The following is a 72,089-nucleotide window of genomic DNA, read 5'->3' on the forward strand; positions in this document are numbered from 1 at the left end:
ATCGCCAAGCTCTCCTCTTCCTAGATGATGCAACCTCCCACCGAACACTCAAGTTATCAAACATAAAAATATCTTGGTTCCTGTCAGGTTCAACCAGCCTCACACAAACCCTTGGCAATGCATTTATTTACATATTCAAGTCCAATTATAGGTGATTACTGATGCAGTCTCTTATTCTTAGTGTCAAAGAAGCCAGAAGTGCATTTGCCCTTGCACAATCAGTTCCTGTCCTGAATGCAATAAATTTGTTGGCAGTAAGGGAACTAAAGCCCAAAACCGCAACCAAGTGCTTCAACAAAGCAAGATTTGGAGGCTAAGAACAAGATGTTTCGGTGGCCATTGAAGCTCAAGAAAATTCAGCAGCAGTTACTGCATTAATTAAAATGCTAAGCATTTCGTGTAGTGCAGATGATTCTATTCAACGTACTGACTGTCTGTCAACTCAATTACTTTCCCTTCAGCAACAGATTTAATAGAAATCTGCAAAACAGAAGATGACCAAACAAGAAAGAAAGAAGAGAAAAATGATTTTCCTAGACTAATACACCTGAAGCAACTACAAGCTTAAGTGATGTTGTTAGCAATTTTCAGCACACGAAAATTCTCCCAAGCTGTTGGAACTATTGTATAGTGCAAAAAATTGCACAACAAAAGCATTTTTGAACAGGAATTCAGACAGGTTTCCTTCCTTGATATGTGGCAAAAAAATTGAAATGTGAAGCAAACAAACACAGTAATCGTATATATATATATATATATATATATATATATATATATATATATATATATACAACAATAAACAAATTTAAATTTAGGATAAAGATACAGAAATTCAGTATTGTTTACCAATTAGCATAATAGCCTAGTGTACTGTTGTACAGTATCCAGTAAATGAGCATCTGCTGCAAATGAGCGAAGATACATAAATACATGCATAATTACAAATTATACTTTTGCTCACAATACCAGAGAAATGTTATGTAGCATAGTGAGTTTTGTGTAATTTGGAAACTTCTCCAATTTTCGAAAATTATTTTAGTTCCATGTGATTCCATTTTGAGCAAGTTCTATTGAGTGTATGTGTGTGTGTGTGTGTGTGTGTGTGTGTGTGTGTGTGTGTGTGTGTAAGTTTCACAGAAGGCTTTCGTAATTTATGCTATCACATACTGTGGAAATTAATGAATTTAATGCACATTTTACATTATTGTCCCCGCTTTTAGAACATCATCTATTGCCAACAGTATTTTTTTGCAATCTGAGTAGATAGTTGAGACAAATCCATTACACAACCAAGTTTTCTGCACTGTATCCGCCTTAATGAAGTTTAAACACCACTGGATAGCATTTGCAGACAAACTGTGTACAGTATGGAGAATATATCCTTAATGTAGCAATTGACCACCTTCTTATACTTGAATAGAAACAGTTCTGTGTAATAAATACATTCATACCTATCATACAATTCAGAAATAACATAATGTTCAGAATTGGTAAAGTACTCTCTTTCATTCACTTCCACAAAAGCTTTTTCATCACTAGTGAATTTGTTCGCTAGAACTAAACACTCTTGCAAATAAAACAAAGAATCATAACAAACTTCTTTTAGAGACCTAATATTAATATCTCTTACTTTTCCACTGTCTGTTACTGTGTGAACAGAAACTGACATTTTTTATATTCTGTGATGGTTCAGCAGCATATGTGATTAGTTAAACCTAGCCTGCTAATTTATTCCATATATTCTTGTTGTTTACAACACACACATTTCCAAGGAAGATGATCTCTCTCTCTCTGCTAGAGATATTCCCATAAACACAGTCTCTTTGCAGACATACATGTGTTGATCTCTTGCAAGAAAATAGGTAAGCAGAGTTCACATCTTGTCACTGGAATTTGCATTAAAAATTATAGTAAAAATATTTTTTCACTATTCTAATGTGTGTAATTATTTACTGCAGCAGTCTTATGAGCAATAGTGTTGCCAGTCTTCACAGTGACCTTGCAAGAGATTATGCACATCCACTTTGAGGTTATCTGACAGCCTAACCTGGGAGACACTTTGCTTTTTCTCACTACACATTGCCAGGATCTATTATTTTCAGTTACTCAGGGGAAACAGAATTTTCCCAAAATCCATCCTTTCACTTTATTATTTTCACCAGTCATCATAAACCTTAGGGAATAATATCTTTGATAGATATTATTTTGCAAATTATTATCTATGTCTCTTGTTTGATTCATGTTACAGCAAAGTGACTTAGTAAAAAATTGTCAGACTAAAAAATAATATGGTCTATGCCCAGCCTTGGCCTTTATGATGGCCTGAACTCTGCTGGGAAGACTTTCAATGAGACATCTAAATGTCAGGCAAGTAATGGCAGACCAAGTTTTCACAGTGGCCGAAACCTGTGGTGCTGGATTCTCAGGTGTGGGGCAAATTTGGAATACTGACTCATCCAAAGGTGTTCCATCAGATCCATGTCAGAAATTGGGGCCAGTCCATTTCTGGAATTTTATTGTCCACAAAATCATTGTTTCACAGATGCTGCTTTATGATAGGGTGCATTATCACATTGACGAAAACATCCATTGTCTCTAAACTCTTCCTCTACTTTCTGCAGTACACAATGCTTGTAAATTGTCTTTATATCCATCTGTGTTTAGCTTTTTCCTGAGTATGATAAGGGACTCAATCTCTATGCATGAAAAACAGCTCCATCCTCAAACAACATCACCTCTGTTCTTCGTTGACCACAAGTAGCATTCACCACTCCAGATCATTTGTTTCCAGTCATCCACTGTTCAGTGGCATCACTTGTTACACCACTTCAAGCACGCATTAGGAAAGACTGCAGAAATGTGTTGATCATTCACTCTGTTCCCTTTACAACTATTGTGCTAACTGACCTGTTGGTAGCAGCTGCATAGTTTACACATCCCCTTTCCAGAAAAATTAACTGTGATTCATTTTTACTCTGAAATCTCATTTACAGTGTGTTATGTGATATTTTAAAAATTTCAGCTGTCTTATTAATCAATAAATCTGCAGCAACAATCTTTTTCATTTTTTTGAAATCTTCTGCTGTCTACTTTGCAACCATATGAAACATAGAAAATTGGTAATATTAGTTTACACAATGAGAAAGAGATTGTTTTGTTTGACAACTATGTGATAGACACTATGACTAACCCTCAAGTCTGATTCATCTGTATCACAGTGTGCTAGCAAGGATTTTAAATTTCTGACCAGGTTTTGTAATTGAGAAAGCTACAGCATCAGTCTGTTTTCCCTTTCTCAAATTTCCTACAGTCCATATGCTAGCTATCTGAAACATAAAGAAAATGGGCAATGCCATTACCCTGAATCCATGCTTTTTTAAGTCAATAATTATCTGATGCTGTGTAATTACAGAATTAACTGCAATTTTTGCTAACACTGTTACTCAGAGTACAAATAATAACAGAAAAGATAGCTCATATTACGCCTGTCACATACAGAAGACAGCTATACTAACCATCATGATTTACAGGATGAGCAATGTTATTTTCTTTCTTTCATGATAATCATGTTCTTGTGCAATATATATTATAGCATCTTGGTGCAGACACTTGTTGTTTGTATATAACACTGATGAATGTCAATATTTTGATCTGATTACAATAACAGTATTCACATTATTTTGGACAGATTTTGTAAACTTCAGACCCTAATAGATGCTTCATGAAACTTCTTTTCAGTAGATATTACTTAAGAATATTGACATCTATGCAATTTACTTGAGGTTGATATCTGCAGGCAGTTTGTTGCAGACCATCTTCAAACCATGAATAACATCAAAATCATTCTCTTCTTGTTCCTCTTCATTGCATACACTTTCATTTCTTCTCCATCTTCTGCCTCCATAGATACATTGTTTTAATGTCTTAGTCTGTCTTCTTTTGATACAGTCACCCCAACCTCAGAAGTGGATCTGGTGCGATGTGGAAATGTATACTTGTTGATTGCATCTTCTTCTTCTCTGACAAAACCTGAGAAGTTTTTTCTGTATACAACATAAGGCACAGCAGGATTAGGGTTTGAAATTGCGTTCTATTCCATGCTGATATGTATGTCACCATCTCTCAATAATAAACAACCAATTTTATCTAATGCCACCTTAATTATATATTTATAACTTCTGTCGAAATTTTCCTTATCTGTAGGTGATGCGGCATTGCATGTGAGCACTGGTAGATTGTAAATTTCGCTATAATTTTGAAAATTTCATGTTGAATGGCTTTCTCTTTAGGTTTAATTTTAAACAATACATTATATAATCATCTCATTCCCGTGTATCTTACATTGTGAATTATAGGAAGTAAAGCACACTGGGATAGCTGGATTTTTTTCAAATTGAATTTATTTTAATGATTGATGACATCACTGATAGGGATAATGACTTCACTGATAAGAGCAATTATGTTAGTCAAGAGTCATTGACACATGCCCCTGAATATACTCAACATGAAGATCAAAGGTCAAATTTATCCATGAGTCAAAATTGTATTTCTACTGCTGTTCAATGCAGCCTCCACCACCATCTACTCCAGTCCTGTCACAGGCTTCTCCTACCCCATCAAATGCAGGGCCACCCATGAAAGCAGTCATGTGGTACACTAACATAGCTGCAGCCACTGCATTACACAGTGGCATTAAACCTAACCAGCTGCCCATCCACACAAATGACTACCACCAAAGACATAGCTCAGCCACCCAGCTGCTGAGCATGCCTCCCAACACAGTGTGCTTGACTTTGATGACTACTTCACAGTCTCTACAATCTGTTGTCTTCCTACCAACAACTGCTTTTCTGAAGTAGGGAGGTGAGAACTCATCCTTTGTTAATGTAACTCCCTGGTATCAGCCTTTGCTAGTCACCTATGTTATTAGACATGCCTTCTATCCCACCAGAAGAACACAATCCTGACCCCATTGCATCCCTCACATCCTCACGGGCAGCACCAGGATCTTCTCCCACCTCTATCCTGATAACCCTCCCCCTCCTTGTCCCAAGTCTCTTCCATACCCCTAATACCCACTCCAGCCGAGATCACTGCTCACCTCAGAAGCCACTGTAGTCAAGCCTTCGGGGCTGCAGATGATAGTGGACATGTGTGTGTGTGTGTGTGTTATGCTTTTGTGGATAAGTATGAGTTTTGTTTTGTGTATGCTTGATGAAGGACTTAGTCTAACAGATGAATATTATCTAGCAGTCTTTTTCACTGTACCTGTCTGTATTCAAGGTCTCCTCTGTGTGGTGAGTAGAAATCTTTACATATTGTTGTCATTCCATCATGGATATTCCACTGTTAGATTTTTCTTAGTGACTTCTCTTCCATTCTACAACCCAATGCTGTTTCCCTTTTGTTAATATTCTCTGTTGCATTGTGTAATTCTGTGTCCATATTTCCTTTTCTTTAATTTCCTATGTTTCCTTGTTGCCTTCCAAATTGCACATGCCCTCCATCCATTTACCACATAACTTGTGGATGTATCACTTTTGAGCAACCCTGTACCAATGGTCTTCTATGTGCACACATGTGGCTACATGCCTGCACAGAATGTAGGTGCATTACCTCATGCCACACATTCCTCCTGCTGAATTCCAGAACCATCAGTGTGATCCCAGTATCTCCATACACTCATACATAAAGTTTCCTTCACCATAGCTAGAACCCTGCCCCACACATTGTTCTTGGATTGTTTCGTAGCTCATGGAACCCCCTGAAAGGTATTACCATCAATTACTCATCCATGGTTGCAGTCTTCCCTTTCATAATGACCTCTATCTGCAAGCCCATTGCCTTCACAAACCTAGTCATGAATAACCATATAAATCTGATCCATGTCTCCTTGCATGACCTTGACTACATCCATGAAATCCTGTTGCTTAGCAATCCCAAATTCCTGCATCACATCTCCCAGATTGAAACTCTGCCCTGCAGGAACTAGAGCAGCACTTACAACATTGCCTCAAAATACTTCTTGTTCTATACACCTTTACTCCTTCCTTTGATTTCCATTATCTACTACCACTGCATGACCCTCCACCATACCTCTCCTGCATTCATTCATAGCTGCCAAACCTTACCTTGCAGATGTACCACAACTACAGAAACTCCCACCACCCTACAGAAATACAACATAGTTTGAACCTGTTCCCTTCTCCAAAGCCTTGCCTTTTGCACCATTCCAAAATCCAAACATGCTGCATTTTTTAAAGAATTGAACTCCTTTTCCCTACAGTGGAAACACTTTTTATCCACTAACCTGACTAATAGAACTCAATCCAAAACGAATTGTAAGCCCTGCTTGCCTTAGTTTACTTTTCCCTCTATTCATGATCCAACTGAACTGCTCCTAAACCAGCTTCTGTTAACTTTCCAGAATTTTGGAACCACAAACATTGCCTCACCATCATTCCCCAAATACTTCAAGGTGGAAAACAAACCCACAACCACAGAAAATCCACAATGCATAATCAAAAACCTGATCATGGCCATATAGTTATACCTGCCAATAAAAGCTTCACTACTGTTGTTATGAACTACAGGAATTACCTGGTGGATAGACTCAGCCATCTGTCATATACATCCATCTATAAGCCTGGGAATGGTGACCCCACTCCAGAAATCCAACAGGATCACCAGTCTCTCCTCAGATCTCAAGGTCCATTCCAGAACCCTCCCCTGAGTCTTTCTCTCTCCTGACCCAAACCACTTTCTGGACTGCTGACTTCTACATGCCTCCTAAAGTACATAAACTCAACCATCCTGGACATTCCATTGTTGCTGATCACTGTGCCCTCATAAAGAGAATCTCTGCCCTTTCGGACCAATACATTCAGTCCATTTCCCATCACCAACCCTCCTACATAAAAGAAACCGAACATAACATTTCCTCTTCTACTTCTCCAACGTTTCTGTACCTTTCTGAGCTGGGAACCAGCCAGTGTCATGTCCCTCTATATTAAGATCCCCAGTGCCCAAGGCCTTGCCATTGTTGAACGCTAACTTTCATAACACTTGACTGACTCCAAAACTAGAATCTCCTCCCTGGTCACAATGGCCAACTATATCCTCACTCGCAATTACTTCTCATTTGAATGCGTCACCTACAAACAAATCCAAATTACAGCAGTGGCTACCTGCATTGTTAATCTGTTCATGAGGCATCTAGAGGAATTGTTCCTAATGACTCAGAATCCCAAACCACTCATATTCTTCAGATTAATTGATATTGCTCAGGTTAATTGATTCACATTGTGGAATGAGGGTGATGACACTTTATCCACATTCCTCAAGAACCTCAATATCTTTTCCCCAGTTTTCTTCACCTGGCCCTCCTCAGCCCAAAAAACAACCTTTCGTAATGTTTTCCTCCACCTCAAGGATGGCTACATCAGTACCTCCACCAACATCAAACCTACCAATCACCAACAATTTCTCCATTCTTATATCTGCCATCTTCCCCACACAAAGAAGTCCCATTAATACAACTTACCCAGTCATTGTCACTGAATCTGTAGTAAAAAGCAGTCCCTCTCTAAATATGCCAATGGTCTGACTCAGACAGCTGGACCACACATTTGCTGAGTGTGCCACCTAACACTATTTGTTTGAGTTCAGTGACTAATCTCAGCCTGTGCCCTGTAGAGTCTTCTTGCCAACAGCAACTTTTATGAACTGTTTACATGGGAATTCACCATGCAAAATCTCCTTCATTCCTGTAACTCCCATGACCTCAACCTTTACTTATTCCTGTCCTCCACCTGCCTATCCCTTCCAAGTTCCCACTTCAGCCCTACACACACCACTCCTCTCTCCTTTTCGTGACCTCCCACACAGGCTCCTAATGCCACAACTAGTAGCTCACTTTCCCATATCGACCATGTCTCAGTGGTCTCCCACAGGTTTCACTAGCCTTTTCCACCAAACCCCTACCCTGTTACTCCTCCTCCTCCCACCAAAGCCTCTTATGCATTCTTACTATCCACCCCAGCAAACAATGTTTTGTCACTTCACTGTAAAATGAGATGAGGACCCAAGTACCACGGGTGAAGTGATGGCTGACAGACACCAACGCATATCAGCACATGAGTGCATGATGCAAAATCTACATCTACCTCTACATTTATACTCCACAAGCCACCCAACAGTGTGTGGTGGATGGCACTTTACATGCCACTGTCATTACCTCCATTTCCTGTTCTAGTCGCGTATGGTTCGCGGGAAGAATGGCTGCTGGAAAGCCTCCGTGGGCACTCAAAACTCTCTAATTTCACATTCATGATCTCCTCAGGAGGTATAAGTAGGGGGAAGCAATATATTCGATACCTCATCCAGAAATGCACCCTCTCAAAACCTGGACAGCAAGCTACACCGCGATGCAGAGTGCCTCTCTTGCTGAGTCTGCCACTTAAGTTTGCTAAACATCTCCGTAACGCTATCTCACTTACCAAATAACCCTGTGAGTAAATGTGCCACTCCTCTTTGGATCTTCTCTATCTCCTCTGTCAACCCAACCTGGTATGGATCCCACACTGATGAGCAATACTCAAATATAGGTCGAACGAGTGTTTTGTAAGCCATCTCCTGTGTTGATGGACTACATTTTCTAAGGACTCTGCCAATGAATCTCAACCTGGCACCCACCTTACCAACAATTAATTTTATATGATCATTCCACTTCAAATCATTCCATACACATATTCCCAGATATTTTACAGAAGTAACTGCTACCAGTGTTTGTTCTGCTATCATATAATCGTACAATAAAGGACCCTTCTTTCTATGTATTCGTAATACATTACATCATGGCGTATGAAAGATTTGTGCTTGCCATGATGTCATGGAGGCATCAGCTGCCATTGGATCATGTGGTCTTGCAGCTTCTGAATGTAAGCTTGGATGCACAATGTAGTAGGGAAAGACTACAGTTCAATAAAGTCACCTGGCAGGACCAGAGGCTCTCCATACACCAGGTCTGTGGGGGATGTCTCCAAGTCAGCGTTGTGGGCAGCACACAAAACTAACAAGACCAGTGGCAAAGGGGCAGACCATTTTCCACTGCAGCAGGTAAGAGTGGATTTCAACATGCAATGGGAACATTCCACCATGCCATTTGCTGCAGGATGATAGCCAGTGCTACTATGGACAAGTGTAATGCAGGTCTCAGTCAGGGTTTTGAACAAGGGCGAAGTGAACTGGCAACTGGGGTCAGACATTATGTGATGTGGGGAACTGAAATGTGAAACCCATGTGTTGATGAATGGTGGGGTGACTGCTTCACATGTCTGGGATAGGCATGGCTTCTGGCCAGTGTGTGAGTTGGTCTGTCATCGTGAGTTGAAAGGGGCAGCTGTCTGAAGAGAGCAAGGAGCGGATGAAGTCAATGTGGTCATGGGAGAATCGGTGTTCAGCAGAGGGAAAGAGGTCATCAGGCATGAATGTGACAGCCCACAATGACATGCTGGCATGGGATCCAGGTGTGAGCCTACATGAGCCAGTCCTGTTAGACACTGGGGCAGAGAAAATGTTCCTGCACGAGAGCAGCAGATGCGAGGATGTGTAGTCCATGCAAGTGGTCAAAAACTGGTTTGGGAAGACTGGGGGAAGGCAGGTGCAGATGTGGTCTATGATGCCAGTGGTGTGGATGGGAAAAGACAGGAGATCGCACCAAATCTGCAGGTCAGTACCCAAGACTGGGTGGAGTTGGACAATGAGATCAGACTTTGGATCCTGGAATAAGCAGTCTAATGTGAGGTCAGTGGCTTGGCCTTGTGCAAGGCCCTCATATTCTAGTGAAAGAGTGATGTACAGGAGCGTCTGAGACAATTGGTGATGATGTTGTTGACGACGGCTATGTGGAGTTTATCAGTGGTAATTTGTGCTGTGTACTCCTGCTGACTTAACTGCCAAGGTGAAATTTGATCACTATCTTTCTGACAAAAACCTGTCATGAGTAGCTGATGGTCCATAAAAATGGTGAAATGGAGCCCTCAACAGAGGAGTTGATGTACTTCACTATCTCATATATTTCAAGCAGCTTCCAGTCGTATGCAGTCCATTTGCAATGCAGTTCTGACAGCTTGGCCAAAAAGAAAGCCAGTGGCTGCCAATTGTCTGCAATACACTGCTGCAGGACCACACCCATTGAAAAATGACTCAACTCAAAACTGGCTGTCATACTAGGAGTCCACGGTGCAGGTCTGTTACCATTTGTTTGGCTGCCTCACAGTGCAGCGGTGAGGAGTTACTGAATGGAGACCATGACTGTCAGGAAATGGCAAAAAAATTTGGCATCCCCAAAGATCTGCACAGTTCATTGAATGTTCTGGGAGGCAGAAACTTGGTGACTGTGTAGACTTATTGGGGTAGCAGGTGCAAGTTGGTTTCAGAAATGATGTGTTCAAAGAATTTAGTCTTGGCTACCTTGAACATGCATTTGTCCACGTTGATGATGCCTCCTGCTTGTTCCAGATGGATAAAAACCTCCCTTAGGTGTTGGTGGTGTTCAGCCAAGTTCCAAGAGTGAATAAGGATATCTTACAGATAGGCAAAACACCCAAATACACCACAGAGGACATCATCCAGAAAATGGTGCCACTTTTGTGTGTCATTATGGAGGCCACAAGTCATAAAGGGGCTTTCAAAGAGACCAAAGGGTGTAATAATAGTCATTTTCATGGCGACTTCAGGTGTGAGCAGGATCTGCATAAAAGCTTTAGCGCAATTTACCTTACTGAACATGGAAGAACCCAAAATGTTGTTACTATATCTGCACAAAGGGGGCAGAGGATAACAGTTAGGAACTATTTGTTTATTCAGATGCCAATAACCACCACAAGGGCACCAGGTGCCATCCTTCTTGGGAGCTAAATGGAGTGCAGAGGACCATGGAATTTTTGATGAGTGTAGGATTCTGGCGGCAATGAAGGCTTCAGTTTCCACCCCTGTGAACTTGCTTTTCGCCGGCAGGAGGGGCAGATGTGGCAGTGTACATGCAGGCCTGGCGTGGTCACGATATAGTGCACTGTGTCAGGGTGCAACTCATGCAGAATGCCGGGGAGACAGGTGAGGAGCAGAATTTTGGAGAGAGTATCAGCAAAAGGACCAGAGTAGAACAGCTGCTTAGTCGCAAAGTGAGCAGGTGGGGCAGACAGTGCAGGGTGCAGAGTGATGAAAAAAGCCATCAATCAGGTAACACTGTGCAAGGTCACTGAGGAGATTGAAGTGGGAAAGAAATTCTAAACTGGGGATCAGGTCACTGATGTTGGCCACAGTGTAAGTCCAGAGAAACTCATCACCAAGGCCAAGGTCGACACAACGGGTGTGGGGGTCGTAAGTATTGATGATGGAAACACTTGCAGTGGTGAGCAGGAAAGGGGAGTGAGGATTGCGGCTGAACTAGGGTGGGAGCCTGCGTGGGAAGATGCACAAGTCTGAAATTGTGTTGGCGAGTTATGATATTAGCAGTGGGGAGTAATAGTGGTCCAATACAAACAGGTGCTGGGAAATTGTAGTGCAACCGGTTATGCCTACCACCAGTCCTTGGCCATGTTTGGGAGCCACAAGCACTGCAGAAGGCAGTTTGCTGCATCACTGCCAAAGTTCTTGGTTGACTGTTGGTGCCAGCAAGGCTTGTGCAAGGTTTGCAGAGGTGCTCATGGGTTGGGCAAACTGTATGAGGAACTGATTAAAGCTGGATGCATGTGATTGTGGGTCAGAAGACCCTTTTGCATGGCTGTGATCAGAGGAAATGCTTTCCACTGTGGATGAGGTGCTGGAGATGTGCTCTGTGGGACCATTTCCCGATGTGTGCTGCGTCTTGGTAATAAGTGTGACTGGACAGATGTGAAGAGAGGAAGACCAGGATTGTATGTTTGGAGCTCATATGGATACTGTGTGGCATGGAGGTATACAATGGGCATTCTAATGGAGAGAGGCACTGTGTGGGAAAATGTAGAAATGGAGGTGACCAGTGTGGGTACTCTTGCTGTGCCATCAGTGCTTACTGCATGGTGCACATTGTTACTTAATTTAAAAGGGAAAGTAGTTGGGAGCAAAATGGAATGAACATGTATTTTATAAATATGCACGCGGTCAGAGATTTAGCCACATGATTATTTACTGATGTACAAACTACACACAGTAAAAAATGACTCATAAATTATTTAACCATCTCTTTACTACTGTTCATGTCCTAATTGGCAGAGAACTTACTGTCTCAGTATCTGAAAGGAGCCAAACAATATCAAGGTATTTCCATTAAAATAGGTAGTTGCACGTTCGAGTCATGCCAGCGCGTGTGCCATTGGTTCTGTTTGATAAATGATTCTACTGCAAGTTATTTGCAAAATACAATGCAATGCTGACTCTCTGAACTGTGTCCATACACTGCCCTCAGGAAGCCATCATGTTACAGCATTCACAAGACTTTATACAGAGCCCAGGGTCTTCAATGGAAAACATTGCACATTTGCTGGAATTCCAGTTGACACTAATACGTCATCTCCAGCTAGTGAAAAATCCTTCATATTTGTTCATTTTCATGTGTGGTGGTGGGGGAAAGACACTCCTGTGAGCAGTTGCCTATTGCACACGGGCTCTTAGGAGAAAGTGTAGATGCGGATGCACAGATAGAATCATCTGCTAGGGCATACTATTGGGGTCCCAGAATTTGGAATTCAGAGGTGCCACATTATTATTAAAATGCAAGACCAAATGGAGGCTATATCATATCAGTTTTATGTCAATCGCATAACAGTAGGCGTCAACATTTGATGCACTGAGATTGTCTTCTATTGCTCACTCTCTTACTGCAGAAATAATCTTCCCCTTGCAGTGTCTGAACATGTAAATTTTCTACTTTTTGCAGATAATATAAGATAGAAATGGAAAAGTACTACCAGTCCTGTCACTAATAACACCATTAGCACTAGAACCTCGAATAGGATACGTAAAGTAGACTTTATTATCATTAGCACAGAAAAGCATACCCTGGATTGCAACAAGGATAGTTAACCTGTATTCCTGTCCTCATTGTTCTACTGCTAAAAATGATATTATCCTCACAGTATATCAAGGAAGTCCAGGAAAGTATCTAATAAGTCTCAGTTTCTTGCACTCAGAAATAAAAACTGGTATTGACACAAAATCAAAGGGTGACGCTGTGATATGTTACATTGGATCTACGTATGGAGCAGATGTTGTTGATCAGATGGCCTCTGTGAAAGCTGGTGGAAGAAGGTGACCTGTTAATCCTTTAAATTCATAAATATGGCTACATGCCGAACATTTCCAAGATACCCCACACCCTATCCCCTTCTAAAAACAGTATTCAGTTGTGAGATAGCAAATCCTACCTACCATCTTTTACACATTACAGGAAATGTAATTTTTCTACAGAATAGAAGAAGTTGTCAAGGAGAAACTTTTTCAGTTTGTTTTCAGATTTTACTTTGCTGTCTGTCAGACATTTTATATCATTGGTTAATCTGACCAGAACTTTCAGCAGCTGCATTGTGCACCTCTTTTGTGCCAAAATCAATCTTAATGTATAGTAATCAATATAATTTTTCCTTCTGATATTTTAATTATGTACATCATTGTTCTATATCTACATCCATACTCTGGAAGCCATCATGCAGTGAATGACAGAGGGTATCCTGTGCCACTAGTAGGCATTTCCTTTGATGTTCCACTTGCAAATAGAGCAATGGAAAAACAAGTGTCTCTATTCCTCCATATGAGCTCTAATTTCTTGACCTTATCTTCATGGTCCTTATGCAAAATGTACAGATATGTTGGCTGCAGCAGAATTATTCTGCAGTCAGCTCAAATGCTAGGTCTCTAAATTTTCTCATTAGTGTTTCTCAAAAAGAATGTCACCTTCCCTCCATGGTTTCCAATTTGAGTTTCTGAAGCATCTCTGTAAGACTTGTGTGTTGTACAAAGCTACTGGTAATAAATCTAGCAGAATCCCTCTGAATTGCTTCAATATCTTCCTGTAATCTGACCTGGTATGGTCCCAACACTCAAGCAGTACTCAAGAATAGATTTCACAATTGTCCTATATGTGGTTCCATTTACAGATGAACCACACTATCCCAAGGTTCTTCCAGTAAACTGAAGTTGACCATTAGCCTTCCCTACCACAGTTCTCTTGCGTTCATTCCATTTCATATCACTTTGCAGTTTTATGACCAGAAATTTAAATATATATTTACTAAGATGCTATCTGTTCTTTCGGACATGTCTGAGAGAAAATGTACCATCAGTGACCAAGCAGCTCGTTAGAATGAAATTACAATGATATGAACACCCTTAGCTGCTTACAGGCATTGACATATGTCAACGGGGACAGGTGAAAATGTGTGCCCCAACCGGGACTCGAACCCGGGATCTCCTGCTTACATGGCAGACGCTCTATCCATCTGAACCACCGAGGACACAGAGGATAGCGCGACAGCAGGGATTTATCTCTGGCACACCTCCCACAAAACCCACATTTTCAACGTATTGTCCCGCACTACATTCGTAGTGCCCCTGCCCATTATACTCATTACTCGCGGCGCGTTGCCGAATCCTGTAAGAGTTCGGGCACTGTTTGTACATTCGCAGAGAAGAAGAAGAAGATGGTCAAGTGGCTGGTGAGCCTTAACTATATTTTTACTAAGATGGTATCTGTTCTTTCGGCAACACATCACGAGCAATGAGTATAATGGGCGGGGGCACTACGAATGTAGTGCGGGACAATACGTTGAGAATATGGGTTTCGTGGGAAGCGTGCCAGAGATAAATCCCTGCAGTTGCACTATCCTCTGTGTCCTCAGTGGCTCAGATGGATAGAGCGCCTGCCATGTAAGCAGGAGATCCCGGGTTCGAGTCCCGGTCGGGGCACACATTTTCGTCTGTCCCTGTTGACGTATGTCAATGCCTGTAAGCAGCTAAGGGTGTTCATTTCATAGAAATTTAAATTATGTGACTGTGTCAAGGAGGACACTACTAATGCTGTATCTGAATATTATGGGTTTGTTTTTCCTACACATCTGCATTAAGTTACGTTTCTCTAGAGTTAGAGCTAGCTGCCATTTATCACACCAACTACAAATTTTGTATGGCATTTTGTATCCTCCTACAGTCACTCAACTTTGACAACTTCCCATACACTGCAACATCATTAGGAAACACCTGCAGATTGCTTCCCACCCTGTCTGCCAAAACACTTGTGTATACAGAAATTAATTGTGGTCCTATCACACTTCCTTGGGGCACTCCTGATGAGACCCTTGTCTCTAATGGACATTTGCTGTTAAGGTCTACATACTGGTGTCTGTTACTTAAGAAGTCTTTGAGCACTCGTACGTTCATTAACAGTCTACAGTGGGGCACCATGTTAAATGCTTTTTGGAACTCTAAAAATATGAAATCTGCCTGTTGCCCTTCATCCATAGTTTGCAGTATATTAGGTGAGAGAAGGGCAAGCTGAGTTTCACATGAGTGATGCTTTCTAAAACCTTAATGATTCATGGACATAAGCTTCTCAATCTTAAGGAAATTAATTATATTCAAACTGAGGACAAGTTCAAGGATTTTGCTGCAAACCAATGTTAGTGACATTGGTCTGTAATTCTGCAGGTCCATTCTTTTACCCTTCTTACATACAGCAGTCACCTGCTCTTTTTTTCCAGTGACCTGGGCATTTGCACTGGGCAAATTGGCTAGGTAAGGACCAAAAGCCATAGAGTACACTTTCCTTTTCAACTGCAGTGGGTTATTTATAACAGACTTTATGAGGGAATAAATATATTTAAAACTGTAGTCAGAATGCCCAACTTCTTAAACATAATGTAATTGGATAGATAAAAATTCTACTCACTAAGCAGTGACAGGAGAACATACATATAAAAATTATTACAGTTTGCAAGCCTTTGGAGCCCTTGGCTCCTTCTTCTTGTGAAAGGATTGAAGAGGAAGGAAGAGGGGTGAAGGAAAAGGACTGGTCAGGTTTATGAAAAGGGATAGAGTTCAGAAAATTAGCCCAGAACCCTGGCTCAGGTAAGACTTACTGGATGGGATAAGAAGGAAAGACTGGCTGCTGCAGACTACACTGGACAAGATTTGAAAACTTGGCAGCTTAAAGGACGAAGGTGGGGTAATATACAAAACAGAGATTACTGCTAAAATATCATGTACAAGTTAATAAGAGAAAAAAGCTAAGCACATTATATGTAATAGAGATAGGAATGGGGTGGAAATAAGCAGACAAGTTAAAGAATGAAAGATATAGAAAACTAAAAGGGAGTGAAGAAAGGAATAGTTACTGTAAAGAAATGATGAGGCTGAATAAATTAATGTAAATGAAGGCCAGATGTGGGGGTGGGGGGTGAAAACCAAGGTCATGTTGTAGTACTAGTTCCCACATGTGGAGTTCTGAGAAGCTGGTGTCTTTGCGAAGACTGTAGATGGCAGATGGCATGTGTGGTGAAATAGGCACCAAAGGTCATGACTTTAATGTTGTAGAGCATCCTTAGCAACAGGGTACTGTGTGTTGCCAGTACACACCCCCTGCTTATGCCCATTTGTCCCAACTGACAACTTGATGGCAGTCATGCCAATGTAAAAGGCTGAACAGTGTTAACACAACAACTGGTATATGACATGTGGCATGTCAGTGGTGTCTCTCCCTTTGATATTATATATTTTACCAGTTACAGGGCTTTGAATTAGGTTGGTGGGATAATAATATCCAGTCGAGGCTGATGTGAGACTGGATCTGCATTTGAACAAGTACATTTGCCTCAAATGCCAAGGCTGCATGACAGTGAATTTTTAACATTTGAGGCAAATGTGTTTGCTCAGATGCAGACTCTTTACAGCAGTACTCCACCATTTCCACCACACCCATCACTGGATGTGACATCCAATCCTGTTACTCCTGATCCCTTCAAAAAACAACAGCAGTACGCCACTTGTCACTCAGTATTGCCCTGGTCTTCAATGTACTAATCAGCTAATTTGACAAGGCTATGACTTCCTACAATCATGAACTGAAATGAAGTCCATCCTGTCCAAGATCGTATCCACCACACCTAGAATCTCCACGATAACCTTGTCAGACCCTATACTTCTTCTGCCCCATCTCCCTACCATATGACTCTTACCACTGGCACTGTCCCCCCAGCAAGACTTGCCCAATGTACCCTCCTACCACCTACACCAGCCCTGTAACTGGTAAAACATATAATATCAAAGGGAGAGCCACCATTGACATGCCTCATGCCATACACCAGCTGTTGTCTAAACACTGATCAGGCTCTTATGTGGGGACTGCCATCAAGTTATCAGTTAGGATGAATGGGCATAAGCACAAGGTGTATACTGGCAACACACAATATTCTGTTGCTGAGCATGCTCTACAACATGAAAGTCATGACCTCAGTGTATATTTCACCACACGTGCCATCTAGATTCACCCCCCACATCAGCTTTTCGGAACTCCGACAGATAGGAACTAGCACTACAACATGTCCTCGGTTCTTGCCAGCAATCTTGCCCTAATTTAAATTAATTTCTTCAGCTGCATCACTTCTTTACAGTAATTGTTCCTTTCTTCATTCCATTTTAGTTTTATACGTCTTTCATTTTTTAACTTGTTTATTTATCACTGTTCCGTTCCCATCTCTATCACATACAATCCACTTAGCTTATTGCTCTTATTAATTTGAACATAATGTTTAAGCAATAGTCTCCGTTTTGCATATTACCCTATCCTCCACCTTTAAGCTCACAGGTTTTCAAGTCTTGTCCTGTGCATTCACCAACAATCAGTCTTTCCTTCTCATCTGATCCGGTAAGTCTCTCCTGACCTATGGTTCTGGGCAACTTTTATGAACTCAGCCCTTTTCCTTAAACTTGATCAGTCCCTGTCCTTCCCTCTTCCATCCCCTTAAACCCTTCTGCCAGGAGAAGGAACTAAGGGGTCCAAAAGCTGGCAAACTGTAATACCTTCTATATGTGTGTTCTCCTACTGCCACTCAGTAAATACATCTTTTATTTATAAAATTAAATTATATTTTCTATAACCGACTGTTTTCAACTCTTTTAATCAGTTGTCTACAACATTATCATGGATGAGCACCACATATTATATTTACAGAACATTTTTTTAAACTATGAAGCCTTTCTTTCTTTAAGATGAGCTACCCAGAACATTACTCCATAGGACATTATTGAATGAAAATATGCAACGTGTGTCACCTTACTACTTTGTCTCTCCCCAAAATTTGCAATGATTCTATGTGCAAATGTGGCTTAAATAGGTTGTTTTAGGAGTTCCAAAATGTGCTTTTTCCAGTTCAAATTTTCATCTATTTGACCAGCTAAGAATTCTGAAATTTCCACCATATTTATCATTTCATCATCCTGTGTTACATTTATCATTACTGTAGTACCCCTAGGTGTACAAAACATGTTGTGTCTTTTTAAAATTGAGGTTGAGACCATTCATGGAAAACCAGTGAATGATACTTTTAAGAAAATTGTTTACCATTCCTCCTATTTCTGTATCTCTGCTTGAATTGGGTACAATACTAGTATCATCTACAAAAAGATCTAATTCTGCTTGCTGTGCATTAGACACAGAATCATTTACATATACACTGAGGTGACAAATGTCATCTGATATCTCCTAATATCATGGCAGACCTGCTTTTCTCTGACATATTGCAGCTCTGAACATGGCATGGACTCAAGAAGTTGTTGGAAATCCCCTCCAAAATATTGAGCCATGTTCTCTCTATCTGGAAAAGTGTTGTTAGTGCAGGAAATTGTGCATGAACTCACGTCATGATTATGTCCCACAAATGTTCATTGGGAGCCATTTTGGGTGGCCTGGGTGACCAAGTCATTTGTTTCAACTGTCCCAAATGTTCTTAAAACCAATTGTGGACAGTTGTGACCCAATTACAGGGCACATTTTTCTCCATAAAAGTTCCAATGTGATTTGGGAACAAGAAGACCATGAATGGCTTTCAAGTCAATGATTAGCTCAGATGGACCAGGGGATCTAGTCCATTCCATGTAAACACAGCACCAATCATTATGGAGCCACCACCAGCTTGCACTGTGTGTTGTTGATAATGTGGGTCCATGGCTTTGGCTTTATTGGGTTTGCACCACAGTCAAACCCTACCATCAACTCTTACCAACTGAAACTGGGATTCCTCTCATGAGGCCTCAGTTTTCCAGTCATCTAGAGCCCAACTGATAAGGTCAGGAGCCCAGCTGGGGCACAGCAGTGCTGTTAGGAAAGGCACTCGCATCAGTCATCTGGTGCCATAACCCATTAAAGCGAAATTTTGCTGCACTGTCTCAACAGATATGTTCGTCGTATGTCCCACATTGATTTCTGTGGTTATTTCACACAGTATTGCTTGTCTATTAGCACTGACAACTCTACACAAGTAACGCTGCTTTATGTCATTAAGTGAAGGCTGTCAGCCACTGAATTGTCCATTGTAAGAGGTAATGCCTGAATTTTGGGATTCTCCACACACTCTTGACACTGTGAATCTCAGAATAATGAATTGCTTAATAATTTCCTAAATGTAATGTCTCATGCAACTAGCTACAACTAGCATTCCACATTCAGAGTCCTTTATCTGCTGTCATGTGGCCATAAGCACTTCAGAAACCTTTTGATATGAATCACTTGAGTACAAATGTTAGCTCCACCAATACTCTACCCTTTTACACCTTGTGTACATTATACTACCATCATCTGTATATTTGCAGATCACTATCCCATGACTTTTGTCACCTCAGTATATGAGGAACAATGTGGACTCGGTAAATACATTTTTTATTTATAAAATTAAATTATATTTTCTGTAACTGACTGTTTTCAACTCTTTTAATCAGTTGTCTACAACATTATCATGGATGAGCACCACATATTATATTTAGAGAACATTTTTTTAAACTATGAGCCCTTGGGGAACCCCATATCTGATTTCTCTCAAGTCAGAGTAAAGTCCCTGGACTACAATGGTTGAATTATTAAGTACAACTTTCAGCATCGTTTTGGTTAGATACAAGGTTGTCCATTGGTTGGTTATACCATTGAAGAGGGAGGTGCAATGGGGTGCTGTGAGGTGCCACACAAACAGCCAGGAATTCCAAATTACTTTATTGCGTCTTCCCACTTTGGTTCATTACAGGCGGCATGAGTGTGGCTGCAACTTTCCATGGCCTCCTTTGTGTGTGTGTGTGTGTGTGTGTGTGTGTGTGTGTGTGTGTGTGTGTGTGTGTGCACGTGGCATCCAGCAATGCTGACAGAGGTCAACAGAGGCTGAGCAGTGGTGTGTTGGCAGCTGCGTCTGCCTGTGATGATACTGGGTTCTGGCAGGGTGGCTGTTTGTGGCCATATGTGCGGCAGTGCATCTGGCATCCCTCATGCTGGTCAGCAAGTGGTGGCTGGTGACTTAATGATCATAACATACAGCCTCCTGCTTCATATTGCTTGGTGGGCTGAATGTGATTGTGGCTCTGCACGTTCTGATCTCAGGGTGGCCCACACTGGTGCAGAGTGAAACCTCAGTCATGGAACAGCATTCTGGATGGTGTCCCACTTGTCATGGTCTCTGTGGTGGTAGAGCTATAATACCAACACCAGTGACTGCAGTACAAAATGGTTAGGTATTTATATGCTTCCAGGCTGCATTTGACTGGGCTTTGATATGCCTTACAGCACATATTCTAAACATTTCTGTTGCTGCTGGTATGGAAAGGCTGCCACCTTCTTGTGATTATTCACTGTATTCACTGCTGTATCAACTGTTACCACACCTCATCAGCCCAGCTCACTTCACTATGCTGCAGTAGCTCTGTTATTTTTTGTAAGGCATAACGTCTGCATTGCCTGTGGCTGGTGCTGTTGCAATCTACTTCCTACTTGGTGTGTTTCTGGCCACATATGGTTGGTGCGCTATATAACCCTCCTTAACAAGACCCAACCCAGGCAATGGGCTGCTCTTAATTCAAGATTATTTTTATCATCATGTTGTCTTAAGTGCTGCTTATCCAAGGTTCCATCAACGCCTTTTAGCTTAAATCAGCTTGCAGTTACAGTTCATTCTTCTACTTCCTAGGCTCTGGGAATCAAGTCCATTGGGATTTGAGCAGTGGATGTTTCCAAACTTCCTCTTGTGTTTTGCTTTTTGTAGATGCAAACAAGGACTACACTTAGCAGAGTATTATTAGAGCATCTGGTGTGGCAAAGGTCAGTGCTGTTTCACTCTGCTACTGATTCTCCCTGTACTGACTCCCACACTACACCAAAATCTCCACAGAGATTCATTCCTCCTGCTCATTACTGAGTTTGTCTGTGGTCTTAATTAACTCAGATCCTAAAATCTGGTTTGACAATTGAATTTTTGACTGGTGATACTTGCACGAGTTTCTTTGGTCAACCCAGCAATAACTTCACTGCACGGGGATTCTGACCTTCTCTAACTACCCTGTTCGAACAAAACGTTATGTCTCTCCTGTAACAGTTCATCAACTCTGCTTCATTCATTTGTGCATGCCTGGTCTTGTCTCTTGCAATCAATTACAACCTCTGTACCTTTACCCCAACAAACTTTTTCAGCATCCTGCATTTAGTCAGATACATGTGGACTACATTGGACTACATAACATTGGTACCATGCCAACTTCTATGCTATTGGAAATGATACTGATATGTACACCTTTGCTCGATTGGTCCTCTCTTCTTCCTTGGTTAGCTTAAAATAAAAAGGTAAGGTTTTATGACTAGATTACAAGATCAACCCTAATTTTAGTGGTAGCTCCTTTTGCACTTTCTGTAGCCCCTGCAGATATTGATCAGGTGACACCAAGTTTATTCCTAGTGGTCCTTGCACAGTGTACTGCATAGGTTCCTGCAACTCTGATACCTCTCTGCGTGCTTCCCTTACACTGTTTTCCAAGGACTGCAACCATTTCATTACCACTACTTCTTTGTCCAGTATTTCTACTTCAGTTTGTAACCTCTGGATTTTCTGATTCACTGATTCCTCCACAGTTTTCACGTAGTTCATTACTGCCATTGTCAGCTGGTGTAATAAATAAGTATTGTTTAAAATACCCTCTCCAAACTTGCAATTTGCATGGTGTACCACTCAGTCACCACCTTGTTGCCTCTTACCTATTGTTTCATCACTTAAACCATGTCATTACCCTTCTCTAGTCCTCTTAATCAACTGTCCCCATTAATTTTCAGAAACTGGCCTCCCACTTTGTTCCATCATCTCCTCATTCTTGTATGCAGATAATCCCCAGAACCTGCTTCATCTCATCCCTCAACTGCTTGTTATTCCCATGTATCTTAATATATGGCCATGTTGGAAACTGTCAAATGCTTACTCCACCCCTCTCACCTTGTTCTGAATCTCCCATGTATTAAATATCCCATGTATCACCCTGTGGTAACCAGTGATTCTGCTACACTTCCTCTCTGATGATGATCAGTAACATGCCTGTGACTCACATCGTCTTGTCTCCTGAGGCCTGGGATATCCTTTACCCTTTCCTCTGCCCCCCCCCCCTCTCACCCCACCCCCCTGGCGCTCCACAGCAGTTCACCTCATCTCAACTTCACTATACATCAAGCTATATATATATCTAACACATTTAAAACATAAATATACTCATATCTCCTAGCTATTAAGGTATATGAACTTATCCTTGGTCCACACACATCCTCTTGCTCACTTCTCCACACCCCCTCTGTTACTTTCCCTTTCCAGCCTGTGTCCCCATCTTTTGGGATAATTTCCAGACTTCTCCACAATATTTTCAAATGACCCACATGTAAAATTGTCATCCTTGTTGGCAAATGGGAGTGTAAGATGGCCTTGAGCCGCCTTATCGGCGGGGTCAAAGGTCACGCGCTCAGAGAGCTGACGTAACATGCTGTTGCATACTCTATGTAGACAGATTCTAGATGTACCCTTGTCCATTTTTAAGCTACGCTACAGATCACTTTATTTGTGAAAATACATAGTACAGTCTCCAACAAATTTAACATATTCACAAGTACCTTTACCTTTAATCCAAATAAATACAGTTTCATTAACAGATATCTTATGTCTATTACGCGTGTACAAGGAAAAGGGTGAGGGTGACATACATGATGATTTGCCAAAGTCTTTATTTGCATTTTCACAAACATGATATGTGCGGTACGCTATGACGTCATGGTCAACAAAGCTTTCCAGTCCTGATACATTGGGTACACCTGTCCCACCTCGTACAATTGCAACAGTTAGCCAGCCATTGCCATGAGAAAATGTATCATTCAGATAAATACAGCATTCTTGCTGTACAGCTCACTGCTTCCTGTTGCTTTTCCAGTGCCCATGTATTAGCCTCACACATCCTGATCCATATTCATGGTTATTACTCTCACAAATTCTTTAACCAGTTTTTCTGTCTTAGCCATCTTGGTTTGAACATATTGAAAAGTGATGACATCTTATGGCCATGTACTACCTCATATGGTGACAGTCCTGTATTGGTATGGTGCTTTGAGTTGTACACTGAGACTGTATGTCTTAAATAAATATCCCAGTTGGTATGGCGTGTATCCATGTAGTATCCATCCATCTTTCCTATGGTTCTATGCACCCTTTCTGTTTTTCCATTTGCTGGGGGATATAGAGGACTCATTCTGAGTTTGTTCACACATAAAGGCTTACAAATTTCCTTGAACAAATCCAACATAAAGTTGGTTCCCTGATCCATCTCTACAATTTCAGGTATTCCAAACATCAGTTGTTTACTCGCACTTGCACCACTGTTGCTGCCTATTGGTTGTGCTTTGCTATTATTTCCATGTATCTTGAAAATAGTCTAAAATTGTGAGTACATATTTATTTCATTGCAAGTGTTTTGTTTGTCCTAAGCAATTGAAACAGTGCTAATGCTTCAGTGCTCAGCTTTGCTGGCATTACCACTCATGGTCCCAACTTGGTTTCCCTGCACAGCAACCCATCCTGCACACAAAACTGTGGTTATTTACTAGACTGTTTGCATTTGTCTGCCATTCCTTGATCTCATTACCACCTATTTACAACAGTGCTATTTCCCTACTCAACCCTTCTGCATTCCCATGCTCCCTGTTGGTCTATATACAACCTCAAAATTAAACTTACTCATTGTTCTGCCCATTGTATCAACCTTCAGTCCCAGCAACCATTCCAATACTGCATGATGTGTTATCACTCAAAACATTTTTCCCAAGTGATAACACTTGAAGTTGGTGATTCCATACATAAGGCTAAACATTTCTTCCTCTGTGATGAAGTAATTCCTCTCTGCCAAGTTCATTTGTCTTGATGCATAGGCTTCCAGGTTCTCCAAGTCCTCTGTTTCTTGAGAGAACATGCAACCAGGTGCATGGTTGTATGCATCACTTGACAGAATGAATTTGTCATTGGAAATTGGTAACACTAAGATCTGTCTTGAAGTGAGAGCTTCCTTCAGTTTCCCGAAAGCACATTAACAGTCCTCTGACTAAACAAATTTTCAGCCTTTCTTCAGCAGTTACATCAGTGGTCTGGTAACATTCACAAATCCCTTTATGAATATTCTATAGTAATTATTGACTCTACAAAGTGATTGTAGATCCTTCACTGATTCAGGCATTGGAAAAAGACATATAACCTTAACCAACCCCAGGATCTGTCTTAACCCCATTCTTGCTAATAATGTGACCAAGATGTGCCACAACATAAAATTGCACTACACTGTACTTAGCATTAAATTCACAGGCTTATAGCTCAGGAATACTTCCCTTAGGTGTTGTGAGTGCTGGTTAGTATTACTGCCAAAGATTATTATATCATAAAGATACACCATGCACTGACATGGTTTCACTTCTCTGAGAATCCCATACAACAATCTCCGAAATGTCATAGGTGCATTATTTAATCCAAAACTCATCCTGCTGTATTGATAATGGCCCCACTGTGGAGGAAATTCTGATTTTGTTCAGCCTTTAGGAGCAGCTGGTAGCCACTCCTTAAATTCATTGTTGAAAAGTACTTGCACTGCCCAAAATAGACCATGTTGTCTATAATGTTTGGCAGAGGGCAGGCATCTGTTACAGTCTTAGCAGTCAGATGTTGATAATCACAACAAAACTTGTATTTCCATGACCCATCCATCTATTTCTTGGACGCAATGACAATTCTTAGCCCTCCATGGGCTATTACCTTCCTTCAACTGCTGAAAATAAATTCCTCCAGAATGGGCTGTAAGTACTTTGGAACTATTTATGGTTTGTGGTAAACATGTAATTCATACCCTGTTGGTAGTCAGTGCTGCATAATATGTGTTTCTGGCAATGACTCATTCAGAAAAAATAAATCCCTAGATTCCAACAGTAACATTTCCATTTATTCCTTAGCACTTCTCTTTAGATGTTTCACCTTCTCTCATAATGCAGTTTCACTGATGTTTGCTGATTGTCTCTTGTGTCCTTCCATTACTCCACCATGGAATCCATTTTAGCAATCAACAGCCACTTTGTTAACCTTAAATCCTAGGCACTAACATCATAAAAAACATAGGTACCATTTTCTCACCATTTATGTCTTGTACACAGCTGGCTCTTCTTTTTATTAAGAAACCTGCCTGTTCCAATACTTCACTTACTTCCAATGTTTCCACCACACACAACATCTCTACTGATGAGTTAGACTTAACACTAACCCAAAGCAATTTCCTAGTACCCTTAGGTATACAGTTGTGTGAATCGAGTCATAGTGTAATTGTTTCCAGTCTAAATGGTTCATCATGCACGACAGACTCACCTCACAACATTGTTATTCTGGCAGCAGTTTTACGCAACTGAAACATTTTTGCATCAAGCTCAGGCATGCGGTGCTGAAGATCAAATTTTGGCACAGTGCTGATGCCAGAAACCCAACCCCAGAATCTTCTCATAGCCCTCACTCACATGTTGCACAATCTCTACACATTATCTGGCAAGAGTCAATGTCCACCAGTCCCAAAGGTGTGACATCCCTATCACCCTCTTCCTGTCATGTATATCATGGTGGATTCCATTGCTTAGATCATCACTGGCAACCTACACATGTGTATCTGACAATATATTGTAATTCATTACCCCTACTATTACCATGACTGGACAGTCCACCTCTGCGTATGACTTCATAGCATCTGATCTTACAGGGAGTAACAGTAGGTGGACCTCAGGTTCCCTTTGGCGTTTAAAGTCTATTTGTTTCCCAGTCCCATACCCCTGAAACTAACATTATGATTATACTGCCCTCTGCCCCTTCTTCCACTGACCCATGGCTGGTGTTTGCCTATACCCCATCTGTCTATCCCTATAACACATTGTCTTGGCCAGAAATACTGCCCATCTAACTTGAAATCCAATGGACATGTCAGTTTTCTCACACTATACCACTAATCTGACAGTTGCACACGAAACAATCAGAACATCTTTTCACATCCTTCTTGACATTTCTGAAGGCAATCCTCTTAAAAATGCATCAGATGCCCTCTGCTTATCCTCCCAAAAAATTACATTATTCACCATAGCATTCTTTCCCAGCTCCTATGTACAACCATTGATCTTTCCTGTTCTATCCATAATTTCTTCTATTGATTCAGTATGATCCTTCATTACCATTTCCAGTGTGTCCTAAAATTTTTGGCACTAGTTTGCTTTGTATACCTTCGAACTAACCCCTTTATAAATTCTTCAGATATTTCAACTCTGCATTGAGAGCCTCTGTTTAATCTACATAAGCTTTAGCTTCTCCTGTTAATCTTAGTTTTGATACTCTCAAAAGTTCTGGGTCAGACCACCCATCCATCTTTACCAAATTCCTAAGATCCTCCACAAATACATGCACATCCTCAGGTGATTAACCAGAGAAAGAAGATATTAAACTTGCAGTTGAGAAACCTATACTTCTCTGTGCCAATTATGCCACCGCTAGACCACATAACTTCATCTTGTCTGATGTCAATTGTGCTACCTTTTTCAATAATATGCAGACTGCCTGTGGTTCAGATACACCTTACTTCTCTGACTCTTCTGAAACTTTGCCCTTCTTTACACTAATTTTGAAACACCATCCATTACAAGATACACAAAATAAAACACATTAACTTATTTCTTACATCTAATGATCAACCATTTGGATTCTCGGCGCTGTTGAGCCATATGCCCATAACACTTACATGTACCATGTACCAAAGCCAAATGAGTTTTTATTTGTGAGAGAACATATAATTTTCTTAATTTCAGAAGGAGAAGTTGGTGATACATTCATCCAATTTAATTTTATTAGAGTTGCTTTTTCAACACACTGCTGTGACTTTTGTCTTCATCAGTTTCTCACTATACTTTCTACTATATTTGAGAAATGGTTATTACATTTATTTGCTACCTGTGGTTCATCCTTAATAGCCCTTCCATTCAGTTAATAGTGTTACTATCCTTGTCTGTGGCTGGTTGTCCTGCCTCTCATTTTACTACATGCAATATAGCCTTCAGTTTTTTGTTGGTATTAATGATTTCTCATGCTATGAGCATATTCACTAATTTTTAATAAACTTTCTTAGTAATTTTGAGTACTTTTGTAGTGGGCAACTACTGCAGGACCTCTACATGTTCTTGCCTTTTCCTTTCGTGAGAGACATTAATCTCTCTAGTAAGCCATGTTCTTTTAGATAGGCTTATCAAGCTTGCAGAGGAACTTGCCAAAGATTATACAAAAACCAGGGTCAAAACTTTAGCTATAGAACTAAGCCGTCAGATATGTTGCCACTGCGGCCAGGTGTGAAAACCTGGCAAAGGATGCATAATTTCATATAAATCTGAATCAAATGACAAGACTGTAATGTTTACTTTTAGATAATATGTATCAAAGTGCAGACCTATTCCAGACTTTGGTAACAAATTGATTGTGTATTATCTGAATTTGCTTACGTGTAGGAAATATCATTTTGTACTGAAAACTTTTTGACCTGGCTGTACTTCTATAACAGTACAAGATTTCTTCACAGTGTTATGAACCATTTTCAAGTATTTGCATATTTAAGTTAATGTAGACAAGGATTAGCAAAGCAAGAAATTTGTATGAAGTTATATAAAATCATTTTAATATATAATAAGTATCTAGCATTACTCAACTGTATATATAGTATTAAAACAAAATAACAGATCATTAGGGTGACTATTTGTAACAGCAAAACTAGTCCTCAAAAACTAAAAGACTAAGAACTAGCTTTAAATGCCCTGAATAGAAATGGCACATTTTTGTCCCAGTGGTGATGTTAGATGACTCAAAAAGTACACTGATTCTTGTGTTAACAAAATATGTGAAAACATCCACTGATGTTTAAAGAAAATGAATTATCAGTGAATTATCACAAGACTCAACTCATACATTTCTACACTTTACATATAACTACAAAAACTATAAGAATAGTCTACTCAAACAATGAAATAAAACAAACAGGGGGTGTTAAGCTCCTGGGACTACCGATAGACCACAACCTTAATTGGAAAAGTAACTGTCTACAACTGAGGTAGTAACAGAGTGCAGCCATTTCTGTGTTATGTATGATTATGACATTAATAACTTCAAAAGGAAGAAACAAGTACATCCTGCATCTTAACATTTATTATAAATTACAAAATCAGTTTTTGGGGAAACAGAACGTAATTTATATAATTATCTGTGCAAGAAACATGATAACTATATAGATTAGATTAGATCTAGTTTTCATTCCACAGACCCAAAAATGAGATGATTCTCATGGCAGTCAAACAAGGTAGAAACTATAACATAAAAAACATAAAGCATTTGATAATAATACTCACTTCCCTGATCATTCATCAGGACAGTGTCAAAATATGTGAATACATTACAGTTAACTGGAACTGCTAATATTTACAGAATTAATACAATCTCAGAATGAAGCATAGTTATGGACTTTTAATAAATTTATCATGCAAAAAATACCTAATCTTGACTGTTGTGACTGAGTGCTGTCAAAACCAAAACATTGAAGACATTTTTACTTAAGCTGCTTTAACAGTCCCTGTTAAGATGTTCATCTATAGAGTAGAAGGAGTTGCCTATTAAACAGTCTTTCAAATTGTGTTTAAACTGTGATTTATCTCAAATCAAATTTTTAATGGTTGCTGATTTTTCTTCTGCTTTATTAATACTTACATTGTATGCTAAACTTACTGGAAAGAGGGACCTTTTAAAACTATATATTAAGTTACTCAAAATGATTGGAATTCATAGTATCAATACTGACTAGCCTTTCTCTTTTCTGGTTTATGTTTCGAGTTCAGTGGTGTTTCTTGGAAGCCTCTCTGCTTGACATATCTGGAATGTTGGGTGAAGTTAGGAATTATGTTGGTATTTTGGTTCAGATTGTGTCACTGAAATTAAATACTTTTTCTTCCCATGGTATCATATTCTGTATTGGCTGATTTGTTTGTTGAACTAACTCTCTTTTTTTGTTAAGATATTTTCTCCACAAAACCATTATCTGTTTACATAGATTCCCTTTATAAGCAGGTACACTTTTTTGATGACTAGTTTTTTTGTCTTCACTGTGTTCTACAACATTTGAATACATTCATTAACATTCAAGAATATTTGTGAAAGTATGAGAACATAATAGAACAACCTATAATTTTTCCCTTGACAAATCCATTGATACTAAAGAGACAAAAGATTCTCTGGTGACCACAATGATGTAATGATGACCAATTCAGACACTTGTATCAGGTCAATCACAATGGCTACTACTGAAAAATTCCTATAGTGCACAATGGGGGAACCAAGGAGGGCACCAGGCAGAAAAACCATTGAGTGCCAGTGGTTGGTTTTGGAGGCATCATCAACTTCACCATAATATATCATTCCTTTATACATAGGATGTCTTTTCCAAACTATCCCCATTTCATAAACCTCACCAGCCCTTTTCCTTCATCCATCTCCCTTCTTCTTCAGCCCTTCTGCGACAAGAAATAGTCACTGTCTCTGAAAGCTTCCACGTTTACTTTACCTTTATACATGTTTTCTCCTGTCATCATTTGGTGAGAAGACTTCTTATCTACCTATACGCATCAATGATAGCGTATGCCACCTGCTGAATAGTAGATGTACTGATCGTGGTTCTAGTGTCATCAGCCAACAGACAGTATAGTGACATAGCTACTGGAGTGCCATCTGTGTCTAACCTTTAATGGGAAATTCCCACAGTCAGAAAGCTCTGTGTGTTACAAATGTGTGATTTCTACAGCCAACCAAGCGAGTTTGAAAGGGGGTCAAATTGTGACCTTCTGTGTGGTGGGATGATCCTTTCAGAAAAACTGCCACACAAGTTGGATGTGCTGCATCAGTTATGCAATGATGCTGACATGAGTGGTCATCTGAACGTTATCACTCCCATACAGGAAGTTCTGGACATCCACACAGCTCAGATGACCACCTGTATTATTATACTGTAAGGGCAGCAATGGCAGATTGCAAAGCTATCACAAGACATACAAGAGGGCTTGTGAGCCCAGACATGTCAACACAAACTGTTGCAAACTGGGATTATGGGCACGCACACCTCTAGACTGTCTTTCACTAACACCATAGCATCAATATCCATGGAGTGATTCATGCCATCAGAGGATCCCTTGGCAGATGGAGTGGTACACCGTGGTCTTCAGTGATGAAAGCAGATTCTGCCTGCGTGCAAGTGTTGGTCATCTGTGTGCATGATGTAGACATGGTGAGCACTGTCTCATAGAGTGGCATTCGTCTAAGACACACTGGCCCCAACCCAGGCATTATGGTCTGGTGTGCAGTAAGCCACAGGTTTCATTCACCTTTGGTGTCTCTGGAGGTGATTTTTCTCATTCTGCAATATTACAGAAAGACTTGGCAGGAATATAGCCACTGTATATGATTGCTGGAAGCAGTGGTCAAGAGAATGTACATTCACGATCAGCTGGGCTCCAGAAGGCCAGATGGCGCTACCAAGAGGGAAGGCCAACATGTTCAGCATATGACTCCATGCATTGTACTGCATCTGCAGAAACAATTTGATCAGAATTTGGCACCACAGTGACACAACAGACTATTACAAATTGGTTACTTTGAGGACAGCTCCAAGCCAGATGCCCTGCAGCATGCATTCAACTGACCCTAGATCACTGTCATTTGTGACTTCAGTGGGGTCAGGTGGGAGTGCATTCGAGGGCAGGTTGGAGGTTTTTTTGTGTTTTCTGATGAAAGCTGGTTCTGTCTCGGCTAGAGGGAGGCCAATTGATGGCCTATAAACTACCTGTCTCTGTGCTAGACACATGGGGCCTACACATCAAGTTATTATCTGGAGTGCAATTTTGTATGATAGAAGGATCACTCTCATGGTTATCTCATGCACCCTGATTGTAAATATGTATATCAATATGGTGATTCGGCCTGTTATCTTTCCATGTACGAACAGCATCTCAGGGGGTATTTTCCCCACAGGACAGTGCTCACTCACACGCCATTGTTGTGACCCAATAAGTTCTACAGAGTGTCAACATGTTACTTTGGCCTGCTTGATCATCAGATCTGTCTCCAGTTCGGCACATGTGTGGGGACATCATTACATGACAATGCCAGCATCAGCCACAAACAGCATTAACTTCCCTGTGTTGATTGGCTAAGTTCAACAGACGTCAAACTCCATCCCATAAACTGACACCCAGCTCTTCTTGTTGAAACTGTTTATCATCTCTCAGCTGGATTTTCAGCTGGAGCCCATGGTCAAAGAATAAATAACTAAATAAATAAAACTACATTTCACTTCCATACAAGTGCTACACTGCTGAAAAGTTCTACACTCTAGACAAATATCTTGAGAAAAGACTTCCTAACACATATATCTGTATGGAATGTTGACAAATGTCTGTTGTTCAGAAATGCTTTTCTTGCCATTTCTAATCTGCATTTGATATACTCTCTAATTCAGCCATTGTCAGTTATATTTCTGCCCAACCAGCAAAATTCATCTACTACTTTCACTGTCTTATTTTCTAATCTAATTCCCTCAGCATTAGCTGATTTAATTCAACCACATTCCATTACCCTTGCTTTGTTTTTGTTGATGTTCATCTTATACCCTCCTTTCAATACACTGTCTGTTTCGTTCAATGGTACTTCCAATTTCTTTGCTGTGTATAACAGAATTACAGTGTCATCAGCAAACTTTGAAGTTTATATATCTTCTCCCTTCACTTCAGTTCCCTTTCCTAACTTTTCTTCAGTTACCTTCACTGCTTGCTTGATGTTAAGGTCAAATAACATCGAGGATAGGCTGCAGTACTGTCTTATTCCCATCTCAACCACTGTTTCCCTTTCATACCCCTCAACTCTTACAACTTCTGTCTGATTTCTGTACAAGTTGTATATAATCTTTTCTCCCTGTATTTTACTGCTGCTACTTTCAAAATTTCGAAGAGAGTATTCCAGTTAACATTGTCAACAGCTTTTTCCAAATCTACAAAAGCTGTAAATGTACGTTTGCCTTTCCTGAAACTTTCTTCTAAGGTAAGTTGTAGGATCAGTATTGTCTTTCTCTTGAATTCAAACTGACCTTCTCTGAGGCTGGCATCTGTCAGGTTTTCCATTCTGCTGTAAATAATTTGTATTAGTATTTTCCAATCATAACTTGTTACTTCAGTAATATTCATACCTGTCAACACTTTCTAACTTTGGAATTGGAATTATTATAGTCTTCTTGAAATCTGAGGGTATTTCACCTGCCTCATACATCTTCCATACCAGGTGGAAGAGTTTTATTATGGTTAATTTACCCGGTAGTTCTGAAGGAATGTTGTCTACTCCAGGCACCTTGTTCCCATTTAGGTCTTTCATTGTTCTGTTAAATTTTACTAACTGTATCACATCCCCTACCTCATCTTCACCAATGTCCTCTTCTCTTTCTATAGTATTGTCTTCAAGTACCCTTTCCTTGTATAGTCCCTCTATATAAATGCCTTCCACCTCTCAGCTTTCTCTTCTTTGCTCATAACTGATCGTCCATCTGGGATCTTGATATTCATACAGCTGCTTTTCATTTCTGCAAATGTTGCTTTACTTTTTGTGTTTCATAATCTGTGTTTCATAATCTGTCTTTCCTCTGTTTATATAAGCTTCTAACCGTTCCTGCTTAGTCATTTTTCATTTCCTGTCAATCTCATTTTTTAGTCATTTGTATGTCATTTCGTTTGCTTAATTGTTGCATTTTTATATTTTCTCCCTTCATCAGTTAAATTCAATATCTCTTTCAATATCTGAGGATTTCCACTAAGCCTTGTATTCTTATTTGTTTGATATTCTGCTGCCTTCAATATTTCATTACTCAGAGCCCTATTGGCCTTCTACTGTACTTGTTTGCCTCATTGAAGTCATTAATTGCCTAATAACCCCTCTGAAACTCTCAAACACTTTTGATTCTTTCAACTTATCCTAGTCCCATCTCATTAATTTCCTGTTTTTTGCAGTTTTTTTCATTTTTATTCTTCAGTTCAGAGACAATAAATTGTTTGCAGAGTCTACACATGCCCTTAGAAATGTCTTGCAGTTTCAAATCTAGTTCTGAAATCTCTGTCTTATCATTATACAAGTCATCTGAAGTCTCTTCACCTATACAACTTTCTTCCATGACCCATAATCCTTTGATTTTCAACAATATAAAAAAAATTAATTTCGTAATTTTTCACAAAGTTGACCTTTATTATCACAGTAAGCAACAAATACAAGATGAAACTGGCAAAAAGTAAACAATCGATTATTTTAAGGAAGCATTTACACTTTGAAATGTAACTGAAAGTATTTTCATAGAATTAACTTTTATTATCATTGTAAGCAATGAATACAAGAAGAAATTAGCAAAAAATAAAGACTCAATTTTTGTAAGGAGGTCATTTTACCATGGAACCATTGGGACATTACAGTTTTCATTCACCAATCATTTCATGAGATATATTTTAAAGCAGTTTCATGTTTCCTGAATACAATCTCACATCTCGAAACTTCAATGAACTCATAATGCCTAAAACAAATTATATTTCTAATTAACAAGCAAAAATGGGTATAAAATTTAATAAATCTATATCAAAAGTATGTACTGCTCCAGTGGTTTAATTTCAAGATCACCCACAGAAACAGTAATACAAACTCAATTTTACATTACACTACCTTTAACTATACTTACTTTCACTGCTAATGATCTCAATATGATCACAATAAAAATAACCATGTCACAATCTCCTACAAGCACATAGCACAATCTTTATTCCAACTGTTCCTTTGAATGCTGCAAATGACACCTACAATGCACTGCATTCAAGGGAATACCTCAGTTTACCACTAAATGTCTGTGTCTTACAATAACAATAGTCGTTTCATGTGAAAGGCGCTAGCACTTCAAATAAAAAATTAATAAAATGGTTATTTCATGCTGAAACCACAGGTAATCTAGGAGTCAAAGCGAGAGTTAGCAATTATTAAATTGTGTGCTGGCAAAATTCTACCTGGTGCCTCCTTTTTCCTTTCCTTTGCCTCACTCCATATTCACCTACCACTTTTCCTTCCCTTCCTTTTTCTACTATCAAATTCCATTCCGCATCACAGCTAAATTTTCCTCTCACTTAACTGTCAGAATAATTTCTTTTACCTCATCATAATATTATTCAATCCCTTCACCATCTGCAAAGTTAGTTGGCTTGGCAACCTGTACTGCTGTGATGGGCATTGGCTTTGTGTCAGTCTTGGCTCCAGTAATGCATTCACTATGCTGTTCGTAATAGCTTACCCGCATTCATATTTTCTTTTTGTTGTTAGGCTTACTCCTGCATTACCCCTATTTGATTTTGTATTTATAACCCTGTACTCACCTGACCAGAAGTCCAACTTATACTGCCACAGGAGTTCACTCATCTTCATTTTAACTGACTTCTACACATCCATTTTTTTAAAATTTTCTAATCTACCTGCCAGATTAAGAGATCTAATATTTCATGCTCTGACACATAGATTGTCACCTCCATTTTTCCTGATGACAACATCATCTTGAGTATTCCCTGACCAGAGATCCAAATGGGGACTATTATGCCTGCAGTATATTTTACCTAAAAGGATTCCATCATTATTTAGCCATAAAGTAGAGTAGCATGTCCTTGGGAAAAATAATGGTTGTAGTTTCCCCTTGTTTTCAGTTGTTCACAGTTCCAGCTCAGCAAAACTCTGTTGTTTGTTGTTACAAGGCCAGATCCATGAAACATCTAGAGTGTTACCCTTACAACTACTGAAAATGTGGCTGCCCTCTTCAGGAAAAACACGCTGTCCAGTCACTCAACAGATGCCCCTCTGTTGTGGTTGCACCTATGTTATGGCAGTCTGTATCACTGAGGCATGCAAAGCAATCCACCACGGCAAGGTCCATGGTTCATCAGAGGATGGGATGTGGTGGTGGCGGTGAGGGGGGGGGGGGGGGGGGGGGAGGAGCCCATATGTACTGTGCTCAACTAAAATGTATATCTTTGGTTTCTTTCCACATGCGAGAGACCCATTTTGATGGGTCCCATATAATAGGACTAATGTAATGTTAGGTACATGAAGTACCTTGAAGTTGGAGGAAAGAGGCTGTTTCAAATCAGGAGAGCCAGTAGGCCCAGATGATGGGAAAATGAACAATTAAATTTTGCCTACAGTATAGTAGCAAAACTTGAGAAGAGATCTACTGCCAATAATTCACAGGTAAGGGCCAGACTTAAAAGAAGCAGCATTGTTTGCAAAAACTTCGAACAATGGAGAAATGGGAAAAAACAAAAGCCTGAAAATAAACTGAAGATTTTCTGAAATGTGGGAGAGTTTTAAAGTATAATATATTTATTCTAAACTAATTCCATTTTATGTATTGTAACACACATATATCATGCACAATCCTCCACAGTGATTTATGAAACACAGCTCTATGTCTCGCCCAATCTCTCAATAACTATCCAAAGTTTGGGTTGCTTAGTTAGAGTATTGGTTTGCCTCTACTGCTGGACCCATTTCAGTACTCTCAACAACCCTTTCTTTCTGGCCTGGACCCTTCTGACATTTGTTGCAGGGTGTTTTTTTCAGGCTGATGGAGCATAGAACGTGATTTGTCTGGAAAGACCAGCTGTTCCCACTCAGTGGATGTCCAGTTGGGGTATTGGTGTGCAAATCCCAACGTTTGTCACTGATGGACAGTAGTCAGAATGGGTGCATGAATCATGTACGTGCTGGTGATAGCCATATGCAGCAATGTTCACTGAGTGGTTGTTGAGGAAATACTGTTGGTTCATCTGGGAGTTTACTTGCTCAATAGTTGCAAATCTATTTGCCTGTACTCTTCTCTGTAGCTGTTGTTTAAACCTGTCACCTATAGCTCATGGTACACTGCAGGTCCCTCGGCACTGGTTTTGGATAAAGCCATTTTCCCATGCACAGTATACTTTAACCATGTGGCATGTGCACAATTTACAAACTTAGCCATTTGGGAAGTACTCCCACACTTCAACCGAAAACCAATGAATATGCGCTTTTTGACATCAGACAAACTGCACCATTTCTGCATTAGAACAACAACTTCACTATTTTCCATGTCTCCCAATATGCATTATATACCCTCAACTGCTACTGCAGCCACCTGCTGTCTGTGAGTGGCTACCACCATCTATCAGAAGAAAAACAACCTAAAACAACCTTCATTTAGTTGTGAACATGGTCCCCCAGCACAGATCCACTGTGCCTTCCAGAATGATTAGATCACAGAGGTAATGTCACACACATTCTCCCTCCATCATCCAGCCTGGTCCCTTTTGAAGATGGCTAAATGGTATTTCGTTTCAGACTTTTTGTAGCCTACATGCCAATGGCCATCTATTTGATGGAGCATAAAAAGTGATTCATCTGAAAAGCACACCTGTCACCACTCATTGGATGGCTAGCTGTGGTATTAGCACACAAAGTTCTGCCTTCATTGCCAGTGAACAGCAATCAGCATGGGTGCACGAACCAGGCACCTGCTACAGAGGCCTATATGCAGCAATATCTGTTGAACAGTTGTTGAGGAGACACTGTTGCTACCCGCTATGTTTACCTGGCCATTCAATTGCTCAACAGTTGATTCTCTATCCACGTGCGCTCATCTCTGCAGCAGTCATTCACCCCTTTCATCTATGGCCCATTGTCAATCACAGTGGCCTCTGTGCTGGTTTTGTGTAGCATCATTTTGCCATGCACAGTATGCTCTAACCACAGCTCTAGCCATTTCAGAAATGCTTCCTCTCTTGGCCCAGAAGCCAATAATCATTCTCTTTTTGTGATCATATATATTGTTTTGATTCCATCTTATTACAATGACCACACTGTTGCCTGTGATCCTCCAAATCACTTTATATACCCTCCACTACTATTGATGGCAACTGCCTTCTGTGAGTGGTTATTGCATGTTGATGTCAAACATAAGTGGTTGTCCCATTAATGTGACTTGACCATGTATTTGTCTTTTCATTGCTCAACTGAAAAAATTGGAAATTAGTGAACTGTGGTCAGGGCATGTATTCGTCAAGCCTTCAATTTTCTACAAAATTATGTTCTGATAGGGTTTCGTGTTAATTTTAGAATGCTTGACTTCAGTAAGATCTCAATTAGTACAGCAGAAGAAGCTTATTCAGTATTATAAATGTTAATCAAGAAGTCTGTGAAGTGGTTTATTGATTGTTTATTTTATATAACATCCTTTTTATTGCTGAAAGCTTATTGTTGTTGAATTGATAATTATTTTGGGAGTTATTTAAATTTAATTGGAAAAAATTGTTTTTTTGTACATCACCTAACTGTATGTGGTCAGCATGTTGACATATTTTCTGCTGAGAAGTGAGAAGACACAGTATGATTGTAAAACTAAATCATTCAATTTTATAGTGAGAGCTCATAGTTATGATCCATGGAAGAAGGAAAAAACTAACTTACTAACATGTTTTGATATGTTATATGCAGCAAGAATGTGTGTCTGAGTAAAGATGATCACACACCACATTAAAGATGTAGTGTATAACATTTATCCTTATTTCTGGCTCTTGAAGTGAATGGTCTTTGAATCTACCTCTTTAATTCAGAACTCCCAGATGAAGTCATTGCCTGTAAAGTACATGATACACATAATTAATTACATGGAACAAATAACAATTTCATGATTGCTAAGCAGGTAGTTGTAGTGATTTTGAAAGTATCGGGATCATATTTTGAACTTAAAGAAATGAAGACTTCAACAATGAGAAGTCAAATCCCTTCACTAATTATCCATTCACATATTGTTGAAAACTAAGAAATTTTAACATTATCTAGTCTATGCTTCCAGTCGGGTCACATGCAGCAATTACTTGTTTCATGTCATTGTTTGGTCTTCAGTCCAAAGACTGGTTTGATGCAACTCTCCACACAAGTCTGTCTTGTGCAAGGCTCTTCATCTCTTAACTGTAACCTAAATCCATTTGAACCTACTTCCTGTATTCATCCTTTCATCTCCTAAAACTTTTCACACTGCCTCCCCCCCCCCCTCCCCATCTACTACCAGCACACACGCACACCACACGCACACACACACACACACACACACACACACACACAGACACACTCACACACACACACACACATTCCTCCATTACCAAATTGACAATTCCTGGATGTCTCAGGCTATGGATGTGTTCTATCAACTAGTCAACGTTTTAGTAAAGATGTGCCACAAATGTCTTTTTTCTGCCAATTTAATTCATTACTTCCTCATTAGTTACTCAGTTTGCCCATCAAATCTTCAGAGTTCTCCTGCAGTACCACATTTCAAATGCTTCTAATCTACTCTTGTGTGAACTGCTTATTGTCCATGCTTCATTTCCATATGAACCTTTACTGATACTTCTTAATATTCACATTACATGTTATCAAATTTCTATTTCTCAGAAATGCTTTTCTTTTATTACAAGTAGGCATAGTCTATTCTCTCTACTTTTGCCACCATCAACACATATACTACTCTAACTGTCCCATTTTGTAATTAGTTCACTCAGAATCGTCTGATTTAATTTGACTACATTCCATCATGATTGATTCACTTATGTTGATGTTCATGTTCATAACTGAGTCAAATCTATTACTAGTTCTCATTCATATGATTTTGTTTTCAGGACTCAATGTCATCTCAAGAATGTTCGCATGCCATTGTATTTTTCGCTGGTGTTTCTGTGGGACTCTGCTATCCCGTGTATCGGACGCTGCAGGTACTACAGGTAAGACAATTTTCAATAGCCAGACACATGGATATCGTAATATAGTTATGTTGATTCTTATGATTTTTTCCTACGATGTACAAACTCTAAGGACTGATTAATGAGAGGATATGGAACAAAAAAGGTCTAATGAACATAACTCCAGAAATGCATGGTTACCATGCTAGGGACCATATATTCAATCATACGTTGTTACAAAGACTGCAGTCTAATACATGCTGTACAATGCAGCCACAGTTTTAGTATGCATGGCTTCCTCCTACAGGGTAGTACAGTTCCTGCTCTCAGGCCCTCTTCTGCCAAAGTAACTGGTAATGCTGTGTCCGATGTACTTCTCTTGCTGACTCACCTTGTAGTGTATGTGATACACTATTGTACACAATGGTTTTGTATTCAAATTGAGAGCTTTCCAACATGGTGTTTACTTACAGAAAGACAAATTGCAATCAGCGGTGGGCAGCAAGGTTGTATCAGGAGACCAATCCCCACTGACAAAAACCACAGCATTCAACCACTGAAGGCATTGTTTTGCCATTTTTCTGAGACAGGGTTATTTCAGGAAGCAGGAAATGATGAAGGATGCACCCAAAATGTCTGGACACCAGACGTTGATGAAAATGTGAATACACTGTGGAAGGTGACTGCCATGTCGGTACCAGGCAGTTGGCCTGCCAGAACATGGTAAGCCAGATGACTATGTGGAACATTCTCCATGACAGTTGTTACTACTCTTCTCGCTTATAGCATGTGCAGGGCTTACTAGAGGCAGAGTTTCCATACCAGCAGCAGTTTTGTCACTGGTTTCTCCACCAGGTAATCACAATTCTGGGATTTGTGTCATCCATCCTAGTCGCAGATGAGGCCACCTTTATGCAGAGTGGTATCTTCAGCTTTCGTAACAGTCATCTTCAAGGTAGTATGCAGAACCCACATGGTACGGTGACAGCAAAACATCAGCATATGTGCAGCTGGCATATATAAGCCAGGATAACTGGTGATCGTATTTTGGGACTAATCTTCCTTCCACATTGCCTAACATGCCAGAACTATCAGTGTCTCTTGTGGATGGCTTTGCCCCCCTGCTGGAAGAAGTGCCAGTGATGATTCAAACAGTTATGTGGCTGCTATATGATGGTACCCCAGCCCACCTCATTGTTAACAACTGGACACATCTCAGTCATGTGTTCCCATTTGATGGATCGCATGAGATAGTCCAGTTGCATGGCCTGCTCATTCACCAGATCTCAACGCATGCAATTTCTGGTTATGGGGCCATCTCGAAAGTATCATGTATGCAGAGCCCATTCTGGGAAGTGGGATGGCAGCCTTTGCACAGACCACACATGTTTTAATATTGAGCTCATAAAGATAAGTAGTTAATAATATAATAACTGGCAATATAGTTAATATTACACTGCAAGGATAGTAATTACAGCCTGTTTCATATTATCTATTGAAGGTTTCTCTTGTTTCAAAGTATTCCTTGACCAAAAATAAACAAAATGTAGGGGCTGGTTTCCAAATACTGTACTTTAGACATAGGCTTACATACAAATTTAAGACATTTGCGTAATTATTAAGTGAAGAATTTAGGTTCTTTTTGTTACACATATATTTAATAGTGCTGTATCTACTCATGGAATTAAAGGTTCTAAGTTCTGTCTTTTATCTCTTTTCAAAACTCATAAAGTCCATATCATGCATATGCGATCTTTGGCCTAGTTTTTTGGGTATACAGGTATGAGTTTTAACATTATTTTAAGTGCATGATGTTACTGTACATTAATAGTATACACATAGAGTAGTGTTTCACATAACTTTAATGACTCTTTTGATTTGAAGTTAATAGAATATTAGCATTATTGTCTATATCAATTTTGTAAAAACATTGTAAACAACCAAGAGCAAGAAGTGTTTAAGCTGCTGTAGGAAAGTTAGTTCTGAGGTTCTATGAAGCTGTTGTAACAAGTGGTTACATTGGGGTGAATGTCGTGGCATAGGAACTGGGGAAGTAAATGAGTATCTTCCATGGTACTCCACAGTACATTCAAGTGATAGGAAAATATGTGAACAGGAAGGGAAGATTAGCTAGACTGAATTGGATAGTGCTTGGGAGGAACTGATGAAGTTAAGGGGGAGAAGGGTGAAGGCAGGTGGGAAGTGGTAGCAAGGGACAGGGGCCACAGAAAGAGAACAATATCTGACAGTTTCATCATTGGCACAAACAATAGATTTGCTTTGCTACCTCAGTTAACTAAGGAAGAGGTTCAGGTAGATGTAAGTGTAGTTAATACTCAATAGACTTTCACCAGGAAACCAACTCATCCAAAGAAAGTAGAAAGTAGGAGGGAAGTTCTGTTTGTAGGTAGTAACTATTGAAGAAGTGTGGAAAAGACCTAGCAGGAGAAATTAGGTGACAGGTACCAGTCACAAGTTTATTCAAGCCCACTGCATCTCTTAGCCAAGTGATAGAGGATGCAGGATCATTGTGCAAAGGTTTTGCAAAGCAGGATCATATTATGGTAGTGGGTGGAGCAGGAAACAATATTGATAGGGATCAGGGCTACAATGTTGAGTGTGATCTGGCAAAAATAGCATCTGCAGTGAACCATACAGATGTTGGCTTTGTTCCTGCTTTCATGTGGTATGATCGGGCCTAACTGAACAGCTTTGTCAGGAGCTTCAATATGGAGCTAGATCAGCTGCTTTGGGCAGCTACTTTGTCAGGCATAGGTTTGGCTCCTGTTGATGCTATTGTTAGGTGGATTTCCACAAGGCATGGCCTGCATCTCAGTAGGTAATGGAAGGGTAAACTGGCTGGGATGATAGCAAAATCATTAAGAGGGGTGACACTGACTCTCAAGGTAGTACCCCTTTTTTAGGCTAAGATCACTGTCCAGTGATTCAACATTGAATGAAATTAAGCTTGATGAGAAGCTCAGGCAGGCAGGTACTAGAGATGTTAAAATATCATAACATTGTCATAAAAGTGCAATGAAAAATAATGTTAGTATATCACAAGATTCTCATAAAAGCACAGTGAAAAGTGCAGTAAGTGTATTGCATCAGAATATCAGGGCATTAAAAAACAAATTAGATGAGCTTCTTGTTTTTTCAGAAGATTTAGAAACTATGGATGGAAAATATGTACTATGTCTGTCTGAACATCATATAGCCACAGATATGGAAAAAGAAACCCAACAGATTGTATTACAAAGTCTGTCAAGCCTTTCAGAATGCATTATTTCTCCCTACAGGGGGTGTGGACCATGAGTTCTTCACCAGACATGGCATGCACTTCAGTTGGAGGGGAAAATCATTTCTCAGTAAAAAAAATTTTGGAAATTTTGAGAAGTGCTCATTGCACACCTGATTTAACAACCATTCCTCTACCTCAGACAGTACTAACAGATTCACAGAACACTAATCATAGTAAATCAAAGTGCAGTGAAGTGTCCCAAACCACAGTAACAGCATCAGAGATTGCTTCCACACTGACAGAAAGCCTACACAATCAGTGTCAACACCAGATACCTCTCAAGGAAGACACCCCAGAAAAAGTTATGCTAGCATCGTGAATACAGCTTCTGTTATAAATACAGAAGAAACAACACCAGCAGCAGTGTCCATTGAGCAGGGCAGTAGGAAAAGAGTACCACCTTCCCACCAGAATATTTTTTTTAGTAGAAAACAGAGCAAAGAAGAACAACACAAGATAAACAGGGCCAGGACTTTATTTGAGGTGAGTGGTTCATCAGAAATGACTAAAAGCAGTAGCTGCAGTAAGCAAATTTAATCCAACCTTCTGCCATTTAATATAATGTATCATAATGTTCAGTCTCTGACTAACAAATTGCAAGAACTAGAAATAATACTGTGTTCTGACCTAAATGTTGATGTTATCTGCATAACAGAACATTGGCTGATTTTTCCCTAGTCAATTCATTTTGCAGGTCTTATTATAAACATGGAGGGATAGCTATCTTTGCAAACCAGGATTTAAGGTAAAAGGCAATCCAAACATATGCTGAACTGAACAAAGAAAAAGTCTTTGAAATGGCAGCTGCTGAACTTACAGACATTCAACTAGTTATTATAACTATGTACAGATCCCCTGATGCCAACACAGAAGAATTCCTGTGTAAATTTGAAATGATGTTAAATATTGTAGAACCAAAGAAAAAGAAAATCAATTGGGGAGACTTCAACATAGACTTTTTGAAACCCTCAAACTACAAAGATGAATTACTATATATGACGAAGAGTTTCAACTTAATGCCCACATCAAATACACAAACAAGAATAACTAGGCATAGTAAAACTGCATCAGATGAAATTTTTATTCAAGAAAACTTTTCTCCATACAGTAGTGAAGCAGTTAAGATAGGATACAGTGATCATGAGGCTGTGTTGTTGTCACTGGAATTATGTTCGGAGAAAATATCTCCCATTAAAATAACTGTGGGCAGGGATTTCAGTGATAGCAATATAGCAAACTTCTGCAATATATTAAGCCGAGAAACATGGGATGAAGTGTTCAGTGAAACAGATGTAAATAGAATGTTTGATAAATTTCATGGATCATATGAGTACTATTTTGACATAGTCTTCCCACTAAAGCAACGTAAATTAAAACCAACTAGAAACAAAAGTTGGATAACTAAGCACATAAAAGTCTCCAGTGCAAGGAAAAGATTTCTGCATTCATACAAAAAAAAAATAACATATCGTTAGAAATGCAAAATTATATCAAAGAATACAGTAAGATCTACTACAAAGTTATTAAAGAGGCAAAGAAAAAAGAATTGATGAATACATCTGCAAATCGAAAAACAAAACACAGGCCGCATGGAACACCATCAGATCTGAAACACACACAAAACCAGTGGCCAAAAAGATCAACTTAAAGCTGGAAAACAAACAAGTATCTGATGCTACCTATGTAGCTAATATCTTCAATGAGTACTTTGGCAAAGCTGCAAATGATCTTATCCAAATCAACCTTCAGAATAGTAATATGCAGTACATTGAGAAGTATAAATCTCCCATGGGGGTCTATGTTTCTCAAGTAGGTCCACAGAGTGAGCTCATACTGGCAATGAGCTCATTAAAGTAACTTCAATGTGGTTTTGATGAGATTCCAGATTGTATTATAAACTAAACAAGATATCATATTGTAGAACCTCTGAAGCATATTGCTAATCACTTCTTTTTCCACAAGTACCTTTCCAAATCGCCTAAAGATTGCAAAAGTAACCCACTTGCACAGAAAGGGAGCCACAGACAATGTTAACAATTCCAGACCTGTAGCACAGCTTAGTGGCTTCTAAAAGATCTTTGAGAAGCTCTTTTATAATAAGTTGCTAGAGTTTGTTAACAAAAAATCACTGTTGTCAAATCATCAGCATGACTTTAGGCAATCTAGATCCACAATCACAGCAGTCTCATCACAAATAGGTACCCCACTCATACTATTATAGTTAGTGGTGACATCAATCTGCCTTCAATTTCTTTTCAAAAATGCATATTCAAAGCCAAAAATAGGCATAAAACATTCTCAGACATTGTACTAAATGCTTTCACCAAAAATTATTTTGAGCAATTACTTGACGAGCCAGCTCAAAGTGAAAATGGTTGCAAAAACGTACTTGATCTCTTAGGAACAAATAAACCTGAGCAGTTAGGGAGCATCATGATGGATAGGGATTAGTGACCACAAGAGCATTGTAGCAAGACTGTCCATCTCAACATCTAAATCCACTAAGTGAACACAAAGTATATGTATTTAAAAAAGTAAGAAAAAATTCACTTTATGCCTGTCTAGGAGACAGTCTCCATTCCTTCCAGTCTGACTATCTAAGTGTAGAGGAGATGTAACTTAAATTCCAAGAAATAGTACCTGAGGCAGTTCAGAGATTTATACAAAATAATTTAATAAAGGATGTTACTGATTCCCATAGTACTAAAAAAAGATGAGAAAACTGTTGCAGAAGCAATGAAAAACACAACACAAAATCTCCAAAATTCATGATGTTACACTGAAACTGGAAACTTAGTGCAGAAATCAGTGTAAGATGCTTTTTATAGCTTCCACAAGAAAACTATCTCTTGAAAATTGACAGAAAATCCAAAGAGATTTTCGTTGTGGTGTTTACAACTTAGGGATAAACTTAGCATAATAGTTGGCCTTTCCTGAAAATCTTTATAGTTTAGATGAATTTCTAGATTGTGGTAGCAAAAATATTAAGTAAGGTGCCATTCTGTTGGTTTGATACCTTATACATGTAGAACATCTTCTAAATAGTAAACCTTCTGGTCAAAGAACATACTTTCTTTTATATTTCATTTATCCCTGTCTCCTATAGACACTTGACATGGTGCATAAGTTATTCAAAAGTTCTTCATTGCTTACATGTGTCACTGTAATGTCATCTAGATAACTGGCACAGCAGTGAATGGGAGCTGCAAGATGCTCTACATCAGGAGCATCCAGTCATTTAACTTACCTGGATCACATTGGAAGATGATAAATAGTTTGGGGCTGCAGCTTTGAATAAACAGAATATCATAGACCATGGATTTTATTGGATGGCCCCACTCTAGATATTTCCAAAACATTGCAAGGGCTGTTGCTGCTCAAAATGGAATCTAAAGATGGCAATAGACCTAAAAATAAGCATTGATCATATGATCCTTTGATACTTTGCTTCTAATGACAGTTTTTAGTTTGCATCCAATAGCTCTATCTGCATAAAGGTCTTTACCCCTGTAAGTTTTGACGGCAATTCTTCTGACCCAGATATTGATTAAAAAGCTGCTATTGGGGATATAAAGTTTTCACAGAGAAAAAGAGAAACAGTAGGGCTTCTTGATGATTTCATTGCCTTATGGTTTCAGATTACAGACTTGGTGGTACTTAAAGTTTGGAACTCCAGAAGGCCTGAATGTTAACATGTACCTCACAGACGTTGACACAATCTTGGCAAAGACCAAACACTGATTAAAATTCTTGGCATATGTATTCCAACGTATGGAAGGTAATATTATACTCAGTCAAATTTGCCAACTTATTTACACTGAATACAGAAGTGGTAAAGGCATTTAGTCAAAAAATATTAGACACTGCCTCCTGCTGTGGTTAACATGCCTATGACAAGTATATCCTGCTTCTTCTGAAATATTGATTGATTATTTAGATATTACACTGGTGACGCAGAAGTGTATTGGTAGGTTTCTGAATTGACTACAGGGACAGCAGCATTCATGTTATTGCATTCTTCAGTCCAAAGACTTCTTTGATGCAGCTCTCCATGTTAGTCCATCCTGCATTAGCCTCTTCATCTCTGTAGAGCTACTGCAACCTAGATTCATTTGAACCCATTTACTGTGTTTAAACCTTGGTCTCCCCCTGCAGCTTCAGCCCTCCAGATTTACTTCCATTACCAACTTGATGATTGCTTGATGTCTCAAGATGTGTGCTATCCACTGATCTCTTTGGTTGGTCAAGTTGTGAGATGAATTCATGTTTTCTCCAGTTTCAGTCAGTACCTCCTCATTAGTTATTTGATGTACTCATCTAATTTTCAGCATTCTTCTGTAGTGGCACATTTCAAAATCTTCTATTCTCCTTTTGTATGAACTGCTGATCATCTGCATTACACATTTCACTTCCATAAAAGGCTTTGCTACACAAAAATACCTCCATAAACAACATCTTAATATTTAATTTTTCTTTGAAATGTTAATAAATATTTATCTTTTTCATAAATTGTTTTCTTGCTATTGCTAATCTGCATTTTGTATAATATCTGCTCCAGCTTTCATCACTTATTTTGCAAAACTCAGTAACTACAGTACTTTTACTGTGTCATTTTCTAATATATTTATATCAGCATCCGGTTTAATTTGACTATATTCCATTACCCTGGTGTTATGTATTTTGATATTGATCTCAAAACATCTTTCTGAGACACTACACATTCCATTCAACTGCCATACCATGTTCTTTGTAATCTGTAACAGAATTACAATGTCTTCAGCACATCACAAAATTTTTATTTCTCGTCCCTGAACTTTAATTCCCTTTTGACACTTGTCCTTGATTTCCTTTACTCCTTATTCAATGTACTGATTGAATAACATCAGGAAATGACCCACTCCCTTTCCAGCTACTGCTTGCCTTTCATGTATTTCACACTTATAATTACCTTCATAGATAACATCTACATCTACATCTACATCTACATCCATACTCCGCAAGCCACCTGACGGTGTGTGGCGGAAGGTACCTTGAGTACCTCTATCGGTTCTCCCTTCTATTCCAGTCTCGTATTGTTCATGGAAAGAAGGATTGTCGGTATGCCTCTGTGTGGGCTCTAATCTCTCTGATTTAATCCTCATGGTCTCTTCACGAGATATACGTAGGAGGGAGCAATGTACTGCTTGACTCTTCGGTGAAGGTATGTTCTCGAAACTTTGACAAAAGCCCGTACCGAGCTACTGAGCGTCTCTCCTGCAGTGTCTTCCACTGGAGTTTATCTATCATCTCTGTAATGCTTTCGCGATTACTAAATGATCCTGTAACAAAGAGTGCTGCTCTCCGTTGGATCTTCTCTATATCTTCTATCAACCCTATCTGGTACGGATCCCACACTGCTGAGCAGTATTCAAGCAGTGGGCGAACAAGCGTACTGTAACCTACTTCCTTTGTTTTTGGATTGCATTTCCTTAGGATTCTTCCAATGAATCTCAGTCTGGCATCTGCTTTACCGACGATCAACATTATATGATCATTTTTTTAAATCACTCCTAATGCGTACTCCCAGATAATTTATGGTATTAACTGCTTCCAGTTGCTGACCTGCTATTTTGTAGCTAAATGATAAAGGATCTATCTTTCTGTGTATTCGCAGCACATTACACTTGTCTACATTGAGATTCAATTGCCATTCCCTGCACCATGCGTCAATTCGCTGTTTCTTTCCTTCAGTATTTTATCCTGCTGCCTGCAAAATTTGAAAAACTGTATTCCAGTTAATGTAATCAAGGTCTTTCTCTAAATTTACAAATGCTGTATACATAGATTTACCTTTCTTCATCCTATATTCTGAACTGAGTTGCAGGATCAGTATTACCTTCCTTGTTCCTACACAAATTGATCTTCCCAAAGTTGGGTCTATCAATTTTTCTGTTCTGCAGATAATCTGTTTCAGTATTTTGCAACCATGACTTATTAAACCAATGTTATGTAATTGCATATCTGTTAGGTATTGCCTTTCTTTGGAATAACAATTGTTACATTCTTCCTGAAATCTGAGGGTATTTCATCTGCCTTATATACCTCACAAACAAGGTGGTTGGGTATCCCAAGGATCTCAGTAGTTCTGAGGGAATGCTGTCTACTCCAGGGACACAATTTTCACTTAGGTCTTTCAGAGCTCTGTAAAATTTTTCTTGTAATATCTGCTATCTCACCTTCATTTACTTCCTCTTCCCTTTCTATAATATTGTTTTTTAAGATGTTTTGCACATAGAGATCCTCAAGTAATCCTTTTACCTTTCAGCCTCCCCTCCTTTATTTACTATGTACTATCCATCTGAGCTATTAATACTCATAGACTTGCTTCTCTTTCCCCAAAAATCTCTTAAGTTTTGCCATACATTGCATCTTTGTTGTCCATAGTTATGCATGTCGTACAGCTTATAAAAGTCTCCTGTAGGCATTCCTGTTATGCAGTTTGCGCTTCCTATCAATCTCTCATTTTTTAGAGATCTATCTTACCTCTTGATGTCTTCATTTGCTGCATTTTTATATATTCTCCTTTTATCAGTTAAACCAAACATATAATGCATTACCCAAGGACTGCAACTGGACTTTGTCTTTTTACGTATTTGATACTCTTCTACTTTCATTATTTCATCTGTCAAGGCTACCCATTTGTCTTCTATTCTGTTCCTTAACCCTATGTCAGATACTTATTGTGTAATTCTCCCTCTGAGACTGTTCACAACCTCTGAGTCATTGAGTTTATCTGGGTTCCATCTCCTTAATTTCCTCCAATTTTCCAATTTCTTCAGGTTTACTGTGCAGTTCACAACCAAACACTGTGGTCAAAGCTCACATCTGCTATGAAGAATGCTTTACAGTCTAAAATATTGTTTCAAAACCTCTGTCTTATTGTAATCAGGGTGGCAATTCTTCTGGTAAAGCTGTAATTCTCAGGGCGTTACATTATACCTGGAAAAATCAAGTGAGTCGAAAGAATTTCAGGAATTTTGTAAAATCTCAGGGAATTCTGTGTTTTGAACCTAATATTGAAATTTAATTTCATCGAGCTTTATAAATCATGAATTTTAAAATAATTAATATTCAGAAGTGTGTTAATTATTTAAATATTAGTCTACATTAATTATCAATGTTTAAAAGCTGTGGTTAAACTGCAGCCAACAGGAAAGAAAAGTCATTATTGTAACACATTCAACCTTTCTTATTACATCATCTTCTTCCCCATTCCTGGAATTCAGCGATTTTCTTTTCCAAATTTGAGTAGGCACCCTGTATTATGTAATCTGTCTGAAATATTTTGGTGTATTCAAGTATGTATCTTCCTCTGGTGCAAACTTCTTTCATGATTTTTAGATCATTATTTCGAAATTATGCTTGGTGCAAAATTCTACCAGTCAACCTCCATTTCACTCCTCTTGTTAATACTATTTTCACCTACTACTTTTCCTTCTCATCCTTTTGCTACTATTGAATTTCAGCCACTCATCACAGTTAATTTTTTATATCTCTTAACTCCATGAATTTCTTTTATCTCATCACACATTTTTTCAGTCTCATCATCATCTGCTGAATGAGTGGGCATATAAACTTGATATGCTAATTTGGATGTTAGCCTTTTGTGTATTTTGGCTGCAATAATGTGTTCACTATGCTGTTCAAAGCAGCTTACCAATATTCTTATTTTGTTATTCATTAATAGCCCTATTCCTGTGTTATTTGTATGTGATTTTGTATTGATAAGATTTTACTGGCCTCACTGAAAGTGTTTCCCTTTCTGCCACTGCATTTCCCTAAGTTGTATTGGTAAGATTTTACTGGCCTCACTGAAAGTGTTGGCCTTTCTGCCACTGCATTTCACTAAGTTTCACTGTATCTGACTTCAGTCTACCCATTTCACTTTTTAAATTCTCTAACCTTCCTGCCTACCTACCTGCTTGAGGTATCTAATATTCTGCCCTCCACATGTGGAATGCCATTTATTTTTTCCTCATGATGACATCTTCCTAAGTCGTCTCCAACCAGAGATCAGAGATCCAAAGGGACAACTCTTCTACCTCTTAAATATTTTACCCATGAGGACACCATCATTATGCCATACAGTAGAGCTGCATGTCCTCAGAAAATGTAATGTTTGTAGTAGAGATGTGCAAAATACTTTACTAAAAGTATTTTCATTCAAAATTCTAATAACTAGTTATTTTTTATGTTTAAATTGTAAATATAAAATGTTTTCAAATAAAAGTATTTAAACAAAAATGTAAAATATTTGTTTTAAAAATAGCTTTCTTCAAATAAAATGCCCCTAGTTAGTAAACATTTTACATTCTATTTATTTCACTGATTTTTAACACCAGTAATTATCAAATATATCATCTTCCATGTTCCACCTATGCAGCATCATTATCATTCCACCAAAGCAAAACAGTCATTCAACAGAAGCAGAACTTGTAAACAAGTATTGCATTTAAGGAAAAGTTTTCTTTTACAGTTGGCTATCTGTTCAAGAAATCGGAACTATTGTCATAATGTTTTAAATATCATAGTATTTTCATAACTGTTGTATTGTTGACACTTTTAATAGCAGCAGGAGAATCAGGATCCTCAACAAACATATAATAAGATTCAGCCACTCTCTCTCTCACTCTCTCTCTCTCTCTGTGTGTGTGTGTGTGTGTGTGTGTGTGTTTTTTTTTTTTTCTCTCTCTCTCTCCTTTTTCCCTCTTCCCCATCAGAATTTTGCAAGTTCCTTGCATCTTCTTGTTTCATCTCCCACACTTCTGAAACAAACTGTGCTTTAATTTATTCTCTGCTAGCCTTCAGTACCCATTTCATTTCAAAAACAAAAGGAAAAAAAAGGTAAGATATGGATACTAATATGCAATCCTTTGCTTTTGGTTTCTCTAATTTATGGAATCTCTTTAAACATCTATTAAGACTTTCTTTAATAATTTCAGTCAGCACACTGCAGTATGTAGGGTTTTCCATTTGCAAGCCACTTAGCCTTCTTCAAATTCTCATTAGTTCCGACAGAAGACATCCACTGTAGGTATCACTGTTCCATTCTAAACTTCTGATGGCATCAGCAATAGGTTTTGATCAGCTTATGCATTCAATAAGAAACTGTATTTCAGTTTCTTTAAAAGCTGGTGCACCTCTCATGATTAGGCAGTGGTAACTCTTCAAACTCTCTTCAGAGTCTTCTCTTAGTGTTAATGCATAATTACCATAATGAACATTACCCTACACAACTTCAGTATTCTGAATATGAGCTGAATCTCTTTCACTTGTTCCTGCAGCTGAATCTTTTCCATATATTTTAGAAGGTTTGGACATATTTCATCCATTGTCAGTAATAGTCTTCATGATTTTTGTTAGCCTTAGATCAAATTCAGAATGAATGACCATCCCTTAAACCTCCTGTAACCACACTGCACTTTTTTGTTCATATGTTTCAGTATCATGCCACTGAGCTGCTACATCCAGAGAGCTTTTCTGGATGATCACAAAATGTCAGCAGTGGTGCATACAAAATCAACCTATTTCGAAGTCCCTTTTGTATTATCTGTATACTCCATGTAGTGTTCTGCAATATTTTTATTACTTGTTTTCCAGCACTTAATTTTTAGCGAGATGGATAACTACTGTGCACCTTCAATAAGAGTCTCAAATGATTTCTATTCTACAATTGATGTAGGTAACTTGTCAAAATTAACCAACTTCTTTAAGATGGCTTGAAGTGTTTTTTTCTTCATTATCATTATGTTAGATGAAATTGACCCCTCACCAGCCTCATCAACACACTTCCTCTTCTTTGTATATTGAGCTTTGAGTTCATCAAATTCCCTTAATACTTCAGCATACCCTTTTCTCTGCAAAAGTAAAATTAATAGTTAAATCTTTGAAGCATAGAATGGTTGAAATTATTGTTAGTATTAAAAAGAATCTTATTTTACTATTGGGCACTTAGTTTTGAAGTCAAAATTACTTTTGATTCTACAAAATAAAATAAATGAGGTACCCCTTCTTACTTAGCTTTAAATGGCTCAAAAAGAGTGCCTTTAAATCTTCTCTGGACCGTGCAGAATTTGTTATTAATATTTATGAAATGTTTCAGAGTAATATATTACTGAAAGTGAGAAAAAACCAGTCTGAAGGTACACTGCAGCCCCATCCCTCTTGCCCTCAAATAAGTTAATTTTTTAGTTAACAGTTGTCACAAGTTCCATAATGTTTCTGACTTTTTCATGTATGTAGTAACCTTCTTCAGGTCAGTACTGATTTCAGTGCTGAATTTTGTGGTGATCAAATAACTGGTACAGGCGTTAGCCTTGGACAAACATGCATACTCACATCATTTCTGCTTTATGTATTAGAAGATAAAAAAAATGTAATAACCATAAATTAAGCAAAATACAGTACATAGAATCTATTATATAAAGCATAAATGACATGGGTGTATATGTTTGTCTGGTACTCCATAAATGTAGACAAAGCTTACAAAGGTATAGCTGTCACTGTCACATTGAATGAACTCTATAAGTTCACATGAGTAAACTCATGATATCAAAAATATGTGATACTCACCTTAGTCCCTGTATTGTTCACTTCCTTTTGAGACTACTAGGCATTATCAGACGATTTTGGTAAATTTTACATTAAACGAACAATAATGGTAAACATATAATGTGTACTCAGGTCTTACTGCCTTTGTTAATAATTAGGGTCATGGTCATATTCACTTGACAGGTATAGCTTTAGCACTTAGTGCATCATCTGTATTTGTTATGGAACTATTTTTGTTTAAAGAAATTGCTCATTAAATGAATGGAAACTGCAAAGTGTCAAATAAATAAATTCAAGAGAAGAATTTTTCATTTTGGAAATACACAATATAAGTATTTTAAGTATTTCAGATAAAGTAGAAAATGCTTTTTGGAAAAAAAAGTATTTAAAATGTAAAATAAAAATTGGTGTTCTTTATTTTGTATTTCCATTCCAAATACATGTCTTTCACATAACTGACATCCCTGGGCAGTAGTATCCTCATGTTTTCAGCCATTCACACTACCAACACAAGAAGACCATGTTGACTGACCCTATAACTATTGTAAAGGCTGCAGCTCCTTTGCAGGAACCATGTGTTTGTCAGACCTCTCCCCTTGAATGTGGTTATAGTATTGCTATCCGTTGTGGAAATCTAATTTGGTTTGCTTAAACCCAAATAATATTTTTTGTATTACCACTCATGTACATAATTAAGGACATGTGTTAAGAGCATAAATGTACTGACTCACTATTAAATATGCAGGCTACTGCATGTGACTACTCTTGTTACAAAATCTACAAGAAAGTAGCCATGGAAAAGAAGGTACAGTGAGTGTGATGAAAGTACTTATCAGTGTCTCGGGGATGGCTTCACTGTACCCATCTGATAATCATGTTTTCTCTGCTGCCCGAGTTAGTAGCACAAATTTTTCCTGCACAGCCAAAGTTATCAGAATTGTGGCTGGCCATGGTGATGTACTAGGATTGGACAAAAATATGGAAACCCCATGAGAAATACGTGCTTCAAAATAAATACAGATTCTAGCTAAGCCTGGAGTTTGCACTGTTTTATTTGACCATGAACAGCCGCTGCAGAATATCCTCAACATGTTTTCTAACAAAAAATGTTTTGTGTCGTTGTGAGTACATTATGTTGGAATTTGTTGAATTTAAATATGGGCAAGTTGTGGTCTTCAGAGTTTATTTCACAGAAAGGGAGAACAGAAAAACATCATCTGCTAAGTCACAATGTGGACAAAAGTCACTGTTGAGTTATCATGACAGATGGTCATTGAAGAGGATTCTTACAAAAAGAAAGAGGATGACAGCTGCAAAACTCACTGTATAACTGGATGTCACACTTGTGGGCACTGTATGAAAACAACATGAATGGAACACCAGAAGTAGGGAATGACAGGGTGAGTTGTAATTCCAAAACCACTCATCAGTGATGTAGAGCCTTTAACAGAAAAACATGGTGTCATGGCCATAAAACCTAAACAATGGAGCTATAAAAGATAGTCATTTGGCTCAATGAGGCACACTGTGACCAATGTCTGGTCAAGTTTAGATTCCAAGAGTGAAAAATGGAGGGTGTATCATGATGATTTTGGCAGCCATATTGTAGGAGTCCTGTGGCACCCAGGGGTACTCTCCAAGGTCATGTTACTACTGACGATTTTGCTATAATTCTGAATAATCATGTCCATCCAATGGTACAATGTTTGTTCTCTAATGGTGATGCTGTGTTCCAATATGATGGTCCCTTGTTCATAGAGCTCACATTGTCCAGGATGAGTTTTGTGAGTATGAGGATGAATTATCACATCTCCCCTGGCCACTACATCAACAGCTCTCAATATAATTGAGCTTTTGTGATGTACTTAGGTGAGAAGGGTATGTGATCACTATCCATTTCTATCATCATTAGCTGAAAATGCCACTATTCTGCAGAAAAAATGGTGTAAGATTTGCTTTAAAACTAAATAGGACATGTATTTACACATTCTGAGACAAGTGTAAGCTGTTTTGCACACTAGCAGTTTTCCCACACCATATTATGCACAGCAATGTGTTGCATTTTTGGTGTTTCCATATTTTTGACCAATCCCAGTAAGTGAAACAATGGCTTAAAGTGAAACATTGAAGTATGATTACTTCTGTTGTGTCTTACACAACCATTTGTAAATACATTTGTGACCTTCTCCTTTTGGCATCTCCAAAAGGATTCAAAATATGCAGGGTGTCTCATGGGTTCAAAGGTTCATGATGAACTTACTTGTCTAGATAATGGCACTATGGCTCAATGATTTAACATGTTGGAAGGTATACTTTGGCATGACTTTCACTTGGCATCCAATATCTTACTTGCATCCTGCTAACAGTTGTCAGACAATGTTGAGATGACTAGCCATACTTCTAATGATTCACTAAAGTTCACATTGTGATTGTAAATATTTGGCTGAGAGCTATTTGTGAGACCTAAGGTAGAGCCCTTGTAAGACTTGTGATAGTTACATGTAAACATACTCCATAGTGTTGAAAGCTGCAGAGTATAACTATATGGTTTGCAGAGTATAACTATATGGCTCAAATATCTAAATATCTGTTTTTGATGATGATCTCACAGGATACCTGGTAGATGCAGTTACCAAAGAAATCATTCAGCAGTCCATGGCTTGTTTGTTGCTAATTGTCAAATGAATGTGTGCAAATTTGCAGAGATGATAGGTGTGTTGATGAGAATGGCAGTTAATATGTTACACAGTATGCCAGTGATAAAAGGATTTTATGCCCAATGAGTTCCACAGTTGCTGATGGTAAACAACTTTGTATCTGTTTTTGTAAAAATTTCATTAAGATATGAAAACTTCTCACATCACATTTTCACTGTTGATGAGACATGGTTTGCTGCTGCATGCAGAACATGTGCTTTATTGTTGCTTCACAATTTTAACTGTGATAAAATGATGCCACAGTGTTCATCTCTGGCATGTCTATCTAGGAAGTGTGACAGATTCAGATAATTGAAAAGTCTGTGATATTCACACATTTATTTACATGTATAAGTCAGTTTCCAAACTTTCCTTTGTGTTATACTATGTGCCCTATGCAGTTCCAATTTTAAATTCTGCATTCTAACATCATTGGGTAAATGAGAGACTAGGGTATCATCAGGAGTGCCCCAGGGAAGTATGATGGAACTACAATTATTTTCTATATACATTAATGATCTGGCAGGCAGGGTAAGCAGCAGTATGTGGCTGTTAGCTGATGATGCTGTGGTGTATGGGAAGGTGTCATCATTGAATCACTGAAGGGAGATACAAGACGACTTAGACAAAATTTCTAGTTGGTGTGATGAATTGTAGCTAACTCTAAAACTGAAAGAAAAACTAAGCTAATGCTGATGATAAGGGAAAATGAGGCTATGGTGTTTGGTTACAGCATTAGTACTCTGCTTCTTGACACAGTCTACACATAACGTTGCAAAGCAATGTGAAATGGAATGAGCATGTAAGGATTGCAGTAGGGAAGACGAATGGTTAGTTCCATTTTATTGGGAGAATTTTTGGAAAGCTGGTTCATCTGTAAAGGAGACTGCATGTAGTACACTAGTTCAACCCATTGCTGAATACTCTTTGAGTGTTTGGGATCTGCACCTGGTTGGATTAAGGGAAGATATTGAAGCAGTTCAGTGGTGGACTGCTGTATTAATTACCAGTGGGTTCAAACAACAGCCAGGTACAATGAAGGAGATGCTTTGGGAACTTAAATGGGGATTATTGGAGGAAAGATGAGATTCCTTTTAAGAAGCACTATTGAGAAAATTTACAGAACTGGCATTAGAGGCTGATTGCATAACGATTCTACTGCTACCAACGAACATTTCACATAAGGCCCATGAAGATAAGATCACAGAGATTAGGGCATATACAGTAGACAACTGTTTTTCCCTCTCTCTAATTGGTTGTGGAACAGGAAAGGAAATTACTAGTAGTGCCACAGAGTACCCTCCATCATACACCATACAGTGGCTTGAAGAGTATGTACGAAAGAAGTAGATGTAAATGTAGAATATTGTCAAATTTCTTAGTGACCATAACCCGAAAAATACACACTTCAAAATATGTTTTGCATCACCTTGGTTCAGAGAGTTCCAGAACCTGTCAAGAAAATTGGAATAGAGATCAACATAAATATCATTTCTGCCTTTCTTATTGCTCATGAGAACCACACATTGCATGTTGTACCACCATACAGTGAGACCTTCAGAGGTGGTGGTCCAGACTGCTGTACACACCAGTACCTCTAATACCCAGTAGCATGTCCTCTTGTATTGATGCATGCATGTATTTGTCATGGAATGCTATCCACAAGTTCATCAAGGCACTGTTGGTCCAGATTGTCCCACTCCTCAACAGTGATTCGATGCAGATCCCTCAGACTGGTTTGTGGGTCACGTCATCCATTAACAGCCATTTTCAATCTATCCCAAGCATGTTTGATAGGGTTCTTGTCTGGAGAACATTCTGGCCACTCTAGTCAAGTGATGGCATTATCCCGAAGGAAGTCATTCACAGGACGTGCATAAAGACAAATGCCTCACCAATGTGCTGCTGGTATGGTTGTACTATCAGTCAGAGGATGGCATTCATTTATTGTACAGCCATTATGGTGCCTTCCATGAGCACCAGTGGCATATATCGGCTGCACATAATACCACTCCAAAATGTCAGGGAACCTCCACCTTGCTGCACTCACTAGACAGTGTGTTAAGACATTCAGCCTGACCAGGTTGCCTCCAAACACATCTCCAATGATTGTCTTGTTGAAGGCATATGTGACACTCATTGGTGAAGAGAACTTGATGGCAATCCTGAGTGGTCCATTCAGCATGTTGTTGTGCCCACATGTACCGTGCTGCATGGTTTTGTGGTTGCAAATATGGACCTCACCATGTATGTCGTGAGTGAAGTTGCGCATCATGCAGCCTATTGTGCACTTTGATTCACTTCAAGATGCCTGGTAACAATGCAGACATGATCAAACTGCAGTATTGACCATCTAAGCATGGTTGAACTACAGACACCATGAGCTGTGTGCCTCCTTCCTGGTGGATTGACTGGAACTGATCGGCTGTCGGACCCCCTTCGTCCAATAGGTGGTGTTCATACATGGTTGTATTCATCTTAGGGTGGGTTTATTGACATCTCTGAAGAGTCAAAAGGACTGTGTCTGTGACACAATATCCACAGTCAACATCTGTCTTCAGGAGTTCTGGGAACCGTGGTGATGCAAATATTTTTTTGGTGTGTGTATGTCAAAGAAATAATGAATTTAGTACCAAAATTTCCTGCTATTAAGTGATACTTCTGTTTAGCTGTTAACTGTTTCAGTTATAAAAGACTACTGATGGTAAATGTAGCAGATCAGTCACATAAATTTGAAGACAGTCAGTCAGCTTAGTTTAAGCGATTTGTTTACTGTTCTGCAAAATATTGCACCAGGTATAATGCAGCCTCACTGAGTATGCTGTTCTTGGAAACTGGATGAGTTAATTGCTGTTTGTTAGCAGATGGAATGTGCGCTGACTACTGTCAAGTAATTGCAATCTGCTGCAAATAGGTGTGTTATGAGGGCACTCAAGAGTCTTATACCAGAGATGCGAAAGGTACCTCGAGTATTGTCCTCTCCTGTTGATATTGCCTCATCTGCAGGGAATGCAGGCTCTGTCATTACTCATCCAGTTGATTGTGAGTGGCATCTCAATGGTTGTCCTAGGTGTCCTGTGCAGTGAAGACAAGGAACATGGAGGATTCCAACTGTTACACTCTTCCCTGTAACCAACAAGTTAATGGTGCTGTCTTCCACTGAAACTGGAACTAAACTAGTACGACTCACTTCACCTACTATGAAACATGCTGAGTCCTTTGGCAAGGGGAGGCATACACAAAAGGGTAGGAGTCTATTAATCATCATCATTTCAGACATGCAGCAAATAACGATACCCCTTAGGGAAACAGCAACAATGGATGTGAAGTAACAATGTGCGCACTCTGTGTTATGCCTGGGAGCCACATTCAGCATGTTAAAGAGGCTATTCTGGCAGCCATTGAGGGAAGTGTGTGTAACAAACTGCAGATTGTACCATACATTGGGACAAACAGTGACTTTCATCTGGGCTCTGAGGAGATACATCGATCCTTCCAGCTAGCAACATGTAAGGTGTGAAGCACAAGCCTTGCTCATGGGATTTCAATGAAGCTCACAATCTGTAGTATTGTCCTCAGAACAGATGTTGGCTCTCTGGTTCTGAGTCAAGTGAAAATATTTAACCAGAGACTGCAGACACTCTGTGACAAACTATGCTGTGGTTTCATAGACTTGCACCATAGGGTTGAGTATAGTAGTATATCCCCTAAATGGTTCTAAATGCAACAATGGTTACCAAAGTACAAAGAGCATCAAAAACAAGTTGAATGATTTACATGTTCAGTAAACTAGATAAAGAAGCAGTCATGCCATATCTCAGTGAGGAACTTCAAACTTTTAGTTCAGGCTAGAAGCATATAGAGGAACTAGGGCTCAAGTCTAAAAGAATAGTTGACCATGTACTGAATAGATATGCACCCAGTATAGCAGTTCACCATGGGAGGGAGTCACTGTAAAAGAACTTCTAAGGAAACAGACACGATGTCATAATATGTGTAAAATAAAGCTTGGGGCTATAGAGAGGTGCAAAATGAAACATTTGTGGCTGTAAACAAAGCGGTGTATGAAGCCTTCAATGATTAACATGGTAGAATGCTGTTAAAACACCTTTCATAAAACCAATAGAAATTTGTAACATTTGCAGACTGTTAGCTGTACCAGATGTGGCTCACAGATGAGACAGGAACCAAAACTGAAAGTAGCAAAGCCAAAGCAAAATTATGTAACCATGATTTCAAATACTCTTCTACAAACGAAAACCCACAAGAACTGTCACAGCGTAATTCACATAACACTGAAAAGATGAGTGAAGTAGGTGTTAATACGTTGAAGGACAGCTGAAATCAATAATCTTGAAGAGAACTCAAGGGCCTGATGGAAACCCTGTCAGAATATGTTCTAAATTTGTGGCCCCTTACGGTTCTTATAGGTGGTGAATGTACATGTTCAGTAAGAGACCTTGAATAGCTTTCCCACATCAGGCAGTGACAGACGCATGTATCTTTCTGCTAGGCCAGCAGATGTCAGCCGCCGAAGTTACATGCAACAAGCTATCCTAAATCAAACGTTCCCTCAGAACAACTTGCGACACAACACCCTCTTTTAACTAAAATCTACCACAGATCATTCAGAAAAAAAAAACATGCCCCATTGTTGGAAGAAATCGAAGTTTATACTCGCATACATGAATGGCAGCAGAACTGCTGTTCAGTGTCTTTGCCATCCACTTGTTGTAGGATCTTAGAACAAATTCTGAGGTCAAACATAATGAGGTATCTTGAACAGAATGAACTACTCCATGCTAACCAGCCCAGATTCACAAAATAATCAGTCATGTACAACCTGACTCTCAATTTTTTCTCATGATGTACTGAAAGCCATGAATCAAGGTAGGCAGGTAGATCCAGTATTTTTCAGATTCAGAAAGCATTTGACTCAGTACCTCATCTATGCTTATTAATAAAAATATAATCATATGGTCTATAAAGCAAAATTTGGACTGGACTGAGGATATCTTTTTTTGGTAGAGAGGATGTAGAATGATTTCTTGTATGGAGAGGCATCAACAGAAATAGAAGTAGCTTCAGGTGTGCCCCAGGGAACTGTGTAGGGGTCACTGTTTTTCATGTTGTATAATGGCCTTGTGGAAAATATTAGTAGTAACGCCAGACTTTTCATAGATGATGCAGTTATCTATAATGAAATACTGTCTGAAAGAAACTGCACAAATATTCAGTCAGATCTTGATAAGAGTCCAATGAGATACAGTAACTGACAACTTGCTTTCAATATTCATAAATGTAAAATTGTGCAATTAACAAAGAGGGAAAATGTAACATCTCATGACTGTAATATCAGTGAGTCACAGTTGGAATTGACCAACTCCTACAAATACTTTGGTGTAGCAGTTTGTAGGAATTTGAACTGGAACAGTCACATACACTAAGTCTTGGGTAAAGCAAGTGTTAGACTCCAATTTATTGGTAGAATAATGGGGAAATACAGTGAGTCTGTAAAGTTGAATCCATACAGAACACTCATGTAATCCATCATAGATTTTTGCTAAAGCTAAATAGGACTGACAGCGTATATTGAAAGGATGCAAAGAAGGGCAGTATGAATTGTTACAAGTCTTTTTGAATGATGGGAGAGTGTTTTGAAGATGCTGAAAGAACTGAGCCATATGCTAGAAGCTAGATGCAACCTTGAAAACCTATTTAGAAATATTCTACAACCAACCTTAACTGATGAATCTAGGAATATATTACAGCCCCATATGTATTACTCCAATATTGATAATGAAGACAAGATTAGACTAATTATAATATGCACTGAGGGATTTAGTGGATCATTCTTCCTGTGTTCCATAAGTGAATGGAATGGGAAAAATACCCAATAAATTGTACATGAGATGTACCCTCCATCATTTGCAGAATATAGATGCAGACTTAGTTCTAGAAATCATTACACCCTATGAAAAAAATGATAATCAAACCAATGGGGTATCTCCAGTGATCCAGAGAAGCACAAGTTATGGAATGATACTTTGCAGTACAGAATCATCTTAGACTTCATACAGAAGAGAAAAACAATTTTTGGGACAATACAACAGTGAGCTATTGGGCAGTTTTAACAGTAAATTGAAGAAAACATGACCACATTGACAGAAAAGATTATTTCTCAATAACGAAATACCAGCCAATTAATCAGGAATTGTTACTGAGAAATTGCATGAATTACTTAAAAAATCGACACTGGACCTCTGTATCCAGCTGTTCTCAAATACAAAGAAATGCCTCAAAGATAAAAAAATCACCTGCAGTCTGGTCCTCATTGAGATTATAAAGAGCTTGACTGTTCCAAATTGTTGGGAAGTTTGGAAAGGTATCTATCCCTTAAAAGGAAATATAATGAAAAATATCTGTCTGATTCCATTACTAACCCTGGTATTTGTTGTACTAATATCACAATTAAGGTACAAGGGGTATAGAAAACAGTCTTATATTCAGGCAATTTATTGACTAAACACAGTAAGAAATTTATGTAAAAAGAGTCAGTGGCTGTTAGACCCATTTTGGTGTGCAAACAATATTTGTCAGTATTTGGACAAACAGTAGTCCTTTGCAGTAGACACAAAGAAGAACACAGAGCAGCAAATAGACAAATCATTACAGGCTACACCAAATGTATCTGAACTGTAATATATGTGAAGACTTCAATAGCTGTTCATACAAAATCCTACTGCTGGATCTCTCTCAAACACAAATTTGTCGACACTTATTGATAACACAGCTGTGAGAAGTGGCATCAGAAATACATTGAGTTCAGCATTCATATGTTCCTCCATAAAAGAAAACCAAGGAATTCTTTTGAATCAGTACCAATATTGAAATGAGCTGTTATTATTAAATCTCATTATAAGGCCTGGACTAGATAGAGACCCTTCCAAGTTCGATATGTAGTCAGAAAATGAAGTTACTTAACAACTAAACATAAAATAGCTGAGCTCACTTGTTGAGCACAAAACTATTTGTGATCAGAAGAGAGCACCTACAAAAATGCAACACAATCCCTACCTTTATCAGAATTCTAAAACTACATAGATGTGGCCAATAACAAGGTGTTAGTTTTCAGGAATCACTACTACTGAACCACCATTAATGGCAGACCATGCTGGTGAAGAAAACTTGGTAAACATCAATGGATTCCCATTTTTGCAACCTCCACTTGCAAACACACCAGATTCATTGAATTACAATCATGTTAACTGACACTCCATCTCTGTCTACAGTTGTGCAGGTTCCTGGAATTAATCTCTGTAAGTCTCTGTCATGAATTAACCTTATCTGTTTTCCCCACTCCATTTGTGCACTGTCTTCATCCCGTAGCTCCTTATTTTCTGCAACATGATGTTGGTTTATTTAATGCCTTAAAACCCCTCATCCACATTATTTTCGTAGCAGTTGCCATCTCCTACTATTCTTTCTTGCCCTCACCCTTTTCTGTGACCTTATCGCACAGTCTGTAAAACTCTACAGCCAGCGTGTTACAGGGATAGCAATCACTAGTATGTATTTCAATCCTTTATACCTGGTATTGCTCTTTTTGTGCTTCTTTCTTTTGAATATACCTTCCCTCCACCCATCTTTCCCTTTGCTACTTAGCAAAATGAGTGGGAAACCTCCTCAAAGATGGAAAATGCCCTCTATGATAAGAATAGTTTTAACATTTAAAAAAAATTAATTGTGTCATTATGAAAGGGAAATTCTGAAACAGCAGGGTAGAAATTGTTTCAATTATAAAATCTTCCAGGAAAAAATAAAAAGGATACTCATTAACAGTAATTCATAAACATATATTTATAGGTCTTATTTGGTTGGTTTTTAATTAATTTGATTACAGATTTGATGTTTGATGTGTTCGTGGAAGTACTGTCAAACTATAGGCTTACAAAAAATTAGTTCACAGTTCATTTTGCGTTTACAGCATTTAGAGATCATGCACTCCCATTTAATGTTATTTGTTGTTTCTTTCATCACATGAATGCCCCATTTCTATTGAAAAAAACTGTGGCGTGTTCTTTATTTATTTGTTGCTGTCTGGCTTTTGAATCACTTAAATATACAGAGTGTCTCTCCTCAGAGTCATCTGGCTCATTTTCTCTGGTGTTTTGGAAGACATTTGCAATTTCTTTTTTCCAGCATGCAACTGGATTCATCCCAAACAAATACTGCTCATCACATGTTTCATGCAATGCCTAGCCTTCATCGAAAGAGACACTTTGTTTCCATTGAAAACAAAACAATTGTTAAAGTGAAATTTTATGTGTCCATTCAACAGAGTGGTCCCAAATTAGTGTGGTGGGATATTCCATTTATCAATATGTTTCAACAAAGACAGTAAAATTTAAGAATAATGAGTACTGTAGCAGTGACAGTGCTGCCCTGGCCTCTGCTGACTGCTACCATCCTGCAGAAGCACTGCTCAGCCTCTGCTACAGTACTGATTATTCTCTGTGTTTTACTGTTGGTTTTAATACATACTGATAAAATGAATAATGCACAAGACTAATTTGGGACTGCTCTATCAAATGAGTACCTAAAATTCCACATTAAAAATAATTTGGTTTGTAATGGGAAACAAACCAACACTCTCTGTCAATGCTGGGTGCCATATGGATGATATGAAGAGCAGAATTTGTTTGGACCAACTCCAGCTACATACTGCAAAAACAAAACTGCACATACCTACGAAAACTCCAGAGAAAATATGTCTGATGACCCACTGGAGAAAAAAAATCTATATAACATTATAATAATTTCACAACCAACATAGCTGTGTCATATGATCTACATGTACTTCTGTGCTTTCTAATTAATGTTTCATCCATCATAATGAACGTGGATCTAATATCACCTCAAGACTCACCTAAAGCTTTGATTAGCTATTGGTATGAAAAATTAGGTTACATTAATATTTATAACTGTGAACCAGCATTAGTAGACAAATTGTGGGATAAAAGCATGCATTTTACCAGCTTACTATTGGTGTGTGAAGTTTCCAGGTATTAATTAGACATTACTTTAATTACAGTTGATGTGCCATTACAATCATTATATTTCCTTTCATATTTTGTGCCTTGAAGGTGATGGAGAGTAAACATGTTACACAGTCTACAATACACAAAGGACACCAGACAAACCATGGTTTGACAGTTCCAGTTCGAGAAGCTAATAATAGAGACACACAAGATCATGGTATAGAAGGAACTAACAGCAAGACTGCACCCCAATCTGGTTAGTATATTAAATTTCAGTCACTTCTTCAGTCTACAGTTTGTAATTTCTGCTTCAAGGTTATGAATATTTATAACTCTATGAGATATACTTTTTTCCTGTTTATGAGTTTTATTTCATTAATCGCTGTTTCCTCACTGAATGTTCATCATCTTGTTTCCAAGATCACTACGCTACTGTAGTTCTCTGTTTATGCTACAATCATAATTACTGTATGAAATTGACTTTTATTGGCATTTTTTAGAAACAGGGATCTAAATATAAAACAAGATTCATGTATAAAGTAAAGCTATAACGTAAAGAGGTCATCTAAATACAAAATGAGATTAATGTATAAAGTAAAGCTATACTGTAAAGAGTTGATACAAAATTCAGTAACACAGCAGTTATGCTATCTTAACTGTATGATACAGAGCTTTCTATTGGCCAGAACAGCATTCTGACACCTCCCAGAGACCACTTCTTTACTTCACTGGGGTATGTGGGCTGGAGATTTAAAACAGATACGCGTATTAAACTGCAGGGCACTTGTAACATGCCGGCACCAGTGACCTGTGAATGTGAAACAGGTGACCAATGTGACATGATGATGGCCAGGGCCATGAGGCAAATATTCTGTGTGTGTGTGTGTGTGTGTGTGTGTGTGTGTGTGTGTGTGTGTGTGTGCGCGCGCGCGCGCATATATGGTATACACAAGATAAGTTCATTGAGATGTTAAACTGACTGCAACTTTGAATGTTGTAGGAGTTGAAAACATGACATCATAGTCACAAAGACTTGTGCCAATATGTATCAAACAGAACTAAAACCAAAATGACACTGCTACAGTGGCAGCTGATAGTACCTCTTGGTTATGTAAAATTTTGTCATTTTATTGTTGTGATTATAGAAAAATTATGTTTTAAAAATCTGAATTTCAAATGAGTGTTTTGTAAAAATTGATTTCTCATTGTACATTTTATCACAACTTTTCAGAAGTCAAAACTTATGATTTTTATGGCTGGGAAGGACTGGGGGTTTGGGGGCAATTTTCTGGGGGAAGGGTTGTTTTCTAGTACCTAAGTATTAGAACTTAAGTGTTGATTTTTTTGTAATTGAGGAATGCCATGTTATTTACACACAACTATGCTAAAGTTTCAATTTTAGCAAGAGGTATATTTTTCCTTATTCATTATTAAGATTATAAGTCTAAAAAAATATGTTTTCTAGCATTTCAGCCTTCATTTATTTAGAATCAGTTTCACTACCACACTGCTCTATTATTATTTTATCTGACATTGTTTCATGAAACTGCTCACAGCAGGTGCTGCGCAAAATGCTACCAGATGTTCCAGACTACCTGATGTTCCAGAACACAGTTTCAATCCACCACTAAATTAATGTTCAGCTAAGGAAAAACACACTCCTTTTGTGATATATAAGATTATTCTTCACAATGTGAGAATAGTATTTGTGGTAATGCCTTTGAGCTGAAATAGCAACAACTCTGATAACTCTTTCAACATGTGGTGTTCTGTTGTTTCCCATTTGCTGTGAAAGTGTTTTAGTACACCATCATACTTTCTCTTCAATGCTACAGAAGGACACTGTGTGAGGGAGCCATTCTGTTTAAACATGCTACCACTCAGGTGCCTGCATGTTGTAGATGTGTTAATATACACAACTGAATTCCCACAAAAATTTTCCAGTATCTGTTTGAATTTATAGTGTATATATACAGTTGCCATTGTGGCCATTTTTTTGCTGTTTTTGACTTTGCTTTGAGTCTAGCTGTTTGTCATAATTGAAATAATAATATAATTCTCATTTTTTTCTGTTCTATCTATTCAGAGTAAATTTCATATTTGTTATGAAGTTGACACAAACTTGGGCTTACACAAATTTAGATAAGGAATTTATTCATGTGGCTGATGATTTGGATCATGTATGCAATGTCAAGTATTGACTGATTCAATAATTGTATCTCTTTATGTGATATTTCGCAATGGAAGCTTGATAAATATTGGAGGAAATAACTGCCTTAGATATTATTCACACTTCATAACAGACATGACTGTTTCATTGCCCTCTCAATACCCAGAGTGAAAATGTTCTGGATTCAGGAAATCACATGCGTCTATTTACAGTTATTTTGATTTTTACAGGTTGGGTGAAAAAGATTAAACTTGTTTATTACTGGACAAGATATGTTCCTTTGTAGTCTCCATCATCCAGAACTTTTTTTCTGGTATTGTCTGCATTACTTTGAGATTGTTTAACTTCTGTGAAAGCTCTAGCTGTTCTCAAGTAAACAGTTTATGCTAAGTCAATAAACTTAAACATCATTCCACAGTAGGCATTATCTGTGTAAAGAGCAATGCATTTTTATTGTTCTTCAAATGGTCATTATCAACTAAACAACTTGTTCCATGCAAATGAAATAGGTCTGGAATAAAACAATTTATGCTCTCTGAGTGGAATGGAATGTGTACATTGACAGAAATGCTTCAATGGAAATTATGTTCCACAAATTGGAGATAAAATAGTAACACTGTAGTAAGATCCAAGAAGGTATGTTTCAAGCAGGGATACACTCTCTGTCAGTAACTGGTATTGAAGTCCAGACTCCTTTCTGTGACTCTACAACTATGAGCCAAACACATCTGATAGGGCTCATCAGAACAGGCTCAACATGTCATAACTGTAGTTGATATAGAAACCAAGAGAAATCCTGCTTATTATAACTGATACAATACTTTCTCAAGTGTTGGATGTAATCTAGCTGTTGCATGACTTTCATGTTTTAAATGGCAAAAGACTGTGATAATAACTATAAGAAAAATGAGAAACTGCAAGATGCAGTAGCTTACAACTAGCATATAGTGGCGTTTGTTCAATTGGAAAAGCTACTGAACTTACATGTGTTAGTGCATACATATTCTAAAGAGAAACCACTATCTTCTGTCATTGACTATTCATTTTAGTTCTATGTAATTGTCATATACCATCCTCTTCTCAGTGTCTTCTAAATGCTTCATCATAGATCATCCTCTTCCTTTCCTTTCCCATTACCTTCCTTTCAAGAATATTAATGATGGAAGTGTTGTGTCTGATGACATGTCTAATAAATTTTATTTTTCTCATTTCTGTTTCCTTCAATAGTTTCCTCTCTTTGTTCATTTCTCTCAAGACTTCCAGGCTGGTTTTTCTTTCTGTCCAACTCATTCTTGTCACTTTCTGCCATGTCCATATTTCAACAGGTTTAAGTTCATTTATTTCCAAATTACCCAGAGTCCAGCCTTTACATCCACAGAGCAATGCACTCCATCAAAATGATTTTGGAAAGGATTCTGTGAAATCTGCATTCATATGTTTGCTGGTTAAAATGTTTTTGTTAATCAATACCTGATTTTCCAGCTGTCCTTCTGTTCACTTCCATTAAGCATCTATTGTCCTCTGTGATTGTACTACGAAAATAACAAATTGTGTCACCTTCTCAGTTGAGACAGCATCAATTTTTATATTAGTTACAGTTTCTTCCAACTTTTCTGTACTACCATTACTTTTGCTTTCTATGTGTTCACTTTTAATTTCTATAGTTAGGAATGTCTGATAGGATTTGCTACATTTTATTCATTTCTCTTTCAGAGCTTTCAGCTATGATGATGACATCAGCAAATATAGTACAATGCATCCTTTCATCACTGGCTTTTACTACCTTTGTCTTCTCTTTCATGATCTGAATAGTTTCCTCAATGAACACGTTAAATAAATATGGGGTTAAGGGACATTCTGTAATAACACAATTCACGTTTGCATCGCACTTCACCTAGTATAGACCGGGACCAGTCTGCTAGACCTGCCCAGTGTGAACTGGCTGGGCACGGCCCATGCTGCCTGAGTTGTTGTTGTTCCGCCGGCAGAGGGCGTGTGCCCTCTGGTGGACGGGACTTTACTTGCGGCAATTACTGTCCGTGACACGCCGTGCTGATGTGCGCCTCCCGTGGTCTTTCTGGTGGCTCCTGCACATTCTAGTGTAACTCCTTTTCTAATCATGGGCTTTTCTTCTACATTATTGATATTTATTTTGTTACCTTTTTTCGGATACTATTGATTAATCATTATTTTATCCTCCAGTCAAGTCTGGTTCTTTTCATAGAGCTAAAGAATAGTTTCCAGTTCACATTCTCAAAAGCTTCTCATAGTTGACAAAGGTAAGATAAGCTCTTCTACTCACGTCCATACATCCCTCCAACAGCATTCAAAAGGCATAAATTCTTCTCTTGTTGCTTTGCCTTCTCTGAGTCAAAATTGGTCTTCTTCATTATAATTACCTACTTTTTCTGTTGTCCTGCTTTTAAGTGTATTGTTGAGTATTTCAGAAATGTGATGACATAGACAGTGCTCCATAATGGGTGCAGTCACTACCTTTCCTATTTTAGGTATGGTAATGGTTCTGCATTGTGTGCAGTCTTCTGGCATGATTCCTCTTTCAAAGAAATTATTTATTACTGTAAATAATTGTTACTTCATGTTGTTACCTACACTTTTTAGCAATTCTGCAGAAACATCATAAACATCAGTTGCTTTTCCTTCTTTGAGACTCCAAAGTGCATATTAAAATTCATATCTCATGACTGGAGGACCTTTTACTTCTCTTTAACACTCACTGATGTTTTCAATTAGATTACTTTCAATGTAGAAGCCTTTACCACTGTACAGTTCTTCTGTCTATTCTTTCCAATGAGCACATACCTCGTCATTGTCTGTCAGTTATATTCCCTCTTTATTTTTAACTACTACTAATTTTGCTCTAGGTTTGTTCTAAAGGGTTCTGATTTTTTTTGTAAACTTGGTCCTGTTTTCCCTTTGTCTGATTTTCTCCTCTGTCTCTAACAATGCTTTTCATCCATTTCTCTTTTTCTTCTATTCATTTGGTTATGATGTGATTCTTAATTGTTATGTAATCATCTACATTGTTTTTCTTCCTGAGTTCATTCCTTTCCTGAATTAGGTTTAGTATTTATTCCAACATACAAGGTTTTTTGTATTCCAATTTTCTTTTTCTTAAAAACACATTTGTTTCTTCTATTACCCCCATTGTGATATTATTCCACTGCATTGGTTCATCACTTTGATTAGATATTTTATTGGTTCTTTCCTCAAAACCCATCTTTACTACTCCTTCTTTCAATTCTTCTACTCTCCATTTATTTCTGACATATCTCTTGGTGCTCTTAAATCTAATGTTGCACTTGGCTAACACAAGTGTCTGTAGGCTATTTGTGTTTGGTCCTGGATAGCTGTGGCATGATTTTTATGTGATTCCAGTACCTTTGTTTCATTGGTATGTAATGCAACTGAAATTGTCTTTTCCCTGGTGCCTCCCATGTGCACCTTCTTCTAAGAGGATCTTCAGATTATGTATTTATAATAACCATATTATTTTGATTGTAGAAATCTATAAAATGTTCACCTCTTTCATTTGTCCCCCCAAGCCCAAATTTCCTGCTCTCTTACTGCCTGTATGGGATCCTACGGTGTCATTAAACTCAGCCATTATTTTCACATTATTCTTTTCTTTAGTCAATTTTAATAGTTATTCTACATCTTCATATATGTCTTCCAAGTCATGAGCAAATGTTGGAAAATATGTCTGGCATATTAACAGGTTCACAGGTCTAGTACTTATTTGTATCATCAGTAACCTGTTGCAGACATTTCAAGTATTGCCAACATTATTTGATAATTTTCCTCTTATTACAACTGCCACTTCTTGCCTTCTTCTTTTCTCATCACCACCATAAACTACTCTAAACTTACCACTTCAGAAATCTCCATTTCCCTTGCATCTTGTCTCACGTACACCTAACATAGCTATCTCATTCTCATTCATGTGATCTTTCACATCATCCAGTTTTCCAGTTTCAGTACCATTTGTACATTCCATGTCCCAATCTCCAACATAATTTTACAGGGATTTCACTCAGTGATGACCTGAAAAGCCCTCTTACATCTCCTGCCAGATCTTGGCTTCCAACATCTATAATCAGTAGTTAATATCAACTTCCTTGGTTGCATTTTACACTACTGGCCATTAAAATTGCTACACCATGAAGATGACATGCTACAGATGTGAAATTTGAGAGACAGGAATAAGATGCTGTGATATGCAAATGATTAGCTTTTCAGGGGATTCACACAAGGTTGCTGCTGGTGGCGGCACCTACAAAATGTTGACATAAGGAAAGTTTCCAACCAATTTCTCATACACAACAGCAGTTGACCAGCATTGCCTGGTGCAACATTATTGTGATGCCTCGTGTAAGGAGGAGATATGCATACCATCATATTTCCGACTTTGATAAAGGTCAGATTGTAGCCTATCACGATTGCGGTTTATCGTACTGCGACATTGCTGCTCGCATTGTTCGAGATCCAATGGCTGTTAGCAGAATATGGAATTGACGGGTTCAGGAGGGTAATATAGAATGCCGGGCTGGATCCCAACAGCCTTGTATCACTAGCACTCGAGATGACAGGCATCTTATCCGCATGGCTACGCATCGTGCAGCCACGTCTTGATCCCTGAGTCAACAGATTGGGACATTGGCAAGACAACAACCATCTGCACGAACAGTTTGACCGCATTTGCAGCAGCATGGACTATCAGCTCGGAGACCATGGCTGCAGTTACCCTTGATGCTGCATCACAGACAGGAGCGCCTGCGATGGTGTACTCAACCGCAAACCTGGGTGCATGAATGGCAAAACGTCATTTTTTCGG

Source organism: Schistocerca americana, chromosome X (assembly GCF_021461395.2).
Source record: "Schistocerca americana isolate TAMUIC-IGC-003095 chromosome X, iqSchAmer2.1, whole genome shotgun sequence".
NCBI lineage: Eukaryota > Metazoa > Arthropoda > Insecta > Orthoptera > Acrididae > Schistocerca > Schistocerca americana.